At 38.3% G+C, this 69,713-nt stretch overlaps 7 protein-coding genes across 7 annotated transcripts; 2 read left to right on the top strand and 5 right to left on the bottom strand.

Moving 5' to 3' along the window:
• Nucleotides 1-1,143: 1,143 nt before the first annotated feature.
• c6ast4 (six-cysteine containing astacin protease 4) lies at nucleotides 1,144-2,508 on the bottom strand. The gene is made up of 6 exons (XM_056748752.1): nucleotides 2,427-2,508; nucleotides 2,104-2,247; nucleotides 1,822-1,939; nucleotides 1,545-1,723; nucleotides 1,372-1,453; nucleotides 1,144-1,276 (listed from the first exon to the last, which is right to left on the bottom strand). The coding sequence occupies exons 1-6, from the start codon at nucleotides 2,506-2,508 to the stop codon at nucleotides 1,144-1,146; spliced, it is 738 nt and encodes a 245-aa protein (XP_056604730.1).
• An 18,475-nt stretch (nucleotides 2,509-20,983) lies between these two features.
• LOC130417212 (hatching enzyme 1.2-like) lies at nucleotides 20,984-23,145 on the bottom strand. Its single transcript, XM_056742573.1, has 9 exons — nucleotides 23,035-23,145; nucleotides 22,916-22,946; nucleotides 22,736-22,798; nucleotides 22,504-22,656; nucleotides 22,306-22,423; nucleotides 22,002-22,180; nucleotides 21,697-21,778; nucleotides 21,453-21,574; nucleotides 20,984-21,175 (listed from the first exon to the last, which is right to left on the bottom strand). The coding sequence occupies exons 1-9, from the start codon at nucleotides 23,101-23,103 to the stop codon at nucleotides 21,171-21,173; spliced, it is 822 nt and encodes a 273-aa protein (XP_056598551.1). The 5' UTR covers nucleotides 23,104-23,145; the 3' UTR covers nucleotides 20,984-21,170.
• A 6,434-nt stretch (nucleotides 23,146-29,579) lies between these two features.
• LOC130417219 (hatching enzyme 1.2-like) lies at nucleotides 29,580-31,658 on the bottom strand. The gene is made up of 9 exons (XM_056742587.1): nucleotides 31,578-31,658; nucleotides 31,459-31,489; nucleotides 31,281-31,343; nucleotides 31,049-31,201; nucleotides 30,848-30,965; nucleotides 30,544-30,722; nucleotides 30,241-30,322; nucleotides 30,027-30,148; nucleotides 29,580-29,771 (listed from the first exon to the last, which is right to left on the bottom strand). The coding sequence occupies exons 1-9, from the start codon at nucleotides 31,644-31,646 to the stop codon at nucleotides 29,767-29,769; spliced, it is 822 nt and encodes a 273-aa protein (XP_056598565.1). The 5' UTR covers nucleotides 31,647-31,658; the 3' UTR covers nucleotides 29,580-29,766.
• A 10,239-nt stretch (nucleotides 31,659-41,897) lies between these two features.
• On the top strand, nucleotides 41,898-48,650 carry mtch2 (mitochondrial carrier homolog 2). The gene is made up of 13 exons (XM_056753944.1): nucleotides 41,898-42,055; nucleotides 42,910-42,994; nucleotides 43,230-43,336; nucleotides 43,504-43,527; nucleotides 43,649-43,705; nucleotides 43,963-44,020; nucleotides 44,111-44,162; nucleotides 44,256-44,315; nucleotides 44,508-44,601; nucleotides 44,768-44,815; nucleotides 44,912-44,979; nucleotides 47,431-47,506; nucleotides 47,731-48,650. The coding sequence occupies exons 1-13, from the start codon at nucleotides 41,969-41,971 to the stop codon at nucleotides 47,815-47,817; spliced, it is 903 nt and encodes a 300-aa protein (XP_056609922.1). The 5' UTR covers nucleotides 41,898-41,968; the 3' UTR covers nucleotides 47,818-48,650.
• Nucleotides 48,651-49,827: 1,177 nt separating this feature from the next.
• Nucleotides 49,828-56,108, top strand: psmc3 (proteasome 26S subunit, ATPase 3). Its single transcript, XM_056757247.1, has 11 exons — nucleotides 49,828-49,958; nucleotides 50,519-50,599; nucleotides 50,723-50,848; nucleotides 53,343-53,447; nucleotides 53,570-53,632; nucleotides 53,822-53,959; nucleotides 54,088-54,231; nucleotides 54,333-54,578; nucleotides 54,660-54,805; nucleotides 55,248-55,329; nucleotides 55,780-56,108. Exons 1-11 carry the CDS (start codon nucleotides 49,917-49,919, stop codon nucleotides 55,888-55,890), a joined length of 1,284 nt encoding a protein of 427 aa, XP_056613225.1. The 5' UTR covers nucleotides 49,828-49,916; the 3' UTR covers nucleotides 55,891-56,108.
• A 2,001-nt stretch (nucleotides 56,109-58,109) lies between these two features.
• aplnr2 (apelin receptor 2) lies at nucleotides 58,110-59,357 on the bottom strand. The gene has a single exon (XM_056748635.1). It carries the CDS (start codon nucleotides 59,355-59,357, stop codon nucleotides 58,110-58,112), a length of 1,248 nt encoding a protein of 415 aa, XP_056604613.1.
• Nucleotides 59,358-61,919: 2,562 nt separating this feature from the next.
• LOC130421985 (CD59 glycoprotein-like) lies at nucleotides 61,920-64,033 on the bottom strand. The gene is made up of 4 exons (XM_056749461.1): nucleotides 63,879-64,033; nucleotides 63,470-63,544; nucleotides 63,236-63,328; nucleotides 61,920-62,361 (listed from the first exon to the last, which is right to left on the bottom strand). Exons 2-4 carry the CDS (start codon nucleotides 63,516-63,518, stop codon nucleotides 62,162-62,164), a joined length of 342 nt encoding a protein of 113 aa, XP_056605439.1. The 5' UTR covers nucleotides 63,519-63,544; nucleotides 63,879-64,033; the 3' UTR covers nucleotides 61,920-62,161.
• Nucleotides 64,034-69,713: the final 5,680 nt, after the last annotated feature.

Here is a 69,713-nt window from a genome sequence, read left to right as displayed (position 1 = left end):
GTGAAATAAAAAATTACAATGCCTATTATTTCATGAAATATGACAGCATTCAGTGTAAATAGTTTATCAATGTGGGTCATTCTCTTTTAAAAAATTGTGTGCCCTCAAAATCTTTAGGTAAATCTGAAAATGCACTTCCGTCCTGTGTTGACTATCAATCTTAGATGACGAATGTTTGACGGCTTGGGCGGAGCAACCATTAACTCCTCCCCTATTACTGTCAGTCTGCAGCCAGTTCCATTACAAAACGCAACGGCTGATTTTATACATACAATGAAATCGAAGTGAATGACGAAAGCCATGTCCACTATTTTTCTCATTCCACTTGCAAATGTGTCAAAATATGGAAGTAAAAAATCGCAACCTTCCAGTTCACGGGGACTTTGTTGCTGTTATGCATAGAAAACATTCTTACTGTACCCGTTTATCATAAGACATTATAGAATCCACTTGATAAAAACTTCCTGTGCATAGCCTAATAACATATAATAGGCCAACTCATCTGTGGAAATACATGTATGGCACAGAAAACTGATATCCTCTTGGATCATATTTTTTTTTAAGATTCCAAAGTATTGATTAGCTCATTGATGTTAATTCGGGACCTAGTCAGTTTCTTTGTGACAATTTTAAGATTGTTTTAAGATGTTTTACCCAAAGATAGCAAATTTCTATTTGACTACTTATAAAAACCCTTAAGGTGCATTCAAACTTCAGAAACTCATACTGAGTCTGTATGAGTTTTGATTAATAAATTGACAAAAGGATTGATGTTCTCTTTCATTAAAGCTTTAATGATTTTAATTTTGCACGTTACAGCTTATAAAGAGATGCCTTCCATGGCACTGAACGTTTTTCTGCTCCTCCTATTGAAAAAATAAAACAAAAGTAAATTTAAAAAAACATCCTAATAAAATTTCAATTTGTGCAAACATTAAGATAATCAGTTAAAATAACTATCCTAAATCCTGAGCAATCATTATGCGTTTGAGGACTTAAAAGTAAAGCATCCTCTTAGTACTCGAATATTTAATATTTTCACTAGTCCTTTAAAGTTGAAAAATATATATAAACAAACAAACAACTTTGCAAATGTGTCTTGAGAAACGGATATGGGGAAGAAAGATGAATATCTGTTTCATGTCACTCACAACACTGATAGAGTCTGTTGAGTCTGGTGATGTCATTCTGGCTCATCTGAGTAGCTCCACCTAGCTGAACATTGCTATTTGGAATAGGAACCATAGTAGGATAGCCATTCATAGAGAAAGCATATCTGTAGATACACAGACACCGTTAGAATATGAATCAGGTACACCTTACACAAAGAGAAACCTTATAATTTTTTGATGCAAAAGTGATGTCACTCACCTCTCGTACTGCATCACAGAAGTATAGTCATAGGGAGTACCCTGGTTAAGAGTGTTGATTTTGTTGAAGTTGTACTTCATGTCTGATAAGCAAACAAAACATCCACCATTAATCCTAATAAAAATCTAGCAGGGTTGAATATCTAGCTTTGTGGTCTTGTATTGAACAAATACCGTCTTGGATGTTGTCCCAGATGATTTGGATGTAACTGTCACGGTCACTGCGGGTTTGCTCATGGTTGAAGCCAAGAGCATGGAGCAGCTCATGCTGGACAGTACTGTGGTAAAGGCAGCCACTACGGGCCAGAGAAACAGTCTGGACAGAACCCTGACGACCAACGAATGAGTAACATCTGTAAGGTGAAAGTAAACCATATTTTAATTTAATATTAATTCTATGTCTGTATGTGTTTTTTTCTGTTTCCACCGTAATCGTGATTCTGTTACATACCCACTACGGGACTCAATGCTGATGTAGTCTCTCTCAGTACTACGAGGGAAGAAACGGATGCAGGAGGAGGAAGAGAAAGAGTCTAAACCACGCTGGATGATCTGCAGCTCACTGGAGGCTGAGGGGGTAAAGACAACGTTTGCTACGGAAACATTGTTTTGTTTCAGACTGAAATGCTTCTGCACTAATTGGAAAACTCTAGCAATCAATTCTGCAAACTGATACTCTTTCATTCTTTTGAGACACTGAATGGAATCATAAATCATTAAATGAGTAACGTACAGTAATGGTTGGCGATGACGTATGGTACCCAAATGTTGCCGTCGCTGTACTTGGGCCAGAGGCAATTATATGATGTGCAGGGATCAGCATTTTTCTCATTCACAGCAATGTCACCCAGCAGCTTGGGCTCATCGGGTTCAGGAACTTACAGAAATAGAAGATATAGTTGACTCTTAGTATCTGAACATATGCATGAACCCCAGGTCATGCAGATAAGTGTATTATTTTATTGTTTTAAGATTACAGAAAATTATATATTCAGCACACATGAAGCATAATCAGAGGTATAAAAAGCTATTTTTTGTGTTTGTGTGTATACGTACCAATGCCTTTGTTGGCTCTATGCAACAGTTCAGACACAGGCAGCTCAGCAAGGTCCTCCTCAATAACTACAATAAAACACATCAGATCATTTCATCAATGGATTCCATAAAAATCTTTCTTGAGTTTGAATCTGGGCAGTATTAAATCTGGAAGTATTTGACTTACCAGGCTACATTTGAGGTTTGCCAGAACACCACAGATAACACAAAATAAAAAATAAATAAAAAACAGTCAGCAACAGTTTTTACATGTATTTGCATTTATAAATGTAAAACATCTGCATGTACAATCTCATACCTTCCCTTCAACAGAGAAAGCCAGCAGCATGGCCAACAGGCCAAAAGTCACTTTGGTCACAAACATGGCAGGCAAAGACCTGCAGACAGAAGCACAGCAAAACAGTTTAATTCAAAACGATTTACTTATGCATTAAACTAAAAGATTCTTGGATGACTAGATATACGCAATGTCAATTCAGTTTTCCTATATAATTTTGTGATCTTTATTGATTAGGTGGAGGCTTTGGGTTTTTTGCCTCTTTCTGCACTGTACATTTTGTCATGTGTAATATTTTCTAAACTGTGTAAGAAATCTAAAGCAATAGACAGCATTTAATAATCCAACAGGAAGTCGAATCTAATGTTAAAATATCAACCAAACACACAAAATATACATAATACTATTAATTCCATTAAACCTAACTTGTGTTGACATATGTTACTCAAACTCTAGATTCACCACATGACACTATAAAAAAACCTGCTAAGCAAATTTAAAATCTTACATGTAAATCTACATTATGATTTAATTTATAGGCCTTTCTTCACAAACATTTTGACAATTTCATCAAATATTACAACAGACCTCAAGGGGCAAAACACATAATTTCTCTTACCTTAGATTTCCAAAGCCAGTGCAATCCGGCATGCAGAGGACACTTTTATACTACGGCTTTCTTGTATGTGGCAACAGAACTTGCTGACATAAACAAAAAAGGATACACGGACAAAATATGGCCATCAAGTTTTTATCATGTTGAGATTTGTGGAACCTTGGTGTGAACAGGTGGGAAATTCCCTCATGTAAGTTCACATCACCACATGTCAGACACAATTTGTATAGACTGATGAGAGGGAATATTAAGAATTACAGAAACTGAATGAGAAAATTAAAATGTGTTTTAAGATGTTATAATTCTGATATGATCTCTGAGGAAAGCCTGAATAAATGTCTTGATCACTGATCGTAGGAGTGAATTAGGTTTTGATAAATCAACTCAAGATGATTTTGATCTTGACATTGTATGAAGGTTAATTTGTGTGCTACTTTTTATTTTACACGAACAATACATTGATGCAGGTTAATAGAAGTCAACAACTTAAGAATCTTCAGTACACTTCTTTGGGTTTGTTTGTTTTATTTGCTCTTTTTCTTGGTGTTGATTGCTGTAGCATTTAGAAACGCCAAGAGTCTTTTTTAATTACAATTTTAACAACTATTAAAAATTCATTACCCAAGATGAGATCCAAAGATAAAACATAATGATACATAAATCCATTGTTTTTTCATTGCAGGGTCTTATTGCAAAAATAGGAATTAATCAATTATGGTCACAGAACAAAAATAAGTGTGCATGTCAAACATTGAACATTTGAGAAATTGGCAGATGTCGTTTACAAAAATTCATTTGTTTTTCAAAATAAGCATAGATTATGAGTTTGAGTTCATTCTGTAATCTTCTTCTTGGTTAACATGTGTGAATTTCCCTGTCACCATATGGTGCCTTCACAGGATGAGAAATCAGTAACAGGACCTTTTTATCTTAAATTATCTAAAGTTACATTTCTGATCAAACATTGGATATTAGCAGTTAGAAATAGTAAAAACAGGTACCTATAGAAAAGTAAATTTTTTACCATGCTTTCAAACTATAGCATGTCACAATATAGTGAATATACTGGTATTGTCGAATGTAGACATTACTGGATTGAAACTTACATACTTACATATACTTCCTCAAGATATCTCTTTTGTTTAATATCAATCAATCATGGAAAGTGGTTCCATGTGTTTGTGTCAAGTACACTCTAGATTCTCAGAATTACTTGATTGAATAATTTTGGTTAACTTCTACCCACTCGCAACAAGTGTTTTTTTAAACATTAAACACTGATTTGAGGTCAAGCAAGAGCTGAGATCAGAAAATGATTATTTGATAAAGATTACAACTACCATACATTCAGATCGAAGCAAAAATTTAAATAGTTTTTAATGTGTCAGTTCTCATGGTTAGACGTACTTCTTTGAAATTAGGCTAAGAGAAAGTAATAACAAAAAGGCACACTATTGATTGAATGCCACGGAACAACACAGAACCTCAGGTGGTAAATGAATTAAATGTGTCAAAGAGACATTAAGTATCTGTTAAGTATCTTTTGTCTAATTTTAAAGTTTTATTTTTATTATAGTTTTGGAATGACACTTTAATACATGCAAGATCTCAAGTATTTAGAATTGAGAAAGGGATATTGCAAGTGTAAAGTATTCAATGCATTTATTATGACTTTATTTTGAAGGTTACTATAGGTTTCCAGGAAAACATCAGAGTTTGTCAGTGGTGTTGTCTAATAACCTGTAAAAGCCAAATATAACTTGAAATACCTCACGAATTGGAAACACCTTCCTTTTGAAGAAAAGAGATTTGTTGAGAAGGTTTAGGTTATACACCAGCTATCCATGTAAGTACATTTTTATGCTACAGTGCAGTGTTTGATACTCACTGAACCCAAGAGTTCATGCAAGTAGTCTAGATTGTCATGCGTTGAATGAGAATGGCACAATGTGAATATTAAATATTGCATGTTCATAATAGTTTAAAGTTGTGTTTTCATCGCATTTTGCTAAGGATTTTTTTATAAAACTTTTATGGACAAAGCATGTTTTAGTCCACCGGAAGTTCTTTGCATCTATAAGTAACTTCCAGCATGGCATAGTAAAATTATCATCAAATAAACACACAGCAACATAAATGTCTTTATATTCATTTAAAAATGACATACGCCTATTATTTTATTTTTATTTCAGAGAGCACATTTTCTCTGAGCCACTGGCAACACTCCAGTTTCACTTTGTTACCAATTATTAAGAACAGCAAAATCTTTAGCTATCTGGAGGAATTGGCAAAATACTTTCCTCAATACCTGACACAACCCTACATACTCCGATTTCTATTTCCTCCCACTCTTTCTATAGAGATGAAACGGCTCTTTTAATTAATTCAAATAAATAATATAAAACTACAGAAGTAATATTATTAATTACAAATGTGAGAATTATACATTAATGCACAGGTTTTAAAGTTAGACTTCGAATTTTGATTACAATTCTATTGTTGTACATACATATATTACAGACATTATTATTACAAAAAATAAGAGTAATCCCTTACTTTACTTTTTCAAGGGAGAAGTAATTAAATTACAGTAACTAATTACTTAGTAACTAGTTACACCCAATACTGGCTACACTCAAAAAAAATGTTTTTGCTGCCTGTTCAATTTACTTAACTTGCTTAAGTCAAATCAACACAACTTTTGGAAAATATGGTTACAACATGATTGTTTTATGTTTAGTCATATAACTGAATCCATTCATGTTGGGACAACATAAAGGAGTTGTGTTGTGTTAACATAAAATACACTCAAAAAAAATGTTTTTGCTGCCTGTTCAATTTACTTAACTTGCTTAAGTTAAATCAACACAACTTTTGGAAAATATGGTTACAACATGATTGTTTTATGTTTAGTCATATAACTGAATCCATTCATGTTGGGACAACATAAAGGAGTTCTGTTGTGTTAACATAAAATAGTTATAATAGGGAAGAGGACTTATATTTCCCAGCATGCTTTGCGTACACTGCATTTTGAGAGTTATTTTCTTAAATAAGTGTTTTATATTGTGCACTTTTCAGTAAAAAGAAACACTTGTTAGTGTTTAATGTTCATTTATCTTAAAAGTTTTAAAAGAGTTAGTTATATTTTTGAGTTTGGTGGTTACCCTTGTTCAGAAAAGTGTTGCCTTTGGTTAGGTCGTGGGCGGTAACAATAATTGTTTTGCATTTCTGTTGAGTTCTATTTTCTCAATATCATCTTATTGAAGTTAAATGAGATAATGTCTAATAAATGTTACAAATGTATAATATAAAAAATGTTGAGCAATTCATTTTATTTTAGTGTTTTTATTTGACCTACAGACTTAGTTGCTCTAAGTTCCAATCATTAAGTACAATCAACACAAATGGATAACATTAGCAAAGCTTATTTCTGTTAAATAAATTGAACTAAATCAGGTCATCTTAGATCAAGCTATAGTCATTAAATTCAAGACAATAATTTACATTTATTCAAAATAAGTGTGTGATGTACCATTTAATTAACAAAGTTATGAGCGATTTACTTAAAACATTATGTTACGATTAATTGTAAATTACCTTTTCCATTTAAGCAACTAAGTTTTGTGGGACCAGTTGACATAACTTTATTAATTAAATACAACATTTCATTTCTAAGAGTGTATATGTACTGTGTAATCTTCTATAGCTTTGTGTCACGAAATGGGGGAGCAAGGACGGGGGACCCAAGCGCAGACAACGGGTAAGTGGTTTAACTCAATGCTTTTTCAATAATAAAGAGAAGAAAAAAAACATTGTGGGGGTAATATAACAGAACAAGGGCAGCAACACGAAGGGTAAACAGGAACATGTACTAACTACACTTACCTAGACAAGACTAAATACAACACTAGACATAAACTACAACTAACTAAACTAAATAAAACAGCAACACAATCCAGGAGGGTGACAATGAACAAACAAGGCAAAATGAAACAGCAAAAGACAAAAAACACAGGGGCATTAAATAAGGGATCAAATCAAGAGGGAACAGCTGTGGGGCCTGAGACCAGAGAGACATGTCAAAGAGACCAGAGACAGGCCAGACAAGACCAGAGAGAGTCCATGACATGTCAAAACAAACAATGTCATGTCTCTCTCTACACAAAACATGAGGCTCAAAACAGGAACAGGCAAAGGGTCAAAAACAATGAGAGGATAAATGAAGCACTAGACAACAAATACTGAGGAGTGTGTAATGGAGTGAGAGTGGCTTATGTAGTGTCTTGGTGATTGGCAAGAGGCTGCAATCAGAGGGGATCTTGGGAAATAGAGTCTAGGGTGAAACAATCAGTGTGGTGTGTGGCGACCTCTGTTGTCAGGGAGCGGATATGTGACAGACCCCTCTCTAAGGAGCAGATTCCAGAAGCTCCTAACAATGCAATCCAGGTGGTGCAGAGGCGGAACAGGGGGCGGGACAGAGGCTGAGCTGAAGGTGGAGTCCAGGGCAGAGCCAGCAGGGCAGGAGGTGGATTCCATGGCGGAGCTGGTGGCAGAGCAGGAGGTGTAGTCCAGGGTGGAGCTGGAGGTAGAGCCAGCAGAACAGGAGGCAGATTTTCAGGCTTGATTTTATACAGGAACGAACATTTAGGTATGAACCATGAAATGATTGACATGTAGCATGTACAAGAATGTAGATATAAACAGAATACAATTAAGCACACATGCCTTTGAGGTTATAGGTGAGGCAGAATGAAAACATTTTTTCAAAGTTTATCCATGATTGAGTCTTGTTTGTAAAAAACATTGTCAGCTTTGTTGGCACTAAATAAGTGGATGTTGTGCTTGCAGTCTGGGTAAAGAGTGATGTTCGTTTTATTTTTTTGCAATATAATTTAAATGCGTTTAAAGTTCTGACTCAAAGTTTTAATGATTTGATTTACTCGTATTATATTTTTATATATGCCCGCAATACTTGTCGGTATTTTGATCCCATAGTCTCCCAGTAGACCTCACTGAACCACGCCCACCTGGCCACAATTACATATATATATATTTTTTTCATTCTTATCAGTTTCAAATGAGAAACATAAATCAAGTGTTTTTAAATAGACACCAGTTTGAAGTATCTTTTCATAGAAGTGTTTTATACTGTCATGCTGAAGAGTTTTAATTGTTTTTTGGGGGAAATGTCTTACTTAATGTTTTTGTCTATAGACCCCAAGTGAGCAAGTCTATGGTGACTGTGGCAAAAACTAAAACATGGATTTTGAAATTAGAAACTGTTCCAAAGAAGTGTTTTTGCATTTGTACTGTCAATGCGTATCATTACAGAATAGTGTGTGTTAAAAGTTTTTAGTTCCTTGTAGATTTATTGGTACAATATATTGGGACAAACATGCAATGTTTTGCAAAGTAAAACAAAAACACGCTGATGTTCATTGCTTATTTATTTGTGCATTTTATTTTTTTACTCATTTCACATGAAAAGAACACATGTTTAACATACTGCAGTAAAGCCTGTTAATACGCTGGATGTTATTGGGGCTCATTTGTTTAGCTCCAATTACAACGTTTGGGTTTGGAGTGGGAATGATGGTTGGCTGACGGTTCCGGGAGAAAGCGTCCCTGAAACACATAGAAAATGCACAGTTGCTTATTGTGTGTGCATTTGTATTTGTGTGCGTTTACGTGTGTGTGCACTCAACTTCCCTTTTTGTAAACCAACCTTTATGAATTCACAGATTTTCAAAATGATTGAATTTATTCACAAAATTAAAGTTTTCTTGTTGCAGGAAAAAGTAGACAGACTTTAAAAGATACAGTAGCAGCCAAAAACAAAGTCCATAGGGCATTGGTGCAAAAAAGAAGGTTTTGTTCAAAATAGACAGAACACTGAAGATTTAAGCTATTTTATTTATATTAAATTACTTGGAAGAAAGACAGATTAAGGAATATGAGTTTTTCTCAAATATGCAACAAACCAAAGCACAGGAAAGTAAAAAGCATGCACAAATCATATGTTGACTACAATTCAGTTATTATTTTGTGGTTCTTCTTATCTAGTAATATTTTGTAGGCTACGCACAACACACACTATTTCAATGTTACTTGACCCATGTTTTGTTCTCTTTTAAGCAGTATGTATGCAACAAAATTAAAAAATGGTTTAACAAAATGAAGTAAAAGCTTGAGTTTCTTGAAGCTGTATGTTTCTGTGGCTTAACTGGTAGAGTATTGCATTTAAATTGCAGAAGTCTGTAGGTTCTAGAAATACCTGACATGGTGAGGCAAAATCATGACACAGAGTTGCGTAAGTGACATTTTGGGTGAAACGGAGATACTAAATGAAAGCCCTCGATGAGCTGAAAGCCCAAACTGACACGTGAAATCAATTTGGAATTATTCATTAAAAGTCAAAAGATTTATCACTGAACATACTAAGCCAGTTGGTGCCAAAAGGGCAGAACTGTATTTTGGAGAAACTTCAACCATAATCCAAACTTCAACCTTAAACCATAATGGCTGAAACATTGGTGCCCAAAAGGCGCATGTGAGATTTTAATTAAAAAAATGATTGTTGTTATCTTCCTACTGAAATGTTTAAATACCGTTCAATAAGTATATGACATCCATGTGTGTAACATCTTTATTATAAAGTATTGAAATCAATACACACAGTCAGATCAAACTAAAATATTTGTTTTTATTCTGGCTCTCCTGGAAAGTTGATGAAATGTCACTTATGCCCCTCTGGTTCTCACCCCATTAATATGTATACATAGAATGCTGTAACATTTGAGTAATCCAGGCAGGAAGCGGATCCACATGCAGTATAGATTTATTAATAATCTTAACCTAAATATAACAAAGAAACAAGAAACTAGCGTTATCCAGCTAAACCAACTAAAAGACATGGGAACACAGACTGAATTGTGACAAAACGTAGAATAAGTTGCTTGTTTATTATTATACATTTTTTAATAAAGAACGAAGCTGTCAATTTTCAACAACAAGGCAAACAAAGTCGGACATAACTTTTGGTCAATATTGCATTTGTGTTTGTTGTGAAAAAAATCGAAGTTTGTCAAGAATTGCAAACTCTGAAGCGGAACATAAGCGAGGAAGCTGTTAAGTCTCTGGTTGACAGTTAACCAGATTCTTACTCATACTATAAGCAATACAAGAGATACAAGAGGATGTGAAAAGATTTCAAAAAGAGAAAACGGATGCAACAGATTGTTTTTATTTTTATTCAAAAAAATATTTCATCTGACCATTGAGTAGCATGGCTACAATCATTTCTGATTCAACATTAAATAATCTATATCGTATAATGCTGTTGTAGTGTTTTGGTTCTACTTCAAAATCCTACTTTATAATATTACATGTTTATCTCATCAAAAATACATAAAAACACAATTGGTACAACTTGAATTATCAACCCATGTTTGGATGAAATGCTGCAACTGCCAACTGATGGGTTATAATTTAACCTACAGTATTCTATCTTTTTGCATTTCATGGGTAACAACAACAATCAGCTTCTTAAAGTATCACCTCTCAATGCTTTCTGAGTTGTATTAAAGAGGTTTTCATCTATTCAGAGGTCCTTGCTGTTTTTTATTTTTTCTCTTTTCCTCATTAATTTCAAACTCTTTGTTTCGTTATGATAAAAAAATTCATTTAAGGAACATCTTTCATTTTTCCACATAATTTTCGATAACAGCAGCTGTTAAATAAATTCATTTAATTGTTATATGTGTTTCACATAATTTTACTGTGTTTTAAAATGATTTTGTCAGCAATTTCAGAACCTTGATGTCATTTTTAAAAAATCTAGACACAAAACAGTCATTATTTGTAGCACAGGCTGTCCAATGCTTAAAACTTTGCATGTTGCATTCATATGAAAGTGACTTATTTGTCAGATGTGGTGACCCATCCCCGAAATGTGACCTCTTCATTCAACCCATCCAGTGAGTAGTGAACACACGCAGAGCAAGTTTGACAAATATTTTCATCCTTCGCAAAACACGAGGTTGACGTGCGTTTGCGGCAATCGCGATAAGTAAGGAATTTTTCAAAATGAAATAAAAGAGACAAAAGCAAGGTTGGTCCATCCAGGAATGCAGCGGGAACGATCCTGCATTCTATAAGAAATATTTTGACCCAAATTGGAGATATACCAGTATATGAGTCTGAATCATTCTTTGTGGTCTTGCTAGTAAGTCAAGCTTTATTGGAATGAATTTGCCGCATCACACTTTCACTTACGCTTTTCTCATGGTTTACTTCTAGCAGACGCGATTTCTTTAAGACTGCCAGGGAAGCTCAGCTTCCTATATATAATTGTCAAAAAATGAATGGTCAAATATATGTACTATTATGTTAACATTTTATTGACTAAAAATGCGTTAAACACGTTCATCTCGAACGAAAACAATTTCGTTCAGAATCAGCTACTTAGGTCGGCTGACTCGATTTCCTTCTCATTCATTCCCGTAGCGTACAGTGCATTACTCTGTTGAAGCCCAGCGTCCATTGACTTCAATGGGGCTGCTTTAAACAGTTTTTTTCAGTGCTTAGAAACAAGACGGTCATTGGATAATGCTGCGATTATGTCCCGCCCACGGACGCTCAGCGTCTCTGGGATGAATGGAGGAGTGGGCTGGCCCGGACTCCGAGCGTCTTCGTGATGATTGGAGGGTCTGTCATCTCTTTTTAATCCACTTTTATGTCCTAAAACGCTCGTTTTTTGGGGCCAACAGCTTATAAAAACGTATTTCTTGTTTTTTTTTTGTTGCTTGTTTGCTATACACATTGTCACATATCACCTTTTAGACATTTTTTTTTTATATAAATCATAAATGACAAGGAGGCGGCAGCTTCTCGCAATGCAAAGAGACGGTTGGTGTGGGCGTGGTCTTCAGATTATGACGCGTATCACTCTGTGTCTCCATTTCCAACTCAGTCCCATCGCGGATTTTGCATGTGTAGTCGAAAGACAAACTGCTGCAACCTTCATCGTATATTTCACACAATTTCACACCACATTCATTGTTTCTGTCATGGTTCCACTACCATGTCATGTTTTATTCTTGTCTCAAGTGGAGCCATGGCATTGCCTGATGGTTTTATGTGGGGAGAGATGTTTTTGACCCTTGTGGCTTTCCATATTCTCCCCAGTCGTGTCATCGTTGCCCTACCCTCCTGTTTCATAGTTAGTGTTAATTACCTTCCCCTATAAAGAGCCCTCATGTTTCTTTGTCTTGTTGCTCGTGCATTGAATGTGTTTATGCTGAATGTGATTACGTGTTCTTGTACGTTGAATGCTGTACATGTTCTTGTTCTCGTCGCTATGCCAAGTTGTCCTTGTTCCTGTTTCCTGTATTCCCTTGTCAAAGTAAGTGTAGTTTAGTGTTTGTATCCAGTGTTTGTTTTCTTAGTTTAGTTGGTTAGTGTCCTTGTCTTTATTTATATATATATTATCCTGTCTTGTTTTCCCCCTCGTGGGTTTTGTTTTACCTGTTTTGTTAGTCTTGTTATTTGTTAAATAAATCTGTTAACCCCTTCACCTCCTTGTTTGTTCCTGCCTCTGCCTGCACTTGGGTTCCCACGCCTTGTCTCAATCCGAGGTTCATGACAGAATGCACGAGCCAAACCGAACCCAGCAGGCAGTCGAGGTGAACTGCTTGCGGTCCCGCCAGGCACGCCACCTCTGCGGTATCCGCCAAGGTAACGACGACCTGGGGACCTACGTTGATAGGTTCCTCGATGCCGCAGAGGAGGTGGTCTTTGGGGAGGAGGAGTTGGCGGTGTTGTTCAGCCGCGGCCTCAGGGATCCTCTGTCACCAGCGGAGATGAGGATGCTGAGACCGCTGGACTTCGATGTCGTGTGGCGGTATGCCACGAACAGGTCGGAGTCCAGGGTCCCAGTTCAGTCCTGTTTTCCATCTCCGCTGGTCGTTATCCCGGAGGGTCGTACCCTGCAGGTCGGGGTTATGGGCATCACCGCTCCCTCCGCCTCATCCGCAGCAGCTTCACCGCCACCATCTGGTCTCCGTGGCAAGCGGGGGAGGAGAACTTCTTCGGGGTCTTCCTCTGAGGCCTCCAACCCCGAACCAGCTTTGCCCTTCACGTCCTTCCTTCAGCCGACCACCAGACGGGTGGCTCGGCTGAAGAAGAAGAGACAACGGAGGGCAGACAGGAGTCCTGTGGTCCCGAGTCCTGTGGTCCCGAGTCCTGTGGTCCCGAGTCCTGTGGTCCCGAGTCCTGTGGTCCCGAGTCCTGTGGTCCCGAGTCCTGTGGTCCCGAGTCCTGTGGTCCCGAGTCCTGTGGTCCCGAGTCCTGTGGTCCCGAGTCCGGTGGTCCCGAGTCCGGTGGTCCCGAGTCCGGTGGTCCCGAGTCCGGTGGTCCCGAGTCCGGTGGTCCCGAGTCCGGTGGTGTCAAACCCCAAATATTTTTTGGGGGGGCGCTGTGGGAAGGTGACGGTCCGTCCGGCACCGAGCCCGGCCCAGCCGCCGCCGGAGGTCGCTGCCCAGCCGCCGCCGGAGGTCGCTGCCCAGCCGCCGCCGGAGGTCGCTGCCCAGCCGCCGCCGGAGGTCGCTGCCCAGCCGCCGCCGGAGGTCGCTGCCCAGCCGCCGCCGGAGGTCGCTGCCCAGCCGCCGCCGGAGGTCGCTGCCCAGCCGCCAGAGGTCGCTGCCCAGCCACCGGCACCAAGCCCGGTCCAGCCACCGGCACCAAGCCCGGTCCAGCCACCGGCACCAAGCCCGGTCCAGCCACCGGCACCAAGCCCGGTCCAGCCACCGGCACCAAGCCCGGTCCAGCCACCGGCACCAAGCCCGGTCCAGCCACCGGCACCAAGCCCGGTCCAGAGGAGGCCGTCAAGTCCGGCTGCCCAGCCGCCGTCAAGTCCGGCTGCCCAGCCGCCGTCAAGTCCGGCTGCCCAGCCGCCGTCAAGTCCGGCTGCCCAGCCGCCGTCAAGTCCGGCTGCCCAGCCGCCGTCAAGTCCGGCTGCCCAGCCGCCGTCAAGTCCGGCTGCCCAGCCGCCGTCAAGTCCGGCTGCCCAGCCGCCGTCAAGTCCGGCTGCCCAGCCGCCGTCAAGTCCGGCTGCCCAGCCGCCGTCAAGTCCGGCTGCCCAGCCGCCGTCAGCACCAAGCCCTGTCCAGCCGACGATCCAGTCGGCCTTCCAGCCCTGGTCCAGCCCGGCATTCCAGCCGAGGACTAGCCCTGCAGTCCTGCAGGGGACTAGGACAGTTCCCCCCAGGACTACCCCTGTCAAGCCTCCTGGGGCTCCGCGCCCTGGCGCGTCCCCCAGGGCTGGGACTTCCCCGCCCGGCCCTGCCCCTTCTGGACTTCCTGTGTTTTCTTGTTTGCCCCCGCCCCCCCTCCCATGTCTGTTGTTTTTGTTATCTCATCCCAACCCATTCGTTATCTTGTCTTGTATGCCCTTGATCATGTTCACCTTGTCTGTTTGGTTTTTGTCTGTTTCCCAGTCGGTCTTGTCCTGTTAGTGACCCCTTGATGAACACCTGGAGGTGTTCATTAAAGGGGGGGCTTATGTCATGGTTCCACTACCATGTCATGTTTTATTCTTGTCTCAAGTGGAGCCATGGCATTGCCTGATGGTTTTATGTGGGGAGAGATGTTTTTGACCCTTGTGGCTTTCCATATTCTCCCCAGTCGTGTCATCGTTGCCCTACCCTCCTGTTTCATAGTTAGTGTTAATTACCTTCCCCTATAAAGAGCCCTCATGTTTCTTTGTCTTGTTGCTCGTGCATTGAATGTGTTTATGCTGAATGTGATTACGTGTTCTTGTACGTTGAATGCTGTACATGTTCTTGTTCTCGTCGCTATGCCAAGTTGTCCTTGTTCCTGTTTCCTGTATTCCCTTGTCAAAGTAAGTGTAGTTTAGTGTTTGTATCCAGTGTTTGTTTTCTTAGTTTAGTTGGTTAGTGTCCTTGTCTTTATTTATATATATATTATCCTGTCTTGTTTTCCCCCTCGTGGGTTTTGTTTTACCTGTTTTGTTAGTCTTGTTATTTGTTAAATAAATCTGTTAACCCCTTCACCTCCTTGTTTGTTCCTGCCTCTGCCTGCACTTGGGTTCCCACGCCTTGTCTCAATCCGAGGTTCATGACAGTTTCAGTTTAACATAATTCCCACATTTCCTCCCGTTGAGTTAAATATATATATATATTAGATCGTTTGTTCATTAATTCATATAGTCTGAACTAGACAGCTAGCAAGCTGCACACGATGGCAGACAGTGCTAATATTGTTGACCTGATTTTGGCAAAGCCATTAGAAAATCTTCCTTACGAGGAGAAACTTAGAATTAAACAGCAGGGGAGATCAACACCTAAGATTGATTTAGTGCAAAAGATAGGGAAAAGTAACAGGTCTTTTCAGCTCTCCTGGTATGACAAAGTTAGCTGGCTGACTGGAAGTGCTGTGAAAAAGAAAATGTACTGCTGGCCATGTCTCTTGATGAAACCATCTCATGGATGTGTTGTTTGGTCAAAATTGGGGTTTGGAGATCTGTCAAACTTTGACATGGCATATAAAAGGCATGAAAATAGCAATGAACATGTGAGTGCATGTGCAAGATTAAGTTGCATGGGCAGGATCAGGGTTGAGCATGCAATCAATGAAGGTGCTCGCATTCAAGTGGTTAAACATAATGAAACTGTTAAACAAAACATGGCCTTCCTAAACCGCCTAATTGATGTGACATCCTTGCTTGGCCGGCAGGAGCTGTCATTTAGGGGACATGATGAGAGTAGTGAATCATCCAACAAGGGAATTACAGAGAGTTCACAGAAACATTGGCTAAATATGACTCTGTCCTGTCCACACAATTCAAGTCCTCAACTGTGTTTTCTGGTATGTCACACACTATTCAAAATGACTAGATCTATGCTCTTGCAGCCACCATTTCTGATAAGATCAGAGATGAAATTCAGGATGCTCCTTTTTTGGATGGCAGGTGGATGAAACCACTGATATATCCTGCCGTGCCCAACTCTCTGTCATTGTTCGCTATGTGGATATTGCAGGTAAAATTCAGGAGCGCTTCATTGCATATTAATGTTTCTGGGGGGCGAGATGCTCAGTCCGATTTTGATGTTTTAAATGAGAACATGCAGGGCTACAATTTTAAGGATAAGCTTGTGGCACAGACCTATGATGGGGCTGCTGTCATGGCTTCAGCTCTCAATGGTCTGCAGGCCAAAGTGAAAGCAATAGCCCCCAGTGCAATGTTTGTGCATCGCTATGCACACAGACTGAATCTGGTGCTGTCACAGGGGGCCAAATGCTTGCCTGAGTGCAGAATTTTTTTTGCATCACTCTCTGGGTTTGCCACATTTTTCTCAAAATCCACAAAGAGGACGTCTTTTCTGGAGTCTGCAGGCTGCTCAAGGTTGCCCAGAAACGCTCCTACTTGATGGAATTTCACATCACGGATAGTGAGCACTGTGGCAAACAATTATGATGGCCTACTGCAGACATTTGATAACATCATTGCAGATACGACAATGGATGATGATACACTGGATTGTGCCAAAGGCTTCGTGAGGAAACTGGAGGATTTTGAGTTTGTGTTCGTGTTGTACACATATGAACAAATCTTCTCTGAGACTGATGTGGTCTTTGATATTGTCCAGCAGAGAGCAATGGATGTTCTTTACTGCAAGAAAAGAATTGAGTCTCTTCTTGCATTTGTCAAAGAGAAGAGGTCAGAGGGGGCTTTCCAAGCTGTTTATGCCAAAGCAGCAGATCTAACATCAGACCCAAGAGATGAGCCCATGAGAAAGTGCCGTCTGACCCAATTGCAGGATCCCCAAGAGCGCTACAGAAATCTGTACATGGCCATCCTTGATAACATCTTGGAGCAGATTCCTCGACGTTTTTCAAATTTGGAAAGTATGCTTTTCTTAGAATTAGTCAATCCAGGGAAATTTGATGACATGAGACAAGCATTTCCAGAGGAGGCCTTCCAAAGTGTCCTGAAAAGTTATGGCCATCACTTTGATTCAGGGAGACTGAGGTCTGAACGTCAAGTCCTGTATTCAGATCAGGACTTGCAGAGTAACAGGGGAAAGCTGTGTGATTACTTGGTGTTCCTTAAAAACATGGAGTTGGACACTACAATGCCTCAGCTTTACAAACTGTTCTCATTAGTGGCAACAATTGGAGCTACATCTGCAGGTGTAGAAAGGAGCTTCTCCTGTTTAAAGCGGCTCAAGTCCTACACCCGTAACACAATGGGCCAAGGCCATTTAAGCAGCCTAGCTCTGCTGGCCATTGAGAGGACACGTGTCAAGTCACTGGAAAAGATGCCTAGTTGGTACGACAGGGTTACAGGGCATTTTCTTGAAAAGGAACGTAGGGCAGAATTTACATATAAATAAATGGACAATTTTTATGATTTAGGCCGAAAATGAGCTTCCCCTCTTTAAAAGATCAGCAGCCGCTACTGCTCTACACCTACGACTGCAGTCTGGCCAACAACGACAATCTCATTGTCAAGTTTGCGGACGACACTACAGTGGTCGGACTCATCTCTAAAGGTGAGGAGGCAGCCTACAGAGAAGAGGTTGTGAAGTTGGCAGCCTGGTGTTCAGAGAATAATCTCACTCTGAACACAAAGAAGACCAGAGAGATCATCATCGACTTCAGGAAGCACAGGACTGACCCAGCCCCCCTATACATCAACGGTGAGTGTGTGGAGAGGGTTCACTCTTTCAAGTTTCTCGGCGTCCTTATCTCCGCCGACATCTCCTGGACAAAGTACATCATAGCAGTCTGCAAGAGGGATCAGCAGTGCCTACACTTCCTGAGAGTTCTTAGGAAGTAGAATCTGAACTCCAACCTGCTGCTGACCTTCTACCGCTCATCCATCGAGAGCCTGCTGACATACTGTATCACAATATGGTACGGCAGCTGTACCGTTGCAGACAGGGAGAGGCTTCAGAGGGTTGTAAAGGCAGCACAGAAGATCATTGGCTGCCCTCCCCCCTCCCTGAAGGACATTTACACCTTCCGTTGCCTAAACAGAGCTCTAACCATCACCAAGGACAGCTCCCACCCTGGTTTTGACCTATTCTAACTGCTCCCCTCAGGGAGGCGCTGCAGGTGTCTCAAGGCCAGAACAACAGACTCAAAAACAGCTTCTTCCCAAGAGCAATAACTATTCTGAACTCTCACATGCACTGTTCGTAATTCTAACACGCCAACCCTCGGACTCTATTATGTAATATACCAATGATTAGCTACCGTGCAGAGACCTTTCAATGTGCAATATCCCAACCTATTATGGACAATAACATATTATATTTATTAGACATATTTATTGCAATCGTACACATTCCTCAGGTCTGCTCACCTTTACCTTCCCTTGTTTTAACTTATTAATGTATGTCCTGTTTTTTATATTGTATACATCTGGAAATGTATACACTCTCCAGGCTGCACATTTTATGTCCCTTTCTTTGTAATGTAACTTGTAGTATTTATTTCACTGCCAGTGTAGTCAGCTAATGAATCTCATTGTACATGTACAGTGACAATTAAGGCATTCTATTCCATTCTTGAGGAGTTTCAGGAAAATGAGAAAGCATGAAAATCACGAGAAAGACATAACGTCATGTTTTAATTCATATTTTAGATAATGCCTGTCATCTTTGATAGTCTATAGGACTATGTGTCCTGTCTCATGACTCCAGAATTGTTTGAGAGTGTAACAAATCTCAATAAAATGGAAGGAAGGAGGCGGGAACCGGCAAACATTTAAACATTTAATAAATTAATATAACAGCCGGCGGCCCCTCACGGACGACCGCCGGCGAACAAAACATGAACATAAATATAAATACAAACATAACATAAGTTCGGGCCCGGTCCTCTCTCCTCGACGGTCCGGTCGCTCGTTCGTTTTATGCTCCCATCTCCTACGTGATTCGAGCCCGGTGTGCGCACAGCTGGCGCTAATTCACAATTACTCACCGGACTCGAACCACGGTCTCGCCCCGCCTACTCTACTACAGAGAGCTTTGTGTTCTTGTTTATCTATTGATAACCAATCTTGTGAGCTTGATTTATCCAACAACGATAACTCTGTTAGCTTAAATACTACTGCATTTTGGATGCAAGGCAGGTCGGCGTGTGGAACTCCATGAGAGTGCTGAAGCTGACTTCTGCTGGCAAAACTAATTTGCACTAATTTGAGAAGACACATGGCTGAGGATGTAGTCAACATCGTGCTGGAAAAAATGCAAGTCGACAGAATTACAAACGTGTTCAAAAAAACAATGCTGGTAAAGAAATTGAACTCACTGTGTTGTCTCTTGCAGAGATCCTTTGAATAAACATGTCCCGCAATCCATACAGTGGATGTCTTGATGCAAGAGGCCAAGTACTGATGCAACTCAAAATGTTGCATGGGTAACAACTGCTGTTCTAAAGAAAAACAAGTGACATGAATCATACAAAGCAAAACTACCAATAAATATCTTTTAAATGTGTTTTAGTTGTAACAAGTGTTGTAAACTATTTACGCACAAGACTGCAACGTTAATAAAAATGGGTCTAATTATGAAACCATTGCAATAAGATTTAGCATTTAAAAGGCAGTTGTCCTGAATAATGTCTATTACTGATAGATGTTTACCAGCCAGAATTTCTCAACAGTAGTCAACTTATATTACCTTTACCAAGAAAAGCATGAGAAAAGATGCTAAGATAACACGATTTGCTCGTCTAATGTTTAATGAGTTTAGATACGCACGGCATTATCATTGTTATGAGCTAGCAACATCACGCATTTACACCAATTCTGTCTTTTTCTACATACAAAGCCAATAATCTTAAATCATTTAATAGAGTAACGTTGACTGTAAACTATATCACCGTTGACTAAACCCAGCTAACAGGACACATGTATTAACAGACATGTTAATTTAAAGGACAATATGGTGGAATCTGACAACAAACGACTTAATAAACCTGGTACAGCATACTCATAACAGATATAAGAAGTGTATCTGACAATCAGTAACAATATTATTATGGTCAATTACCTGTGTACCTTGTTCGGGATTTGCAGATATATCCAACTTCAATGGTATTTGTGTGCGATTTGGACAACTTTGTCTTTATGTATGAATTTTGTGCAATATAATTTAAATGCATTTAAAGTTCTGACTCAAAGTTTTAAATTTTTGATTTACTCTCCCAGTAGACCAAACTGAACCAGGCCCACCTTGCCACAATTACTTTTTTCTTTTCTTTTTTCTTATCAGTTTCAAATGAGAAACATAAATCAAGTGTTTTTAAATAGACACCAGTTTGAAGTATCTTTTCATAGAAGTGTTTTATACTGTCATGCTGAAGAGTTTTAATTGTTTTTTGGGGGAAATGTCTTACTTAATGTTTTTGTCTTAAGACCCCAAGTGAGCAAGACAATGGTGACTGTGGCAAAAACTAAAACATGGATTTTGAAATTAGAAACTGTTCCAAAGAAGTGTTTTTGCATTTGTACTGTCAATGCGTATCATTACAGAATGGTGTGTGTTAAAAGTTTTTAGTTCCTTGTAGATTTATTGGTACAATATATTGGGAAAAACATGCAATGTTTTGCAAAGTAAAACAAAAACACGCTGATGTTCATTGCTTATTTATTTGTGCATTTTTTTTTTTTTACTCTCAAAACACATTTTCATTAAAATATAGGCAGTGACATCATTTTGACATTGTAGTATGCAAAGGAAAGCTAAGAAGATTGCTTGAAGAACGAGGATCTTTTGCTCTTCAGACATGCTCTTCATGCATCTCAGCATCCCTTTGTTTAACCTATCAAAAATAAAGAGCAAGACATGACTGAAAAGACAAGACCATGAGACAGAAATAATAATGAAAAACTATAACCCCTGCTGAAAAGACCAGCATATAGCAATGTTGGTGTGCTAATGTGTCCACCAAGCTGCTTGGCTGCAACACAATCTTGATCAAAATGCTTCAAGTTTTGTATTGTGGTGATTTCAGCAGGTAAATACAACTGCACAAATGCAGTTTTTTCACATGAAAAGAAAATACTTTTTTCACATAAAAGAACACATGTTTAACATACTGCAGTAAAGCCTGTTAATACGCTGGATGTCATTGGGGCTCATTTGTTTAGCTTCACCAATCACAATGTTTGGGTTTGGAGTGGGAATGATGGTTGGCTGACGGTTCCGGGAGAAAGCGTCCCTGAAACACATAGAAAATGCACAGTTGCTTATTGTGTGTGCGTTTGTGCGTGTGTGCGTTTGCGTGTGTGTGCGTGCATGTGTGTATGCGTGCATGTGTAAGTGGACTACACCAAAACTTACCTCGGATAGTGCATCACAGAGTTGTAGTCGTAGGGAGTACCCAGATTATTGGTATTTTTTATATGAAAATTGTGCTCCATTCCTGTTACAGCATATAAAAATGTGTATTGAATATGTAATTAAAAATAAAACTGGAATATAATAGTACATTGTTAATGTGACAACAGTGGATATAGAAAAAAGTATCTGTTATTACTGTATGATTCACGTTTTGATTCAGTCACTCCACTAAAATCTAGCCTAGTTTACAACATTGCATAGCAAATCTCAAGCAAATTATCAAAGGAACTGTAAGGAAGGTGTACCAGGCTGGACGTTTTGAAGAAGAATTTGAACATGTCTGTCACGGTCACTACGATTCTGCTCGTGATGGAATCCGAGAGCATGAAGCAGCTCGTGCTGAACAATACTGTGATAAACACATCCACGGCGGTCCAGAGACACAACCTGCCCTCCGCCTTGGCGTCCAATATATGAATAGCAGCTGTTGACCACACATAGAAATTAGTTCTTACTTTAATGAGACTCTGATGCACAAATTCACGTTATGCACAGAAAAGAGAAAACGAACATTAACATAAATAAGACATTTGTGCATAAGACATTTACCCCGAGACTGACTTTATGTCAACAAAGTCCCTCTGTCCATTGTGAGGAGTGAATCGAATGCAGGTTGATTTATGAAAAGACCTTAGGCCACTTTTAATCACTGATTTTTCTTGAGGAGCTGAGAATGAAGTAGAATGTTGAGTGAAATATTAACTGTTAAAAAGTTATGTTATTATTCAAATAAGAGTTGTCAATTACAGAACTGGTTGGAGATGGCATAGGGCACATAGACTCTTCTATTTCTGCTTCTGCTCCATTTACACCCTCGAGCTGTGCATGGATCTGCATTCTGTAACCCTGTTGCTACAGCGATGTCTCCAAACATGATCACAGGATCGTCCAATCCCTGTACTGTGTTATATAATGCTGTTATTCACTCTGTTATTCAATATGCCGATTCATGGGAATATCAGTTTATGTACAGAATTACCAGCATGTTTGTTGGCCTCAATTATTGCTGACACTGGAACGTCATCTTGCTCAGGGCTGGCATCTAACATGTGTTAAGTCAGTAAATCAAAGAGAAAAAACACAAAAAACCACACTTAAATATAAAAACTATCACCAATAGTTGCTGTGACTACAAATAAACTTCATTCATGCATCTTACCAGTCTCTTCAGAGGTCGTTTTGAAAAAATTCTGTTTAAGGATTTGAAACATGTAGATTATAAACCTCTGATTGAAATAAAAAGCATTTCATTTTTTTAATCTTTTGATGTGCTCTTACCGCAACAGAATGACTCTGAGCTGGAACAAAGCTCAGCACAAGAGAGATGTAGACTACTAGCAGGTACATAATGAAAGCTTCCTGAAAAGCTGTGCTGAGTTAAACAGAGCTGAGGTTTATATAGTCTTCTGAAAGCACTCAACTTCCCTTTTAGTAAACCAACCTTTATGAATTCACAGATTTTCAAAATTAATGAATTTATTCACAAAATTAAAGTTTTCAGGAAAAAGTAGACAGACTTTAAAAGATACAGTAGCAGCCAAAAACAAACTCTATAGGCCATTGGTGCAAAAAAGATGGTATAGTTCAAAATAGACAGAACACTGAAGATTTAAGCTATTAAATCTTATTTAGTCAAAAGTAAAAGGCATGCAAAAACCATACGTTGACTACAATTCAGTTATTATTTTGTGGTTCTTCTTATGTAGTAAATAAAAAAAATAGTTTGTAGCAACAAGTTTTCTTTACTTGAAGTGAATAGATTGTTTTGTACCTACTCAATAGGCTAGTCCTCAACATGTTGCAAAAAAAAAACTCAAGAGTTGTCAAAATATTTTAATATATTTTTTATGTTAGTATGTTAACTTAATATTTTAAGTTGTCAAAACTTTTTTGGTTAGCATTTTTAAAGGATTAATGTTTACTGGCTTAAATTATGCTGTTGTGGTTGTCATAGTAAATTAGGCTGGCTGTTGTATTTAAAGCATTTTTAATGATGTTTGCTTAATTAGGATTGTGTGTAAAGTGTTGATGGAGCTACGTTGCTGCAGGCTACGCACAACACACACTATTTCAATGTTACTTGACCCATGTTTTGTTCTCTTTTAAGCAGTATGTATGCAACAAAATTAAAAAATGGTTTAACAAAATGAAGTAAAAGCTTGAGTTTCTTGAAGCTGTATGTTTCTGTGGCTTAACTGGTAGAGTATTGCATTTAAATTGCAGAAGTCTGTAGGTTCTAGAAATACCTGACATGGTGAGGCAAAATCATGACACAGAGTGGCGTAAGTGACATTTTGGGTGAAACGGAGATACTAAATGAAAGCCCTCGATGAGCTGAAAGCCCAAAATGACAAGTGAAATTAATTTGGAATTATTCATTAAAAGTCAAAAGATTTATCACTAAACATACTAAGCCAGTTGGTGCCAACAGGGCAGAACTGTATTTTGGAGAAACTTCATTTTCATAAACCATAATGGCTGAAACATTGGTGCCCAAAAGGCGCATGTGAGATTTTAATAAAAAAATGATTGTTGTTTTCTTCCTAACTGAAATGTTTAAATACTGTTAAATAAGTATATGACATCCATGTGTGTAACATCTTTATTATAAAGTATTAAAATCAATACACAAAGTCAGATCAAACTAAAATATTTGTTTTTATTCTGGCTCTCCTGGAAAGTTGATGAAATGTCACTTATGCCCCTCTGGTTCTCACCCCATTAATATGTATACATAGAATGCTGTAACATTTGAGTAATCCAGGCAGGAAGCGGATCCACATGCAGTATAGATTTATTAATAATCTTAACCTAAATATTGCAAAGAAACAAGAAACTAGCGTTATCCAGCTAAACCAACTAAAAGACAGGGGACCACAGACTGAATCGTGACAAAACGTAGAATAAGTTGCTTGTTTATTATTATACATTTTTTAATAAAGAACGAAGCTGTCAATTTTCAACAACAAGGCAAACGAAGTCAGACATCACCTTTGGTCAATATTGCATTTGTGTTTGTTGAAATAAATCGAAGTTTGTCAAGAATTGCAAACTCTGAAGCGGAACATAAGCGAGGAAGCTGTTAAGTCTCTGGTTGACAGTTAACCAGATTCTGACTCATACTATGAGCAATACAAGAGATACAAGAGGATGTGAAAAGATTTCAAAAAGAGAAAACGGATGCAACAGATTGTTTTTATTTTTATTCAAAAAAATATTTAATCTGACCATTGAGTAGCATGGCTATAATCATTTCTGATTCAACATTAAATAATCTATATCGTATAATGCTGTTGTAGTGTTTTGGTTCTACTTTAAATCCTTCTTTATAATATTACACGTTTATCTCATCAAAAATACATAAAAACACAATGGTACAACTTGAATTATCAACCAATGTTTGGATGAAATACTGCAACTGCCAACTGATGGGTTATAATTTAACCTACAATATTCTATCTTTTTGCATTTCATGGGTAACAACAACCCAGAATACTGGAAGTTAATTTGCAAAATGTGGAATTTAACAATCAGCTTCTTAAAGTATCACCTCTCAATGCTTTCTGAGTAGTATTAAAGAGGTTTTCATCTATTCACAGGTCCTTGCTGTTTTTTTCTATATTCTCTTTTCCTCATTAATTTCAATATCTTTCATTTTTCAAAATAATTTTCGTTAACAGCAGCTGTAAAATAAATTCATTTAATTGTTATATGTTTCACATAATTTTACTGTGTTTTAAAATCATTTTGTCAGCAATTTCAGAACCTTGATGTCATTTTTAAAAAATCTAGACACAAAACAGTCATTACTTGTAACACAGGCTGTCCAATGCTTAAAACTTTGCATGTTGCATTCATATGAAAGTGACTTATTTGTCAGATGTGGTGACCCATTCCCGAAATGTGACCTCTTCATTCAACCCATCCAGTGAGTAGTGAACACACGCAGAGCAGGTCATGAACACACATAGGGCCTACACCCAAAGCAGTGATCAGCTATCAATACAGCGCCCGGGGAGCAAGTAGGGGTAAGGTGCCTTACTCAAAGGCACCTCAGCGGACTCGTTACCCACCGGCCCCGAGAATCGACCACACCAAAACGCGAGCAAGCGTGTTCCAAGCTCTTTTTTACTCGCTGGAAAAGTTCGTTATTTACACGTGAGTGACGCGATTTCACAAATATTTTCATTGTTCGCGAAAGACGAGATTGACGTGCGTTCGCGCCATCGCGATAAGAATGAAATTCAGCAATTTACGATATTTTACAAGAATTACACATTAATATGACACTGTTGTAGAATAGAACACAAAAAACAACTCTCAGTGGTTGAGACGCGTGGTGATGTCATTTCCCAGCCAGTAACGATCTACATCCCACCCCTACTGTGACCCATGGTTTATTCTGTAAGTTTGAGAACCAGTGAGCAATAGACTTTCAAAATAAATAATACGATAAAATAATTGTCGGCGTTAAATAATTTATGCGTTAACGCGTTAATAACACGTTTACTAACCAGCAAAAAATGAATTTTCATTTTAGGCTGAAGGGACTGGTGCCGTGGCATCAACTTACTTCAAATATCAAAACTTTTATGTGGTTTTGACAAAGATTAATCAATTGTTTTTCAGCATTATCTTATTTTTAATTGTTGATTTAGGCAAGTTTAACACCAAACTTTTCTAATACAGAAAGTAGAGAATAATTCTTGGTTTAAGTCTCTAATGAATGCTTAGATTCAAGATTCAAAGGATCTTTATTGGCATGATAAATGAAAATTTACATTGCCAAAGAACAAGATTAAATGCACAAATACAGATTAGGATAAAAAATAAAATAGAATAAAATAAAATAAAATTAACACAGTGCTTAGGCTCTCTCCTCCTACTAGGTCAGTGTGACTGTGAAGCATGGGCGTAAATCCCGGGGGTGACGGAGGGGACATGTCCCCCTCGATCAATTAAATTTGCTATTGTCATAAATATATTTTGAGTTACCTAAACTAATTGTATAATTAGAAGAAAATAAAAACGCAAAAAATGCGTTTAAAATAAAAAAACTGTTGAGTTCCCCCTCCCCTGCCTCTCACTGTGGTTTGGCCCACTGCCTGCTATCCCCATTCATCCACCACCTGCGCTTTGCGCAACACATTCAAGTCCGGTATGTGGTTCAGTTCATCAGTGGTTGTTGAACTCTAGGAAAAAGGCTATTTTATTCACCTTAAATGAAGTGATTCTCTTTACTGTAGTTGATGCTGATTCATTATTAAATTAGTTGTTGCAAAAAATGCTGATTACCGATGTATTTCTATGAATCTGCTATGCTAGCGATTAAAACGTTAGCTATTACACGTTAGCTTGTTACATAGGACGCCACACACTGCAACTAACAGGCCGAAGCCGTCTTCCATGCATTCTTTTATTTTTGGCGACCTGGCATGCTGTGAACATTAACGGCCACAATTAGCCACCGATCCTGCCATTCAGGTCCCGTGTCACACACAGCCGCGAACATACCGGTTACAGTTTTGTGACGTTGGCACTATATCAAGCGTCCACAAAAGTTGTACAGCTTTCATTCAGTTGGAGAAGGATGTTTTCTCAGCATCTATTGTGTTCAGTATGTGCGCGGCGGATAAGCTAAACATTCAGTTTACTGAAACTCGAGCGATTCAACAAGTACAACACAGAATTTAATCATCAGTCCCTGTTACTGAGTGTTTGTTTGGGTACACGAACATGAACAAAGTTTGTTGGCGGAGGCAGTGCACTACAGGGGAAAATAACAACCACTCATTTAAAGTCGATGTACTTTGTCAGACGATGACTAGTGTTTAAGTGTTTAAAAAGTGGCTCATTGTCAACATGTAGTATCATGGTTAGTGTGTTTTTATATTTGTTTCCTGTCTTCACAGCAAAGACAAAAATATATATAAAAGGAAAAAAGGTCTATTGTTCACTTGTATTACAGTATGTGACCGTTCAGTTCAGTTATAATATGACTGCAAGTCTGCATGATACACCTATAAACCTAATGCATATTGTCGCTTAGTGTCGTATAAGTACAATTTTGACTGTATTATTTGTGTCCCCTTCAAAAATTGCTATTGAGGAATATTATATGTATTGTCCCCCCCCCTACTGTTAAATGAGATTTACGCCCATGGTGTGAAGAGGGACTTCTTATCATCTTGTTTAAAAACAACTTCGGTTAACACACAGACACACTACCCTTGAGGAGTTTCAGGAAAGTGAGAAAGCAGGAAAATCACGAGACAGACAAAACGTCATGTTTTTATTCATATTATATTTAATGCCTGTCACCTTTGCTAGTCTATAGGACTATGTGTCCTGTCTCATGACTCCAGAATTGTTTGAGAGCTTTGTGTTCTTGTTTATCTATTGATAACCAATCTTGTGAGCTTGATTTATCCAAGAAATGACGTAGTAAGTTAACTCTGTTAGCTTAAATACTACTGCATTTTGGATGCAAGGCAGGTCGGCGTGTGGAACTCCATGAGAGTGCTGAAGCTGACTTCTGCTGGCAAAACTAATTTGCACTAATTTGAGAAGACACATGGCTGAGGATGTAGTCAACATCGTGCTGGAATAAATGCAAGTCGACAGAATTACAAACGTGTTCAAAAAAACAATGCTGGTAAAGAAATTGAACTCACTGTGTTGTCTCTTGCAGAGATCCTCTGAATAAACATGTCCCGCAATCCATACAGTGGATGTCTTGATGCAAGAGGCCAAGTACTGATGCAACTCAAAATGTTGCATGGGGAACAACTGCTGTTCTAAAGAAAAACAAGTGACATGAATCATACAAAGCAAAACTACCAATAAATATCTTTTAAATGTGTTTTAGTTGTAACAAGTGTTGTAAACTATTTACGCACAAGACTGCAACGTTAATAAAAATGGGTTTAATTATGAAACCATTGCAATAAGATTTAGCATTTAAAAGGCAGTTGTCCTGAATAATGTCTATTACTGATAGATGTTTACCAGCCAGAATTTCTCAACAGTAGTCAACTAATATTACCTTTACCCATAAAAGCGTGAGAAAAGATGCTAAGATAACACGATTTGCTCGTCTAACGTTTAATGAGTTTAGATACGCACGGCATTATCATTGTTATGAGCTAGCAACATCACGCATTTGCACCAATTCTGTCTTTTTCTACATACAAAGCCAATAATCTTAAATCATTTAATAGAGTAACGTTGACTGTAAACTATAGCACCGTTGACTAAACCCAGCGAACAGGACACATGTATATTAATTAAACAGACACATGTATGTTAATTTAAAGGACTATATGGTGGAATCTTTTGTGCAATATAATTTAAATGCATTTAAAGTTCTGACTCAAAGTTTTAATTTTTTGATTTACTCTCCCAGTAGACCAAACTGAACCAGGCCCACCTTGGCACAATTACTTTTTTCTTTTCTTTTTTCTTATCAGTTTCAAATGAGAAACATAAATCAAGTGTTTTTAAATAGACACCAGTTTGAAGTAGGTTTTCAGAGAAGTGTTTTATACTGTCATGCTGAAGAGTTTTAATTGTTTTTTGGGGGAAATGTCTTAATGTTTTTGTCTTAAGACCCCAAGTGAGCAAGTCTATGGTGACTGTGGCAAAAACTAAAACATGGATTTTGAAATTAGAAACTGTTCCAAAGAAGTGTTTTTGCATTTGTACTGTCAATGCGTATCATTACAGAATGGTGTGTGTTAAAAGTTTTTAGTTCCTTGTAGATTTATTGGTACAATATATTGGGACAAACATGCAATGTTTTGCGAAGTAAAACAAAAACATGCTGATGTTTATTGCTTATTTATTTGTGCATTTAATTTTTTTTACTCTCAAAACACATTTTCATGAAAATATAGGCAGTGACATCATTTTGACATTGTAATATGCAAAGGAAAGCTAAGAAGAATGCTTGAAGAACGAGGATCTTTTGCTCTTCAGACATGCTCTTCATACATCTCAGCATCCCTTTGTTTAACCTATCAAAAATAAAGAGCAAGACATGACTGAAAAGACAAGACCATGAGACAGAAATAATAATGAAAAACTATAACCCCTGCTGAAAAGACCAGCATATAGCAATGTTGGTGTGCTAATGTGTCCACCAAGCTGCTTGGCTGCAACACAATCTTGATCAAAATGCTTCAAGTTTTGTATTGTGGTGATTTCAGCAGGTAAATACAACTGCACAAATGCAGTTTTTTTCACATGAAAAGAACACATGTTTAACATACTGCAGTAAAGCCTGTTAATACGCTGGATGTCATTGGGGCTCATTTGTTTAGCTTCACCAATCACAACGTTTGGGTTTGGAGTGGGAATGATGGTTGGCTGACGGTTCCGGGAGAAAGCGTCCCTGAAACACATAGAAAATTCACATTTGCTTATTGGGTGTGTGTTTGTGTGTGTGCATGTGTGCGCGTGTAAGTGGACTACACCAAAACTTACCTCGGATAGTGCATCACAGAGCTGTAGTCGTAGGGAGTACCCAGATTATTGGTATTTTTTATATGAAAATTGTTCTCCATTCCTGTTACAGCATATAAAAATGTGTATTGAATATGTAATTAAAAATAAAACTGGAATATAATAGTACATTGTTAATGTGACAACAGTGGATATAGAAAAAAGTATCTGTTATTTTGTATTATTCACATTTTGATTCAGTCACTCCACTAATATCTAGCCTATTTACAACATTGCATAGCAAATCTCAAGCAAATTATCAAAGGAACTGTATGGAAGGTGTACCAGGCTGGACGTTTTGAAGAAGAATTTGAACATGTCCGTCACGGTCACTACGATTCTGCTCGTGATGGAATCCGAGAGCATGAAGCAGCTCGTGCTGAACAATACTGTGATAAACACATCCACGGCGGTCCAGAGACACAACCTGCCCTCCGCCTTGGCGTCCAACATATGAATAGCAGCTGTTGACCACACATAGAAATTAGTTCTTACTTTAATGAGACTCTGATGCACAAATTCACGTTATGCACAGAATAGAGAAAACGAACATTAACATAAATAAGACATTTGTGCATAAGACATTTACCCCGAGACTGACTTTATGTCAACAAAGTCCCTCTGTCCATTGTGAGGAGTGAATCGAATGCAGGTTGATTTATGAAAAGAGCTAAGGCCACTTTCAATCACTGATTTTTCTTGAGGAGCTGAGAATGAAGTAGAATGTTGAATGAAATATTAACTGTTAAAAAGTAACCTCAAAATTATTCAAATAAGAGTTGTCAATTACAGTACTGGTTGGAGATGGCATAGGGCACATAGACTTCTCCATTTGTGCTTCTGCTCCATTTACACCCTCGAGCTGTGCATGGATCTGCATTCTGTAACCCTGTTGCTACAGCGATGTCTCCAAACATGATCACAGGATCGTCCAATCCCTGTACTGTGTTATATAATGCTGTTATTCACTCTGTTATTCAATATGCCGATTCATGGGAATATCAGTTTATGTACAGAATTACCAGCATGTTTGTTGGCCTCAATTATTGCTGACACTGGAACGTCATCTTGCTCAGGGCTGGCATCTAACATGTGTTAAGTCAGTAAATCATAGATAAAGCAAAAAAAAACACACTTAAATATAAAAACTATCACCAATAGTTGCTGTGACTACAAATAAACTTCATTCGTGCATCTTACCAGTCTCTTCAGAGGTCGTTTTGAAAAAATTCTGTTTAAGGATTTGAAACATGTAGATTATAAACCTCTGATTGAAATAAAAAGCATTTCATTTATTTTATTTTTTGATGTGCTCTTACCGCAACAGAATGACTCTGTGCTGGAACAAAGCTCAGCACAAGAGAGATGTAGACTACTAGCAGGTACATAATGAAAGCTTCCTGAAAAGCTGTGCTGAGTAAAACAGAGCTGAGGTTTATATAGTCTTCTGAAAGCACTCAACTTCCCTTTTTGTAAACCAACCTTTACGAATTCACAGATTTTCAAAATGAATGAATTCCATTCCATTCCATTCCATTTTCTACCGCTTATCCGAACTACCTCGGGTCACGGGGAGCCTGTGCCTGTATCAGGAGTCATCGGGCATCAAGGCAGGATACACCCTGGATGGAGTGCCAACCCATCGCAGGGCACACACACTCACTCATTCACTCACGCACTCACACCCTACGGACAATTTTTCCAGAGATGCCAATCAACCTACCATGCATGTCTTTGGACCAGGGGAGGAAATGAATGAATTTATTCACAAAATTTAAGTTTTCTTGTTGCAGGAAAAAGTAGACAGACTTTAAAAGATACAGTAGCAGCCAAAAACAAAGTCCATAGGGCATTGGTGCAAAAAAGATGGTATAGTTCAAAATAGACAGAACACTGAAGATTTAAGCTATTTTATTTATGTTAAATTACACTGCAGAAAGACAGATCAAGGAATATGAGTTTTACTCAAATATGCAACAAACCAAAGCACAGGACAGTAAAAAGCATGCAAAAATCATATGTTGACTACAATTCTGTTTATTATTTTGTGGTTTAAGTTTGTTTACTTTAACTAAATAGATTGTTTGGTACCTACTCAATAGGCTAGTCCTCAACATGTTGCGTTCATGGGTTACTTGAGGACAAAAAGATCTCACACCACAGATTGGGTTAAAGGATTTAAAGCAAACAATCCACTCCTCGAATACAGGTAATCCAAAAGAATAACAAAACCAAAGCAAAAAGGATATATTCCAGACTGCAGCATCAACACCGACATACATCTAACAACGTTAGAACATTAATACTCGACAAGGAACTGAAATAAGGGGAGAACTTAAATAGAACAGATAACAAGGACAACACAGGTGATGGGGATGAACTAGATAATGGGGTACAGGTGCAAAAGTACAAGAGAACAAAACACAGGTGAGAGAGCGTGATATGTAAAAATGATAGTCCGTGGGGAAAAACGTAGAACAGGCAAGGAACACACGGAAGTGTTACACTAAAAAATATTTACTCAAGAGTTGGCAAAATATTTTAACATAGCATGTTGTCCGGTCCCTGTACGACCGGAGCAGGAGCTTGGTTCGCATTGCCGGCAGTAAGTCAGACTTGTTCCCGGTGCATGTTGGACTCCGGCAGGGCTGCCCTTTGTCGGCGGTTCTGTTCATAATTTTTATGGACAGAATTTCTAGGCGCAGCCAGGGGCCGGAGGGCGTTGGGTTTGGGGACCACACGATATCATCTCTGCTCTTTGGGGATGATGTCATCGTGCTGGCCGCATCAGACCAGGACCTTCAGCATGCACTGCGACAGTTTGCAGCAATGTGTGAAGCGGCTGGGATGAGAATCAGCACCTCCAAATCTGAGGCAATGGTTCTCAGTCGGAAAAGGGTAGCTTGCTTACTTCAGGTAGGTGGAGAGTTCCTGCCTCAAGTGGAGGAGTTCAAGTATCTGGGGGTCTTGTTCACGAGTGAGGGAAGGATGGAACGGCAGATTGACAGACGGATCGGTGTAGCTTCTGCAGTAATGCGGTCGCTGTACCGGTCTGTCGTGGTGAAGAAGGAGCTGAGCCGCAAGGCGAAGCTCTCGATTTACCGGTCAATCTATGCTCCTACTCACACCTATGGTCATGAGCTGTGGGTCATGACTGAAAGGACAAGATCCCGGATACAGGCGGACAAAATGAGCTTTCTCCCAGGGTGGCCGGGCGATCCCTTAGAGATAGGGTGAGAAGCTCGGTCACTCGGGAGGAGCTCAGAGTAGATCCGCTGCTCCTCCACATCGAGAGGGGACAGCCGAGGTGGCTCGGGCATCTTTTCCGGGTGCCCCCTGGACGCCTTCCCGGGAAGGTGTTCCAGGCATGTCCCACCGGGAGAAGACCCCGTGGAAGACCTAGGACACGCTGGAGGGACTATGTCTCCCGGCTGGCCTGGGAACGCCTCTGTGTCTGGGCATCCCTGCTTAGAATGGCTGCCCCGCGACCCGGCCCCGGATAAGCGGAAGAAAATGGATGGATGGATAGATGGATGGATAGCATGTTGTCATAACTTTTTTGGTTAGTATTTTTAAAGGATTAATGTTTACTGGCTTAAATTATGCTGTTGTGGTTGTCATAGTAAATTAGGCTGGCTGTTGTATTTAAAGCATTTTTAATGATGTTTGCTTATTTAGGATTGTGTGTTAAGTGTTGATGGAACTACGTTTCTGCAGGCTACGCACAACACACACTATTTCAATGTTACTTGACCCATGTTTTCGTCTCTTTTAAGCAGTATGTATGCAACAAAATTATGTTATACAAAATGGTTTGACAAAATGAAGTAAAAGCTTGAGTTTCTTGAAGCTGTATGTTTCTATGTTAACTGGTAGAGCATTGCATTTAAATTGCAGAAGTCTGTAGGTTCTAGAAATACCTGACATGGTGAGGCAAAATCATGACACAGAGTGGCGTAAGTGACATTTTGGGTGAAATGGAGATACTAAATGAAAGCCCTCGATGAGCTGAAAGCCCAAACTGACAAGTGAAATCAATATGGAATTATTCATTAGAAGTCAAAAGATTTATCACTGAACATACTAAGCCAGTTGGTGCCAAAAGGGCAGAACTGTATTTTGGAGAAACTTCAACCATAATCCAAACTTCAACCTTAAACCATAATGGCTGAAACATTGGTGCCAAAAAGGCGCATGTGAGATTTTAATAAAGAAAAATGATTGTTGTTTTCTTCCTAACTGAAATGTTTAAATACTGTTCAATAAGTATATGACATCCATGTGTGTAACATCTTTATTATAAAGTATTGAAATCAATACACACAGTCAGATCAAACTAAAATATTTTTTTTATTCTGGCTCTCCTGGAAAGTTGATGAAATGTCACTTATGCCCCTCTGGTTCTCACCCCATTAATATGTATACATAGAATGCTGTAACATTTGAGTAATCCAGGCAGGAAGCGGATCCACATGCAGTATAGATTTATTAATAATCTTAACCTAAATATAACAAAGAAACAAGAAACTAGCGTTATCCAGCTAAACCAACTAAAAGACATGGGAACACAGACTGAATCGTGACAAAACGTAGAATAAGTTGCTTGTTTATTATTATACATTTTTTAATAAAGAACGAAGCTGTCAATTTTCAACAACAAGACCAACGAAGTCGGACATAACTTTTGGTCAATATTGCATTTGTGTTTGTTGTGAAATAAATCGAAGTTTGTAAAGAATTGCAAACTCTGAAGCGGAACATAAGCTAACCACTTAAACCAACATCGGTTTAACATAGAGGAAGCTGTTAGGTCTCTGGTTTACAGTTAACCAGATTCTGACTCATACTATGAGCAATAAAAGAGATACAAGAGGATGTGGAAAAGATTTCAAAAAGAAACGGATGCAACAGATTGTTTTTATTTTTATTTAAAAAAATATTTAATCTGACCATTGAGTAGCATGGCTACAATCATTTCTGATTCAACATTAAATAATCTATATCGTATAATGCTGTTGTAGTGTTTTGGTTCTACTTTAAGTCCTTCTTTATAATATTACATGTTTATCTTATAAAAAAATACATAAAAACACAATTGGTACAACTTGAATTATCAACCCATGTTTGGATGAAATACTGCAACTGCCAACTGATGGGTTATAATTTAACCTACAGTTTTCTATATCTTTTTGCATTTAATGGGTAACAACAACCCAGAATACTGGAAGTTAATTTGCAAAATGTGGAATTTATCAAACAGCTTCTTAAAGTATCACTAAGCCACCGTGCCCCCCATGGTCAAATATATGTACTATTATGTTAACATTTTATTGACTAAAAATGCGTTAAACACGTTCATCTCGAACGAAAACAATTTCGTTCAGAATCAGCTACTTAGGTCGGCTGACTCGATTTCCTTCTCATTCATTCCCGTAGCGTACAGTGCATTACTCTGTTGAAGCCCAGCGTCCATTGACTTCAATGGGGCTGCTTTAAACAGTTTTTTTCAGTGCTTAGAAACAAGACGGTCATTGGATAATGCTGCGATTATGTCCCGTCCACGGACGCTCAGCGTCTCTGGGATGAATGGAGGAGTGGGCTGGCCTGAACTCCGAGCGTCTGCGTGATGATTGGAGGATCTGTCATCTCTTTTTAATCCAATTTTATGTCCTAAAACGCTCGTTTTTTGGGGTCGACAGCTTAAAAAAATGTATTCATTGTTTTTTTTTTAATTTGTTTGCTATACACATTGTCACATATCAGCTTTTAGACATTTTTTTTTTATATAAATCATAAATGACAAGGAGGCGGCAGCTTCTCGCAATGCAAAGAGACGGTTGGTGTGGGCGTGGTCTTCAGATTATGACGCGTATCACTCTGTGTCTCCATTTCCAACTCAGTCCCATCGCGGATTTTGCATGTGTAGTCGAAAGACAAACTGCTGCAACCTTGTGTGAAATTTCACACAATTTCACACCACATTCATTGTTTCAGTTTAACATAATTCCCACTTTTTCCTCCCGTTGAGTTAAATATATATATATATTAGATCGTTTGATCATAAATTCATATAGTCTGAACTAGACAGCTAGCAAGCTGCACACGATGGCAGACAGTGCTAATATTGTCGACCTGATTTTGGCAAAGCCATTAGAAAGTCTTCCTTACGAGGAGAAACTTAGAATTAAACAACAGGGCAGATCAACACCTTAGATTGAATTAGTGCAAAAGATCGGGAAAGTAACAGGTCTTTTCAGCTCTCCTGGTATGACAAAGTTAGCTGGCTGACTGGAAGTGCTGTGAAAAAGAAAATGTACTGCTGGCCATGTCTCTTGATGAAACCATCTCATGGATGTGTTGTTTGGTCAAAATTGGGGTTTGGAGATCTGTCAAACTTTGACAGGGCATATAAAAGGCATGAAAATAGCAATGAACATGTGAGTGCATGTGCAAGATTAAGTTGCATGGGCAGGATCAGGGTTGAGCATGCAATCAATGAAGGTGCTCGCATTCAAGTGGCTAAACATAATGAAACTGTTAAACAAAACAGGGCCTTCATAAACCGCCTAATTGATGTGACATCCTTGCTTGGCATTTTCTTGAAAAGGAACGTAGGGCAGAATTTACATATAAATAAATGGACAAATTTTATGATTTAGGCCGAAAATGAGCTTCCCCTCTTTAAAAGATCAGCAGCCGCCACTGACTTCTAGGTTTCTCATGGGTTTCAATGTTTAAGAAATCGCTTACGCACTGAGTAACAAAGTAAGCCCTGAAACAGATAAAGAAATAGAACCGAGCAGATGTTGTGAACAACTCAGTTAGTTCAAAGGAAATCTGCAAATGTATTAAAAAGACGTTAGGGTTGCAAATTCTTAGCTGTATGTGCTTACTCATGGATAAGTAAAATGGGAGGTGTCCCTTTGTCCCCGGAGGGGGTAATAGTGGAAGTAGCTAAGAGGTGTCACAACCTCACATATAAAACAAAATATTTATATATATATTTTTGATATTATTGTGGACATGTGATATGAGAATACTGTTTATCAATAGCTCTGTCCATGTTCCTGATATTTTATAATTCACTATGAATAAAACGTGGATAAAGTATCTGCTGTTGTGATCAAAGGTAAAACAAATCTACCAGATTTGATAGTGAGTTTTGAGTTAAGACTGTTAAGGCATAGAGCCTGTGGCTATCACAGATCATTTTAAGTAAAATAATTGTGGAAGTTTTTACCATAATGAAAAAAGTAGTCACCATAATTAATGTTGATATTTTTGATAAGATTGTGCTTGGCTGTAACAAAATTGTTCTTTTATCTCAAGCAGGCCCCCACCATGAAATCATTATTCCCAAATTTCCTGATGTATGGGCAAAAGACAAATTTGATTGAGGAGTTGCAAAAGTACGCAACTTAACATTCCAGGACCCATGCCAACTTTACCAAAAAGAGAAAAAAAGAGAACTTTATTTGTTGTAAGAGTTACATAAACGGGGGATTGCAGTTCTATGCTCATCCCTCACCAACTGAACATTTAAGATGTAAATATTTAAGTATACTGTTCAAATAGTTTTTGTTATTCTTCAATTGTCTTGATTATATTATAGGAGTTTCCATTGACTATGATTGTTCCTGAAATGCCTGTCTGCCAAACCCAAAGAAAATGTTTTGTAGTGCCATATGAGAGAGAGATTTTGATCTCTCTGATTTTGTCTGATGGGATGGAGCGAAAACCAGTGTGCATGAGGTGATGACCCAATTAAGATTCTCTAGTGGTCAGAGGAGGACAACCTAAGGCAGGGCTTCACCGCCACTGGCACACACGCCACTGGCACGGGGTGTTGTTAAAAATTTGACTCAGATCACATGATACACAATTCACTGGTAGGATGTTGAAAATTTTTAACTCAACATTTTCATATTGCTTTCTGTCTAGTAAATCAGTACATACAAAAATCGCACATGTTGGGAACTGCCACTGCTTTAATTGCGTGTTGCAGTGGGGGAAATTGTGGAATGTGGTTTTACCAAAGTTCTTTTTAAAATTAGAGCCTTAACAAAACAACTCATATCAGCCTCTTCTGAGATAATGATGGGACGCTACACGTGGTTGCCATAGGATGATCCTTTTCAACACAAGTGAGCATCTGGCCAATTGGAAATTGGTCTGCAAAATTATTAGAGTCTGTGTCAAACATTATGAAAAAGTTGTAGAACAAAGTGACAAGCCTGATGTGGCTGATATAAGGAATAGTGTTATGTTAAATTGTTTATGCCCTAGGTCCAAAATGTGATGGACCTTATCAAGTTTTATTAAAATGTAATACATCTGTTTACCTGGAGAGAGGAGCACTTGGCACAATATAGATTATGGTAACAGGTGAAACAGATTGAAAAATCCCACAACCAAATAAACACCTCATAAGTAAGACACATGAATATATTTCACATCCAAATCTTACTTATTTGTACTTATTTTGCCCTGACCATACCACTATTTATGCTGTAGGGCCCGATTGGTATTCTGTGGGGAACTTGTAAACATGGTAAATATGCAGAACTTGAGTCGTTGCTACAGTATGCTTAGTAGTAAGTAGTAACACTAAATATTGTCTAAAACTGATAGTTTTATATTTATGCATTCATTTTTATTTTATTTTTATTTTTTGCAGTATATGAATATTTGAATATTCATTGCTTAAATCTAATATTTCTCACATTCTGTCTGACCGAGAGCCACTGTCTGCTCTAGCTATGGCTTGGATGTTTGCATTTGCAGTAGGATGCATTTTTACGGATGTTATAGAGTCTGTAGAAGAATAAGTGGAAGAGGTATAGGAGATTTTGTTGAGGCTTCCAAGGTAGTAACTTTTCAGATTGGAAAATATCTGCTTTATCCATTTGGGGGACTGTTGGGGCTAACTATACTTTGTCTATGTGTTTGGATGGTTCTTTGCTGTTGTTTGTCCTATCTTTTTAAGTCTGCTTGCAGAACACTAAATTCCACTAAGGAGGAGAAGTAGCTGTTGATGCTCACAACCAACTAACTTGCTCCGCCACCTGACCAGAGATGACATAATGTCCGTTTGTGAGTGGAGGACTAGGAGAGCCCCTTCCATGGGGACCATCATTTTTAGGTTCTGGCATGTGGTGGGGTAAAGATGTGACCCGTCAGGGGAGCCCTCGTCACCACTCCTGTTCTCCTTAGTGACCTTATTACAGTATGTGGAGTTTTGTACTCCACATTGGTCTAAAACGGGGGACTGAAGGGACTGGTGCTGTGGCTTCAACTAACTTCAAATATAAATGGTTTTATGTGGTTTTGACAAAGATTAATCAATTATTATTCAGCATTATCATATTTTTAATTGATGATTTAAGCACGTTTACACCAAACTTTTCTAATACAGAAAGTAGAGAATAATTCTGGGTTTAAGTCTCTAATGAATGCTTAGGCTCTCTCCTCCTGCTAGGTCAGTGTGACTGTGAAGAGGGACTTCTTATCACCATGTCTAAAAACATCTTCGGTTAGCACACACACACTACCCTTTAGGAGTTTCAGGAAAGTGAGAAAGAGTGGAAAATCACGAGACAGACATAACGTCATGTTTTAATTTTAAAACTATTTTTATTCACAAAGTTTTATTCTATTAATTATATTCCTGACTCTGAGTCTTCTTTCATCATAACTGGTCTACGGGTCTTTTGCTATAAATCCCCTACAAGGCACTCAGGATCTAAAGCATAATTTTGAAGGGGAAAACTGCATATTAGCCTGAGTTTAAGGACTATACCAGGAGCTGGTGAGCTGAGAGTTTAACTGAATGATAAAATAAGAGAGCTGTGGTTGGTAGACTTAAAATGAGATTAATGGATCAGCATTAACAGTACACAGTGAATTATTCATTAACATTGTTATTGTTTTATTATTTAAATTGTAGCTCTAAAAAAACCTTGGGATGAATTTATATCTGCTGCTGCTGACAGAATAAAAAAAGAAAAAATGAAAAACAGTAGTCCGACAATGCTGTACAAATTGAGCATGGCAAATCAGAGATGCAGGAAGATTATTAGATTGATTTACAACAGTCAGATGTCAATTAACACAATAAAGACTAAACAAGTTGTTTTCATGAGTCTTTTTTGTCTCCGCTCACTCTCTCAGTGTATGTGAGAGATATACAGAGCCACTGCTGACCAAATGGATGCCCTAAGCGAATTTTTTTTGTGGTTCCCCCAATAAAGATAAAACAATACAAAAACACACAACTACATTGGGTGTCAGAATAGAACTTAACTGAAAGCATCTGTACTTGTTAAGCTGGTCTTGCTTCAGTCCTGTGTCAGTTATTGTGTAGCCTCTGGGGGTTTCCGGAGGAGTGCTGGACATCTTTTGTAACAAATTTCAGAACTGAACCTGTAATAAATTAACAATGCAGAACATATTTGTAAATTATAATGTAAAAAAATTACTTTTAGGAATATTATAATGTTTTGTGTAGTAAAAATCCAAGCATTTTTTTTAAAGAACTGAATTCACCTTAATCTATTACAAACACTTACAGTATATTAATTAAAACAGGCTGTGTTTAATTAAACAAAAGTTGATTTCTTATGTTCTATGACTATGATGTTATTAATACAGTTGCTGAGTTGGTTTAATATAATAAGGGAGATTTTATTGCTTCAAAGAATAATTTAGAGAGAAACCCCCATATGCAAAAGTCCTACTATTAATTTTTACTTATTTGCTTTCTAGCACCAGACTGCTTTTCTCATCCATGTTGTATTGAGGTGGGCAAATGGGCTAACCCATGCGGGACCCACTTGCGGTTTGGTGTGGGTTTGCCCTGCCCACACTGTCCCACAGTGAACCAACAGTGAGCCCTGCATGGCCATGTTTGCTGGGTTAATGATTATTTAATAAGATTAATTGTTTATGTCGAATTTTAATCCTATATGTAGGGTGTGCATTGCGAGCTGAACAATCCTGTGGCATTCAAACACTGGAGTGGAGGGAGTTACCATGGAAACGTGGAATCAGTGACCTTCTTTCTCAGGGGAAGACCATGGTCTGGCACCCGAGACCAGATGTCTGGAACCTTCACGTCTGGCTCCTGGATGGGACGAGGAGATCCTGAATGACCAGATGTCTGGAACCTTCACGTCTGGCTCCTGGATGGGACGAGGAGATCCTGAATGACCAGATGTCTGGAACCTTCACGTCTGGCTCCTGGATGGTACGAGGAGATCATGGATGATCACTCAGACAGGAGCCCCAGCCACTGGGTGACTGAACACCTACAAGTGGCGTCTCTTCTCGTCCCTGATCGCCACAGAAAGGCAGCACGACCTGATCATCAGATTCCTGGTTACAGAGTGCGCCCTCTTGCGGCAGTTTTTACAAAACATTTCATATCAAAGTTCATATCTTGCAAATACTTATTATTTTATACAAGATATTTACTTTAACTTCAAGGTGTATATTTATGTGACTCAACTTTTTGTACATAATTAAAACAATTTACTTAAACAACTTAAACAAGAAGAATTATGACTCATGAGAGGTAAGTTAATGAATGATAAAGTTGCGCCCTCTCCCGGACACTAAAGAAAACACCCTGTCACGTGATCACTGTGGACAAGTAACCTTCATCACGTGACTCCCCAGCTCTTTGAGGGAGACGTTTCGGATCGTCTTAGTAATGGCGGAGACATGTGGCCAAATATTTCTCGGGTCTGGGCTAACAGTCCTTTCCCACCCTCTTATGTACATCAAGGTTTTAGTTCAGGTAAGATTTACACAACGTACATTAAAATGGCAGCCGTTCCGAGATCACTCCTGCATATGCGCTGCTAAAGAGTCCTTCACTTGCAGTTTCGATAGTATGCTAACGTTAGCCCTTTACTTAAATAAAGAGTATAACGACTGTTTAATTCATGTGACAACGATTCCTTTAGAAATAGGAGCAACGTTTTTTAACAAGACTTGTATTTGACGAGATAAAGGTTTCGGTGTACAGTTCGTAACCTGCTTTTGTAGGTTAGTTAGCTAGCTGTAGCAGGGTTATTGGCTGCTCTTGTATTAAGTGCTCTGTAAGGGTTGTTTTTCTATTGTAAATCATGAATTATAAAACTGGCAGCTCATGTTATCCTAATGCTTCCTGATATTTCCCCCTGTCAAAACACAGCGAGCAGTCACGTTACCCTTGTGTGTCTGTGAGTGTTGTGGTAAAGCAGGTCTGTCCTTCGGGCCACTGGTTAAGGTTAACGTAGGTTATTGGGATTTTGTTAACAGCAGTCTGTGTTGCATTGTGCACTGTACTGTGATCTGATAACAATATGGTCTAGTTGACAAACACAGATGCCAACCCGATGTTTTGTGTAAAAGTGAGAGTGATTTGATTTGATTCAGGAACGTAAGAACACTCTTTCATTCCAGTAAACTAAATGATTTGACTCACGGGTTTACATTGTTTGCTTCTAACATAACACAGCTGCGTTTTTTCACAGGGTTTTATTTGTTAAATGATATTTTAACAGCATTGCATAAATAGGGCAAACTCTTGTTCCTTCGCTATCTTTCAGTTTATCACATTCACGCCCTTCTTTATCAGTGTAACTGCTTGTTTATTTGCATTTGTAGGTTGGACATGAACCCCTCCCTCCTAGTCCAGGGAGGAATTTATTTGGCCGACAGGTGTATCAGCTTCCAGGGCTTTTTGCATATGGTAAGATTTTCAAGATTGTCTGACTGACTTCTCCATTACATTTTACTTTGTTGGACAAAACTTATCTAAAGTGACTTTCAGTAGGGTTTATGTTCAGTGGGGATCAAACCTTTGCACAGTGTTTTACCAGTTGAGCTTCTGGAATACATTAATCTTCTTTATTTGATTCTGGGTGTAATTTTTAGAATTCTGGAAAGGGTAGGAAGTTCATCACATATGTATTTGTCTCTTATAGCCAAACACATCATAAAGATTGATGGGAAATCAGGCCTGTTTAAAGGTCTCACCCCAAGGCTTTTAGCTGGGACCATTGGAACTATCGTCCACAGTAAAGTTTTGCAGGTATGATTTACTCACAGGCTATAATGACAGTGCAGGATCTTGTCTCTGGCTGTTGCTGTTGCTACGTGACTTTTGTGCTCATGTGGCTGCGCACCAAAACATGACAGTTGACCAAGGGTTATTTATACTCTGTTTTATCTGGCTTTAACCTTTATCTGTTCCCACAGAAATGTCAGGAGGAAAAAATTCAGGTGCGTGAGAACATGGGTACTATGCATAAGTTACACATTTTGCTTATTTTATTGACATGGTTGTGAATAGAGACTGTAAAAATTGTTTTTAAGAGGAGATCACATCTCTGCACTCTTGCAGGTTCTGGGAGGCAGTCAGAAAGAAGAGGAGGGTTCTCTGCCATATGTAGTAAATGAGGTGAGACTTGCTTTTATACCACCTTATATTTTACCAAAAGCTTGATTACAACTAATGCATATTCTGTAAGAGGTTTAGGGTTCTGAATGTCTTCTTTGTAACAGTATCATAACAGTGCAATGTATCCGATTTATGTAAAAGAGTTCAAAACGCATTGTTTTATTAAAAATACTTTTTAAAAAATGTGGCATTAAGCAGATCGTATTGCAGTTCTTTTTAGGATGTTTTTAATCTTCCATCTCGTGTTATCTTCTCAGACCACTAAAGAAATGATTGCACGCTCATGTGCCACAATTGTCACACACCCTTTTCATGGTAAATGCAATAAATATGCATTTCTTGATTATGACTTGAGTCACTTTAACACTGTAAACTCAAATTTTTCTCTCAAACATTTTATTCCAGTAATCACACTCAGATGCATGGTCCAGTTCATTGGTAGAGAGGCCAAATACAGGTTTGTCCGTGTTCCCTGTTTTTCTTTTGTGGTATTATGGTGTATTGTGCTTTTTTTTATTTACATCTATTTTTGTTGTCTTATTTCTTGCAGTGGCGTCTTTGACTCCATTATTACAATCTACAGAGAAGAAGGATTCCTGGGTTTTTTTGCGTAAGTGCTAAATACAAAACATAGAAAGCTGGTGACATGAAGCTGATCACCTGCACTCCAGATCACCTGACAGCACAAATCTAAGCAGAAATGTCCTTTAATTTATTTATTATATTTAGTTTCGGAATGTATCTTGTGTGAGAACATGTCTAAACTGTTAATAAGTGATGCTAAATTCTTGATAATCAATAGTGGCCTCATTCCTCGTCTGCTGGGTGACGTTCTTTCCCTGTGGATTTGCAACATGCTTGCTCACCTCATCAACACATATGCTATAGATGACTCTGTAAGTAGGCACACAGAAATGTATTTAATACATAAACAATGTAATTTATTATATTGCTCTGTGATTTTTACTCTTCCATTATGTGTATTGGTGTATATACATTTACGTTTTTACATTGCATTGTGTCTACAAGAGTTGATAATCCTGTTTTGTTCCTGTCTTTCAGACAAGTCATTCAGGAGAAATAAAGAACTGCTCGCAGGCTGTGACTGGGGTAATTCTCAAAATATTCTGGGTGTTACTCACAAGCAGATATTATCTTCTGATCAGCTGTAATGCTATGTTGATGTTATTCCTTTGTTTTATGCAGTTTTTTGCCAGTATGTTGACATATCCCTTTGTGTTGGTGTCCAACCTGATGACTGTAAATAACTGTGGGTAAGGGATTTTGTTTGTCTATACTAGAAACATTTTTAAATACCATTTAAAGGAGATTTTCTCAAGCCAATAGAATTGCAGGGTTACTGTCGAATTTGCAACTAAAATATCAATTTGAGAGTGAAATTTTTGAGTAGGTCGCCACTGGTGTGTGTGCAAATTTACTTGTTTTTAAAGTGTTTCCGACGGAAGCGCCACACTTTAAAAAAAGGCAGGCAGCAAGAGAGAGAGCTGTGGAGGTCTCAGGTAGTCTTGCTTTCATCAACGAAAATTATGACTAAATATCACCGTCAACGAACCTTATATCATATGACGAAAACGAGACGAGACACAGCGTAAATGCTGTTCATGTGACGATGACTATAATTAAATATATAATGCAATATTGTTGACGAATAAAAATGAGTCTACATGTGACTTACAAAATAAAAACATGCTAGAGACGAGACGAAATGTTATAACGTTGTTTTGTTTCGTTTACGTGTCCGACTGACTGTTAATTTTACGTGCCCGACTGACTGTTAATTTCACGTGCCCGACTGGCCAAGTGTAACAATAGTCATTGCGCACCACACCGAGTCCATGTAACTAGATGCAGAGCCGAATCCTGTTATTTAAAAGTCATCTGGCTGTTCTGAGTGAATTATGTGCACAGTTTAACATACAACACGAGTGATGGCGGAGGATTTATCTGCGTTGCTCTGAGAGTTTATTTTAGGAGCATTTACTGTGTGAGTCCTCCCAAAGACCCGCCAAAATAAAAGTCTCATTGAATTGAACACTCCGACAAAAGATACTTTATTTACCTATAGTTTTTGCTATTGAAAATTGTAGTGCCCTTGTAGTAAATTGGTAAACAATATATATTGTTGTAAAGTCCAAAAACACGATAGTATGTAAGAATTTGAATTTAGTTTACTATAGTAAATATTATAGTATACTACAGTAATTTATGTGGACAAATATACCACTGTTGTGTAGTAAAAAGGAAAAACACACAAATTAGAAAAAATGTAACAAATTTAGGTAGTCTAAAAGTTATATGGCCCTAATTTATCCATTTGTATGTAACATGATTGTCTTTTGTCAGTCACCTGCCTTTTCATGATGAACTGCACTTGCATAATTCTTTAATGAGGAAAATGGACGGTTTATATATTTGTGCTCCTACTGTCTTGCCTGTGCTACCAAACTTTAATCCTCTCTTGCTCCAGTGCTATATGCAAAAAAGTCTGTTTTCATTTACTGCATTCTGTATGCTACTACAGGACACTGAGGGCAGTCACTATTTTCCTGTTGGTTCTTTGCAATGCTGGCAAATGTAACTTTCCATCTGACTTCCATTTGTTTTATTGATAAAGGATATTGGAAACAAAGTCCTTCTGGATAATTACAAATACTTTGAAGAGACTAAAATACAATTTTCATTGACTAAAACTAGAGTTAATGTCATCTGTTTTCGTCGACTGAAACTTGACTAGACTAAAAAGAGTATGAATGTGACTAAAAATGACATCTTGACACAAAGACTAGACTAAAATTAAAACGGGCCGCCAAAAACAAACCTAGTTTCAGGGAAGGTGCACTTCCCGAACTCGAGATGCTCTAGCCAGTTCACCCAATCCGACGTCCCCTTGTAGCAGGGGCTGTGCGAGTGACTGGTTACTCAAGCAATTTCTCACACACTCTGCACCAGTGGTCTGCTCTCCGTTTCCGTTTAGACCTCACTCTGCTTGCGTACCAATGCTCAATGAGGCCACACCGGACTAAGCGCTTGCAAATCTCCGCAGAAAAATCAGTCTTGGCAATAATCAATAACAATTCTTAAGCAGAACCAAATAAATGCATAGACAGGCTGCATTTTAAGACTATTTGAACACATTTACACAAATTAACACTACAAATGTGAAAACATTTGAACATATTCCGTGGAATTTTAGGGTGGAATTACCAAAAATGTCATGTATGTTCCGTATGACCCTGCTTATGAGAGAAACAACTTGAAAGAAAAGCTTTATGAGCAAAACTTATGATAGGGAAAATTTACACACAACAGGATAACAAAGTGTTTCTTATTAAAAAATGTAAGTTCATGTTATATGGTGCCTGCTTTTTTCCTCTATGGGAGCCAATGGCACCTTAACTTTTTTTTTGTCTGGAGCCCATTTCTTCAAAATTTCAGTATATGTATTTGAACTATAAAGTTTTGTTATTTATTTACTATAATAAGCTTTTATTCACTCCTTAATCTTTCATTGCTTGGGCAAACAAGTAGACCCCTCTGCAACGTACATTTTAGCTTGACCACTTTTGACCCTATTAGGCAGTTACAACTAAATATTTATATTTTGTGTCACAAATATCACATATTTGCCACTTAAGAGGTGGTGTTGTGAAATACCGTAAGAGTAAAATCACTTGTGTGTTAACTGTTCTCTTGGTCTGACCTAGGCTGGCTGGAGGTCAACTACCCTATGCTACCGTTTATCCCACCTGGCTCAACTGCTGGAGTCACCTAAGCCGAGAGGTGAGCAAATATCTTAATATGAGCACATTTAATTGATCAGTAAATCTGCATCCAAATTACCTAATCAGTTGATAATGAATCTACTTGGACAAGCAACATAATAGGTTGACTGCAATGTTTAGCTCAGTTTTTATATGGTCAGCCCACGATGTCTACAAATTCTACAATGTGAAGAAAGGCAGCCATGATAAAATGTAAGTCTGGTTCTTGCTTGTGTGTTCCAGGGCAACATGAGCAGAGGCAACAGTCTGTTCTTCAGAAAGATGCCTGCAGGGAAGATGTATTCCATCGATCAGAAGAGATTTCTCTGAATCGGAAAAACAGCATAGTGATTAATAATGATAATTTAATTGAGCTGGCCCTTGATGTTGGACTCCTAATCCTTTGTATGCACTTGTTTACGATAACAGACTTTGGTTTATGATAATCAACTTCCAGGATTATTACTGTTCATTTTGTCAGTACATGGATTTCACTACATTGTGGTTCCTTTGATTTAAAAGCATAAAGAGCTTTATTTTAATACCCAGCGATTTGTATACATGCCCTATTAAAAATGAATACCCCAGTTGAATTGTATAAGTGAGGCACTTGAGGGCGCTTTTCCTGCTCCATGTGTGCCTGAGTCCAGTACAGGCCTCCTACACACACTTCTGTTCGTTGTTTCCATTGATCCCAGTCATGATGCTCGACAGTAAAACAGTCATTATACACCTGCTGTTGTTTTAACTGTCTGATGTAATGACCAATTCACTGACAGAGAGATAAATAAGAACTGTTAAACTCTGTTTACAATAGACTGACAGTGAAGTGAATTCAACAGGTCCATTCTCAGCCATATGGAATCTTTGTCTATTTATGATGCTTATGTTTAGATGGAGGTTATGCGACACTGAGCATCTGACTTCTATATCTGTGCATTCTTTATGTGGTTGTATGTTTTGCATAGCTTTGCTAAGTTTGACCCCACCCAAGCACATGAGATAAAAGCCTCTGGTTTTATATCTGTTCTAACCGGCTGATGTGAGGAGTTTGTCTTCTACTCATCGTCTCTACCTGAGCTCCTGGTCCTATTAAAGAGCAGGTGACGTTGAATTCATGATAAAATTCTGACTGACTCAAATAAATCTGAGAATGCCTTTTATGTGGCTTACCTGTTTATTATTAGCAAAGTGACAATATGCTTATTTACAAAGCATTTTAGGGAATGGGCATTTCCAGCATGGTAGTAAAATATAAAGAACAGAAGATATTTGTGACTTCCTTATAATGTATAAAATATTAAGAAAGCTCTCAGAACTAATCATCTGAACATAGTGACTTAAAATCCCAATAGAATGTCGGTGGGGTTTAATGTCAATATCAAGGAAATGATATAGATGTGAATGTGTAATGAATGTTTTGACCAAATAAATGGTAAAACAGCTACAGGTTAAAAAAATTCTTGACTTCACATTTCATAATATATTTTTTTTTAAATATGTATATTACGTTTATTCAAGATCTATTCCAAAAACAATTCTCCTTTTAGAATAAATACAAAATGGTACATGTCCGGGTTGAGAAACATCATACTAAAAGAGGGCATTATCAAGCCTATACAATCACGTGAAATATTGAAATACTGTTTTCAACACTTGTAATAAGTCTTCAGATGAAAGCATCTGATAAATGTAAATTTATGCATAGCCTAATGTATGAATAAAATGTGTAGCTAGAATAACTATATGATACTGAGGTTTCTTTTATTCTGGAAAAAATACATTTACATTAAACCAAAATCACACATTTCAGATATATATCAGAAATCATGTATATCATGGAAAATATCAAAAGAAGCAAACGTCAATTTTCATTTCATATAATACTTAATTCATTCTTGGGTCAATGACGTGTTTTGTGTCCAAATTCATTATTTTCCTAAAAAGAATTTGAATAAATACATGTCATATATCAAATGGATCTACAATATGTCCTTTATAAGAAACCCTTTTCATTTTATTGAAATTCAATAGATTTTTTGAGTTTTGGTGTTTGAAAGACCAAAAATGTCAGGTGGTGCGACCGTCCGAACATACAAACAGAGAACAAAACTGAGAAATAAATGTTAATTTTCTCAATAAAATTCTTAATAAAATATTTTGGCATGATTTTATGTTAAATTTCTTATATATGAGGGGAAAAATACTCAGTGCTAAATATATTAAATGTATATTATTTTAAATTAATATATGGTCGCACCACCTGACATTTTCTTATTGTCATTGACCCTCTTACACTAGTATTTTGCATTGTTAATGTTTTCGTTAAGCTCAAAGCATTTTCACTCCGCGCCAGTAGGGTGCAGTGTCTTCTCTCACGCCATCTACTGAAACTTATAACACGCTCCTGCGAAGAATAAGCATTCAAGATGTCGTCGCTGAATGACAGATCAGTTTGGGATGAGGTTGAGGTTTGTTTAAGGTTATATCTAGTTTTTCAATTGTCTGTAACGAATGTGTCGTGAAGTGTTCTGTTTGCGGGCATGATGATTTAAACATTTCTGTGAGCGTCTCTGTGTGCGGTTCAGAGGCTTTCAGATCACAGTAGGTATCGTAGCATGACACAGTACATTTTTACCTTGGTTCATTCATTCCTTACAAACGTGCGTCTTTCAGTCTGTGGCCGCATTAGATTTTTTGACGTAAATAACATAAACGAGCTATGATAAATGATTTCGTCAAAAACAATATGCTCGCCGTACATCTTTAGTACAGGTGTAGTAGTGATGGCTTGCTAGGATAACATTAGCCTGACAACAGCAGCTAGCTAACAGATTCACTGTTTGAAGTAGTTGATCAGCAGTTTTCTCGGAGTATTCATTTATTCGGGTTTATTAGGTATTTTTGGTTACAAGATGATGGATTAAAAGACTGTTTAAAACATTTGTGCGACGTGCACACGAAGATTGGTTTTGTTTGTTTGTATACTGCTGCTATTGAAAAACACCCATTTTTGTATTGTATTTTAAAGGATGGCATCGGCGAGGAAGTCCTTAAGATGTCGACGGAGGAGATCGTTCAAAGGACTCGTCTTTTGGACAGTGAGATTAAGGTGATGTAATGTATGAAGTGTAACCGTGTGCAGTTGATCATTTTTAGTGGTTCCACGCAAATACTCTTGTGTTGATCACGCAACGTTGACTCAATCATGACTTTATAATGTATGTGGTTCCAGATCATGAAGAGTGAGGTCCTGCGTGTCACTCATGAGCTGCAAGCTATGAAAGACAAGATAAAGGAGAACACTGAGAAAATCAAAGTCAACAAGACTTTACCATACCTTGTCTCTAATGTCATAGAGGTAAGGAAAATAAAGCTCTCATATAGGTACAACATAGAAACTTAAAAGAAGGAATAGATTATTTGATAAGGTGGTAACTTTAGCCTGCTACCAGCAGTGTTGCCAGGTCCAAGAAATAGTTACAGACTGAGGACCCCTCAAAACCTGCCTAAAAAGAATGAAAACTAGCCCAATTTTTTTCTTCCTGTGTCAAATCAAACTTACCAATTTCTAATATTGCTATATCTACTTATATTAACGTTTCAGATAAGTAAATATAGCAATGTTGATAGTTGTTAGCCAAGTTTCATAGGTATTGTGTGTGTGTATATACTCAACTTTATTTATATAGCGCTTTTACAATTTTCATTGTTACAAAGCAGTCATATACTGTCATGTGAAAAAATTAGGTTTTTAAACATATTTGGATATATGGATATTTAATATCAATTTAAAGCAATACTAAGATATTACAAGATAATTGATAATAACTAAGATAATAACTATTAAAACTGAAGAAAAGACATTTAAAACTTTTCTTTAAAATCGGCTTTAAAAAAAAAACAATTTGTGGTGAGAAAAAATAAGGACATCCCGACAATTATTCCCACTTAAAATGGCTAAAATCACACACAGGTGTATCACAATAGATGAACAAGATTAGGACTTTGTTACTCAGCTTTTTGAAGGAAGCTTGCCCTATTTAAACCACACACATTTAGTTTGGTGTGCTCTTGGCTGTTGAAGTGAGAGTGAACAGTATGGTGAGATCGAGAGAGCTGTCTGAGCCTTCAGAAAGAAGATTGTAGAAGCTTATGAGTCTGGAAAGGGATTTAAATGTATATCAAAAGATTTTGAAATCAGCCATACCACTGTCCGGAAAATAGTCTACAAGTGGAGGACGTCCAAAACAACTGTCAACATGCCCAGGTCTGGCTGTCCAAGCAAGTTCACCCCGAGAGCAGACCGCAAGATGCTAAAAGATGTCATCAAAAACCCTAAAATGTCATCACAGAAACTACAGCAGGCTCTTGCTACTGTTGATGTGAAAGTGCATGCCTCTACAATCCGAAAGAGACTACACAAGTTTAGCTTTAATTGGAGGTGTGCAAGGAGGAAGCCCCTGCTCTCTAAGAAAAACATGAATGCCAGACTGAAGTTTGCCAGTGAGAATGTAGACAAAGACCAGGATTTTGGAATAATGTTCTTTGGACAGATGAGTCTAAAATTGAATTATTTGGACACCGCAACACGGGGCATGTTTGGTATAAACCAAATACAGCATTCCAGGAAAGGAACCTCATACCAACTGTGAAACATGGAGGTGTAAGTGTAATGGTTTGGGGGTGCTTTGCTGCAGCAGGACCAGCTCACCATCATAGAATCCACGGTGAGTTCTACTGTGTATCAGGGGGTGCTTGAGGAACATATGAAACCATCCATAAAAAAACTTAATGTGAAGCGGAACTGGACCCTGCAACATGACAATGACCCAAAACATACCACTAAATCCACAAAGAACTGTCTGAAAACGAAGAAACGGAGAGTACTGGAATGGCCGAGTCAAAGGCCAGAGATGCTGTGGGATGACCTGAAACAGGCTGTACATGCAAGAAACCCATCAAACAGCTTGCAGCTGAAAGAATTCTGCGTTGAGGAGTGGGGCAAACTTTTTCCCAGACCGATGTCTGAGACTGGTAGATGGCTACAAGAAGCGTCTCAATGAAGTTCTTTTAGCTAAAGGGGGTATCGCAAGCTATTAGTGGGCAGGGTGTCCTCACTTTTTCCGAATACACATTTTTGTTGAAATGTTTTAATGAGTAAAACATGGATTATTTTTTTGTTGTTTACGTGCAATTAAATCACTTTATTTTCCAGACAAAAAGAAAAACAAGATTAGCCAGTGATATGTAAAGATATCTTAATAAAGAACAGAAAATGTAATGGGGTGTCCTAATTTTTTCACATGTCTGTATATATATTATCTGTTGAATACAAAAACTGATGTTTTGAAGGGCTTTGGGAAGCAAACAGTTCTGGGACATCTTAGACTAAACCATTTTAATTGTTTCCACTATGGTAGTCAATGATTCCCCAGAGTTTTCAGTACGTACATGTGTATGTGTTAGTACAAGAACCTCAATATTTTAGTTGTTCCAGACAGCGTATAGCTCTGCTCCAACGTTTGGCAGCCAGAAGAATCAACTGTTCTACAATCATGCATGATTTATTTTATTGTGCAATGTGACATGCACCTTGGTTCAAAACAATAGTACAAACATAATACAGATGCATTGTCTCCTACCACCGCTGTATTTTTCCTAATCAGGTGACACCTTTCATAGACGATATATAATTGTAAAAATGTCATTAGACCACTTTACTTATAGATTGATTTCAGGATGTAAAGAGATTTCCGACCAGTGTGGCAAAATGTTTCTGGACAGGATCACCTATACTGCTTTTAAAGCTTTAATCATCAACCAGTATTCATTTTTGTCTGTTTGAACGGAAGCTGTTGGATGTAGATCCTAATGACCAAGAAGAGGATGGGGCCAATGTTGATCTGGACTCACAGAGGAAGGGCAAGTGTGCAGTCATCAAAACCTCCACACGGCAGGTTAGTCATGGAGATTACTGAAATTACTGCAACTCTATCTTGAAAAATTCTGAATTTTGATAAAGTTGATTCTTACAATGTCATTTTTATGATGCTTAATCTATTCAGTGTTTTAATTGCAGACTTATTTCCTGCCTGTGATTGGATTGGTGGATGCTGAGAAACTGAAACCTGGTGATCTTGTGGTAAGTGAGAATTTGTGCTAGACTGTAACTGTAAAAAAGGTACTATAAATCAGTGACTTCCCTTCATTTATTCAGCATTCGCATAGAAATAATTCTTAGAAGGCTTACATTTATTAAATTAAGGCTCTCGTCCTTAAAATGCTTTTTTTTGTCTAGATATGTTTTTAATGTTTCTAAATCTGTTCACAGGGTGTGAATAAAGACTCCTACCTGATTTTGGAGACTCTACCTACAGAGTATGACTCTAGAGTTAAAGCCATGGAGGTGGATGAGAGGCCTACAGAGCAGTACAGTGACATCGGTGGCCTTGATAAACAGATCCAGGAGGTACCACCTCATAGCATGCCTCGTATTTGAAAAATCTAAATGTTGTTGACAGTAAGGCCATAGACATGGTCTCTAGATCAAACCTCTTTTCGACTGATTTTTTGAGATGACTGGTTTGCTCTGTGCAGCTGGTGGAGGCGATTGTTCTGCCTATGAACCATAAAGAGAAGTTTGAGAATCTGGGCATCCAACCACCAAAGGGAGTTCTGATGTATGGGCCACCAGGCACAGGAAAGACCCTGCTGGCAAGAGCCTGTGCAGCCCAAACCAAGGTACAGAGCAAAATCCCTCAGTACGATGCATAATATTAGCATTCCCCTGATTTTTTTTATTTTTTTGGAGGCATCACATTTTACATTTGTCCTTTTTTAAGGCAACGTTTTTGAAGTTGGCTGGCCCTCAGTTGGTGCAGATGTTTATTGGCGATGGTGCCAAACTGGTACGTGATGCATTTGCTCTTGCCAAAGAGAAAGCTCCCTCCATCATCTTCATTGATGAGCTGGATGCTATCGGCACGAAGCGCTTTGATAGTGAAAAAGCTGGAGACAGAGAGGTGCAGAGAACCATGTTGGAGCTTCTCAACCAACTTGACGGCTTTCAGCCTAACATGCAAGTGAAGGTCTGTACTCCGAGATTCAGATGTTGTTAGCAAACATAAGCTGGTATTTCTTGAGTTTTAACTTTTAAATCTAATTCTCAGGTGATTGCTGCCACTAACAGGGTTGATATCTTGGACCCGGCTCTGCTGCGTTCAGGTCGCCTGGATCGTAAGATTGAGTTTCCCATGCCCAATGAGGAGGCTCGTGCTCGCATTATGCAGATCCACTCGCGCAAGATGAACGTCTGGTACAGAATCTTTTTTATTTTGTGTCTAAGCACATCTGCTACAGAATGTAAAGTGAAAAGTTAAAACTATAAAATATTCACTTTCATTGATAAGTAATTGCTCTGAAAAATATTATACTAAAGTATTTAAGGCGGGATGTCCGATTTTTCATATCCGTTGTGATGTTTAAATCGCCAAAACAGACACACCCCTACCCCCATCTTATGCTTTCCTCACCACTCTGCTCGACTTATGTCCATCCTGTGCACTGTGCACCTTACTGCTGATTGGCTAAAAGGTTGTTTTGGTAGTTGGCCCGTCTTTGTCTAAACAAGCGTAATTTGAAAATCGGACAACTAGTATTAACATAGAAACCGACTGTTAGGTGTTGCAATTTGATTATGATAAAAACATTTAAATCCATTCATACATTTACTATTATTTCTTCTGTATATGATGCAGTCCTGATGTGAACTATGAAGAATTGGCACGCTGTACTGATGACTTCAATGGAGCTCAGTGTAAAGCTGTTTGTGTTGAGGCTGTAAGTATGATTTACTTATGCAACCCTTCTATATTTACTTTGTTTGTCATAGACATTTAAAAGGGGGCACAGGTGTGATTTTAAAAGATTGTTTACTACAGAAAGAGTTAAACTGTTTCATTCATGCGCTTATTGCTTTTCATATAATACACTCAGAATTTAATCTTACAAAAACGATTTGCTTTAAAAAATAAAAACAATGGGGATTTCGTTCACCATCTGGTAACACAAGCCTCACTCATTGAAAAGCTGCAGTAGTTATAGTAAAATGATAAAATTGATTTGAGGTGCAAAAAGGTCCATTGCTTTTATACATTTTTTACTAATCACATTGAAAGCAATGATTTTCAATTTATTTGGGTTCACTAATGCAGTAGGTTGGTGTTATAGTAGGACAATTGAAATGAGAATGATTGTAGTTCTTGACCATTCTTTTTTTCTGCTTTGTAGGGTATGATAGCTCTGCGGCGTGGGGCCACTGAACTCAACCATGAGGATTACATGGAGGGCATTCTGGAGGTGCAGGCAAAGAAGAAGGCCAACTTGCAGTACTATGCCTAATACTGTCCTTAGACTTTCTGTTTGAGTGTGAGCTTGTGTATGAGTGTGTATGTGGTTAAGCATCTGTAATAGGCACACTTGTAAACCTGTGCTGTTTGTATCCAGTACTGTTCTGAATGAAAGAGATGGATCAGCCACACTGGAATGCCTCACCCTGTTTATTTTTCAGTTCCCCCTTTGTTTGTCTCATAATCCATTAAAAATACAAATCTTTTTCATTTGTGTTTTTGTGCTTTATTAAGCTTTAAGGGTTTATTTAATAGAGAACAATACGATTTAAAATGTTTACACGCATATTGCTTTCAATTTTCATATTCCACTTGAGTGGATATCTGAAACAGTGTATCCGACTTGGCGAAACCTTCTGCCTCACTTCTACTGACCCAGGAGAGCGAGTTTTTGCATTCCCAGCGCAGAACCGCCTCTCTGTTTACTCCACAGTGTGTGTGAACCCGTCAAGGAGAAGCAGCTGAAGACCGTTCTGACACGTGAATGAGATTCAGTGAGACGAGTGTTTCCAAGAACGTATCACTTATTGCCTTGTTGGGGCATTTATGATTACGAAACACCATGACTATTGAATGTGTAAACATGAACCCAGATGGATTTTAACTGTTCAAAGAAAATTATTGCTGATGTGTAGTTTTAAGGGGTTGAGTTCACTCACTATTACATTGTTTTTGTTATCTGCCGACAGACAATTTGGGTGAATTGTTTTTAAACAATACTTTATTCGATAGCTCAGAGACTAGAGATATGAAGCAGACATGAAGTTCTTTGCTTGTCAGATACTACCACGACGTTGCTGATACGCAAATTAGCATGTGACGTTATCTTGCGACATTAAGCGACTTTTCGGGCTGGTTTTAACTACTTTCCATTGAAAACAGTTGGCAACACTTATCTAAAGAGGTGACCTTTTTAAGATAATGGCTTATTATCCCCTTTACTGATTGTGTAACTATGCTATCAAAATTAATGCAGAGAAAAGCTTATTGATAGCTGTCTAATGAGGCTTCAGCACATCCAAAACTCTGCAGCTAGGATCCGGATGAGAGTGCGGAAATATGAGCACTGTCACCCCCATTCTTCACTCACTTCACTGGCTTCCCGTCTCCACTAGGATTGAGTTCAAGGTTTCCCTCCTCACATACCAATGCATCCATGGATATGTTCCCTCCTACCTCAAATAACTTATCAACCCACAAAATACAATACACCCCCTCCGGTCCACTAACTGAAAAATTTCCTCCACATACCCAGCACCAGACTCATGACTATGGGAGATAGGGCGGTTAGTGCTGCTGCCCCATGTCTGTGGAATGTCCTCCCTGACACCACAATCCATTGACCTGTTTTAAAAAAGGTCTGAAGACATTTCTTTTTAGCAAAGCTTTTGCCCCTCTTAAGCTGTTTTTAAATCTGTAGCACTTTGAGATCTTTTTGCTGAAAAGTGCATTATAAATAAAATGTATTATTATTATTAATGAAGTGACCTGTAAGTTTATATAAGTAAATAAAATTGAAACAATTGAAAGCTTTATTTTACATACTATGCAAAAAAGTGTTGCATGCTATGATAAATGGCAGCCTTTCAAATTGTTTATAAGATGCAGCAACATGCTAACAATTTGCACTTACGCAGAAAGGAAAATACAACAGTCCATCCTTGGATTTTCAAATTCTTTTAGGAAAATGTTTTAAATTATTAAATACTGTGTTGTCAAAGTTGGCAAGCACTTTTTGATATTTTTATTGGTTAGATATTTGCAAAACCCAGTAACAAACATAATGGGTGACTAATAATAATGCTTTATGGCAGAATGTTTCAGACAGCAGCGAATAGTTAGATCATCTTCCAGCATAATATCATGGAAAATGCTCCCACAGCTGTGGCGTCTTTGGGAAGATAGAAATATCAGTACTCTAATTCTTCCTGTTCCACAAAAAAGATCCAGCTCTGGGTATCTTTTCACAAACTAGATCATCTGCTTAAGAATTTTGCATGAAAATCAAGATTTCATTCCGTGTATGATAAAACAATTCTTACTTCAAAGCAGATACTTGTTAAATGCAGTATATTTACAATACTATGACACAATAGTCAAGGGATATCTGGATTCTGTATCTCTGTTCCCACAGAACGTTCATCACTTGTTTTGAGGGGATGAAGTTCATAGATGGAAAAATACAAACATCAGCAATCTCCACAGTAAAGTTCACTGTTCGTCTTTGGTGATTGTCATTTCATGTGTTCCTGACGGTTCTGTGGAACTCTTGTTGCATTGTTCTCTCACATCCGGTTCCTGTGCTCCTTTGCATCTGGTCAATGCACACACTAGCAGTCCCCTGCAGTGTCTACGGAACGCTGGGTCACAGCAAGCGTACAGCAGAGGGTTCAGACAGCTGTTTACGTATCCCAGACAGATGGCATATGGGTGGACTGCCACCAACCACTGATCAAAGCTACAAGAAAAGGGAAGGATGTCCAGTTCCACCAAAGCTGACAGTGTCTTGTTTGTATGGAAGGGTAGCCAGCAGAAGAAGAAGGTCAATACAAGGGTGACGATGATACGGAGAAGCCTACGTTGACGTGCGTGATCGGGCCGTGGACCGTGACTAAAGTGTTGCAAAAGGAGTCGGCCCAGCAAGCCGTAGCATAGCAGAAGCACTACCAGAGGCAGCAGGAAACCAAGCACAGTTGACTTTAACCCCAAAGCTGCTGACCACATCAGCTCTGCCTGCTCTGAAGCCTCCGGGTCCAGCTCGTTAGAGATCAAACTGGAGTAATCCATATCACACAAGCACGAGGAGACACGTCCATCCTGCAAGTCACCTTCGAGTCCCGCTTCCAAATCCACCTCCCTGACGGTCCGCAGAAGCAGTGCAGGAAGTGCCAGGATTCCTGCTGCCACCCAAACGCAACCCACAATCAACTTGGCACGAGTGGTCGATCCACCCGGTCGTGAGCTGTTCCCACAGCGCCGCGTGATGACACAGTATCGCTCCACGCTGAGCCCAGTCAGAGAAAACACACTGGCATACATGTTCAGAGCCACTATGTAACTGCTCACCTGGCACAGAACATGGCCGAACGGCCAGTGGTAGCCCAGCGCCGTGTATGCTGCCCATAATGGTAGGGTCATAACAAAAGCCAGGTCAGCTAATGCTAGACTGGCTATTAAAGACTCTGTCACTGAACGGGATGTGGGCGAGGCCCTGGAGTTTTGGTCATCAGGGGTCTGGGTAAGTTTGGAACAGCTCCCAATCCTTCCGCGTCCACTTGTTCGGCAGTCCAGGTATACCAACAGCACACAGCCATTACCTAGTGAGCCCACGATAAACACCAAGAGGTACACACTTGGAATGAGCACCCAGGTTGGAGACCATTCACTATAGTCACATGAGGGGAAAGGGGAGGGTGAAGGGAGGGGAAGATTCGGCTCAAACATCGAGGAGGGATCCATACTCACACCTACCAGTGCAGAGACCAAGTGTATGACATGAGCAAAGATTGTGATTGACAGAAGTGAGAGTTTTTATTCTGAGTTTTGTGTAGTTGTTGTTCTCCTTTGTGAAAGTTTTCTGAAAAACATGTAAGTAAGGGTTTGATATGGGAAGTTTTGATAGTTTACACTGATAGCTTATTTACCTATATTAACTGCTGATGAGAGCAAATTTTTCCTCATGTTGTATGCACTGTTTTATAAGCAATACTTTTTTGTCTTATCTTAGGGAGTGAGTACGAAGCATAAGACCTCACTACTCCATCCTTGTTGAAGATATCACTAACAGGCAAAAAGAACAAAACAATATTCCAGCCAGGGCTTTAAAAAGATGACAAAGGGATTTCTCACCCATCTAACGACAGGGCAGCTTTTAAATAATTTATCATGTATTTAAACATTGGTGTGGTCAGTATAACCCTACACATTAAATCATCACTAGAATTTGCACAAAAGAGGAGGATAAACTGGTCACATGAATTGTGGGAGGCCTGGCAAACAATAAAGAGATGTCCATGGAGAATATTACCACACCGCAAATGTATAACTAAAACTGAAGTCAATGCATGCAGTTAGCTTTAAATTAACATCTAGAAAGTTAAGGATGCAATTAACTTTCTCACACAAAAGCTCTGTGATTGCAAATGAGGCGAAGTATACCTGGGTTCTGATGGGAGCTTCTGTTTTACATGAAGTGTCCACTCCCTTCCTCTGTGTAGTTGTTATCTTTCTCTTGCCGAAGTTCTTTAAATCAGCTCTCCAGAAGAGGAAAGTAGTTATTCTGCATCCACAGTCTCCTACAAGTGAAAGCTTCCTTATGTGTCCCACCTCAAAGGGTTTCATTTTTAAAGACCCCCTTCCCACCCGCTTTCCCGTCTTCATGAAGGACCACCCCTGTAGCAGTTTTGTGAGATCTCCAAACTGTTCTCCTGCTCTTAAACAGACTGAGTAAACTCAGAACATTGATACTTACACCGGCCTGAACACTTTAGGTTTGAAAAGAGCATTGTATACATAACAATGTGTTTAACAGTAGTAAACAACCTCCTTGTCAATACTGACAGTACACTCAAACACTATATACATGGGGCTGTATGAGTAAACATTGTACACATTCCTGAAGACAATACTCTGGAGATCAGGAAATCAGCAGTTCACCATAATGGAGATGGCCTTACTTAATAAAGTGACAATTAAACCTCTATATTATCCAAGCCACTGTATTACAGCATCTTTGAATAGTCTCTATACTCACATTAATAACACATTTAATCTATATATATGTGAATTATACACACCATTTAATATCTTCATCTGTATTTCAGTAAAATGGAATTTAAATTTGGTCAATTCCTCATAACAGTGGTGGGGTTATGGGGCATTAATAACAATAAGTAAAAAAAATAGCAATATCCTCAATTTAATCCTGTATAATAATATACAGCCATCTTGTTTTCACTGAACCTCCATTAATCAGATGATCTCATAGTAAAGTTATTTAAAAAGGGGATTCATTCAGAAAAGATTGTAAATAATAGGTCACCAGTTAACTTGGTAATGTAGCATAGTATTTTTTCTGTGTCTCTAGCCCCTAGATTTTTAAGAACATGTGTGTGAACTCTTCACCTGCCCATTTAATCAATGCATAGAATGGTTCTGTTGAGCTTAGTTGAATGTCTAAGGTCCCAGATGAACCGTTTGAGTAGTCGGGTGTTACACTGTTTAAACACTTCCAACACACAAGCACAGTCTTCTGTGGGCTTTGTGCACGTGTGTGTGTTGAGAGTTTCAATAAGAATAAAGTAGGGAATATCTTTGTCTTTGGGAATATTTTTGACACCGTTAAGTAAATAAGAGCAAGCAGCAATAATCACAAAAGCCATTACTGTTAAAGAAATTGTTATGTATATTAAGCTTTATATTAACCATTCAAACTTAAGATGTTCAGATATCAACACTTCTACTAAATCCCTTAATAACTGCAATCACTACAAAATGCAGTTCAACAAGAACCTAAGAAGGATTTTAATAAAACCTTAAAGGTGTGTTGTCTTTATGACAAATTTCTTAAAACTCGAAAACACAATCCACCTTTGTCATAGAGCACCAAGTCTCACATAAGGGTAAAAATATAAAGAAATCCATTTTGAAAGTTCAGCATTCATCTTTATTTTGGCTGTGCAATTTCTGAATGATCAGCTTACAAGAAAGCATATAAATAGCCAAACACAATCCTTAAATAATTGTTAATTTCAATCAATTCCACTTCTAATTTCTCTCATCACCAAGATCTTCCAAAACACAAAAGCATTTGATACAATCGCCCAAATCAGTCCATGAGTCTATAGTCTATAGGTATTATTGGTTACTGAAATTAAATTTAAGTCTTGTATTCATCAGTATATTAGACTAGGCTCATCAAGTAATAAAAAACGCACCTTGATAATACTTTGTTGTTAAATCTATCTGGGTCTTTCATAATACAAGGTGTTATACAAAACAAGATAAATGACTTTCCACTAATAATTGTTCAGGTTGTTTATTTCGTTAGAACCTTATTCCAACAAAAAAATGGTTAATAAAACCAACAGTTTAATACTTAAACGTTGATATGCATGTCTTCGTGATGAGAGTTTCTTAAGTGCTTTGTAAATTCAAAATGTAAGTAGATTTGTTTATGTATTTTTTGGAAATACAAAATGCATGTCTAGTTAAAGTGCAAATAAACTAATATATTTTGAAAAATCATTAATGCAGACTCTAAATTAGAGAAAACACCAGGAGAACAGTGCCACTGAAAGCAGTAATCCCACCAGCGAGTTGCTGGCCACAGACAATGATGCTGCGTTGCAGAGGCTTGTGGTACAGCATCTGAATTTCATGTTTGCAATACCAGGAAACATTTGCCGAACTTTCTCTAAATCGCAATCAGCATACTTGAGGCATTTCCCTTTATGGAAAGAACCTGAAAGAAGCGGAGGAGAAAACAATGAGAAAACAATGAAATGTATATGACAATACTGCCTTTTCACAATGATGTAATTTAACTTTCGCCTTTTTTGTAAAGCAGTTTATCATAACATCCGTCTTTCAACAAACAAGGAGAAGAAGAACTTTCCTTTTGCAGTCGCGCTGGAATTTAACTACAGTGAAAAAAAACCTGACAGAACACACATTTTTACACCTATTCGCTAACACAAAAAGCAAACAAAACACTTACCTTCATAATTAAACAGGTACTGTTCAACAAAGAATTTATATCAATTTTCTAGCTTTGATCTTGTAGTAAGCGAAAATTTGTCTGTAATATGTTGTACATCATCTACCCGCTAAGTAACGCTACACTGCTTTGCAGCAGAACGGAAGATGCGTGACATCATGTGAAAAGGGCCTATTGGGTAATTCTTTTGAGAAAATATAGTAAGAGATACTCCACCCAAAAATCTGCCTCTAGTTGTTCCAAGCCTTAAAATATTTATTTTATATTTGAAAGAATGTTATCAACAGACAAAGTGCAAAAGTGCACAATGACTGTTTGGTTTTCTAAATCCTTAAAAATATCCATTTTGTGTTCAACAGAAAATAAAAAGACAAATCTATCAAAGTGAATGATGTACCAAAAAATGTCAGTTGCTAACATTCTTCCAAATGTCATTCTTAGTGTTCAACAGATCAAAGAAATGTATACAGGTTTGAACAACTTGGGGATGAGTAAATGATGTCAGAATTTTAATTTTCGGGGGGGGGGGGGGTAATCCCTTTAAATCTTCGTATGAATTTGTATTCTGTATTTACATATTAGTATATGCATACATCAGGAAAACATGTGAAGAACATACCTTCGGTATAAACCGCCAGGCAGGCATCTTCAGTGGAGCAATCCTGAGTTTCAATCACCTGACTGTATGCTGTATAGCACTTTAGTGCAGAACCTAGAGAGCGAGCGCGAGAGAGAGAAGTATATATATATATAAATATATTACAGAAGAGTTACTGTTCGTTTAAAACATCCGCAAAATGTTTTCAGGGTTTTCCTGACCATTCATAAAAGTAAACATTCAGGCTGTACATACCAAGTCCCAGGAGAGTCAGAGCAAACACCAAAACAACCAGAGTTTTCATCTCGTGTTTCTTTCTGTACGTTAATCCTGACAGGGCAACAGAGGCAAATTTACAATTTGTTGTCATAAAAATAACCACAACGTGTTCAACACAACATGGCAGTTTCTTATAATAAAATGACATTGTGTGGTGTTCTTTGGAAACACTCTCGAATAAAATAACTAACTAAATATACTGCGTCATGTTTCGTTTGTTTGGGGCCTAGCACACAGCACACGCCTTGCTAAAAACAGTTGATTCAATCTATGCACTCTACAGAAACTATGCGAATAACTAAAAAAAAACTATCGCTTTTATAACTTAGAGAAACCGGTGGCTTAGTAAACACTTAGATGAAATGTAGTGTTAAATGCAGCTTACCCTTTACATGAACTTCCGTTTCAGGAGTCAGCAAACTAGCCGGATATTCGACCCGAAGCCGGAAGAGGGAAAGTCCCAGTTTAAATGTATGACGTATTGTATTTTTTTTACTTAATGCAATTCAGTCAAAGTACTTCCAGTGAATCGCGCATTAAAGAGCGCCAAAGGGCATGTTTTATATTCATTTTATGATGACAAATACGACGTTGTTTTAAAATCTTGTCATTTTGTTTTTACGTTTTCACATAAAATTGCTCCGCGCACAATGAACAAGGCGTCTGTAAACAAGTCACTCTTCTTACAATATTTATGGGAAAGAGATATCTAGTCTGTTGTTCATCTTTTAGACAAGAATATTACTTTTTGTATCACAAGATGATTTAAGAAAATATGATTTGCAATGTGATTATACGAAATTTCATAAGGTGTTAAATAATATTTAAGGCCTTTGTTGGCTAATTGTGAGAATTTGGGTTTTGCCTGTGTCCGAAGGTTGTATTAAATTGGTAAACAAATAATTGATATCACTATTACTGTATGTTGATACATTTTGATCGGGAAAAAGACCGAGAATTTAATAAATCACCATCGATCGCAATGCACTATAGTTGAAATAGTTGGTCGATTGAACACGAAAGTTAGATAATATAATATATATTTGTACCTAGAAGCGAAACTTTGCAGAAAAATTCTATTGGTGTTTTTTTAACTGTATTATTAACAAAGCGCGTCATTGCGCACGATAACAATGCTGCGCACTATGGAACGCGAACGGGGACAATACTCTTAACATGAAACGCGTGAAATTTGGACGCGTCAACACGATCAATTTGTACGCGTAAATACGAATGTTGAGTTCGTGTGTCTGCGTCAGACCGTACACCAGCCAATAGCGTTGCTTTGTTTAAGATTAAATTTGCATTTTGCATTTAAATTTGGTTCCGGTTGATCTAAATAATGCAGCCTAAATCCTCTGAGGATTAATATTATGGAGGTGTAGTGTATGCAAGATTAAAAAGATGAGTCTTTAGTCTAGATTTAAACTGACAGAGTGTGTCTGCCTCCCGGACCGTGCAGGGAAGAATATTCCAAAGTTTAGGCGCTAGATAAGAAAAGGATCTGTGATAAGAGGAAGCCAATCCAATGCAGTCCGTAAAGGTTCTTTGACAGTTTAAAAGTTTAAACGGGGATTCTGGGAGGAAAGATGAGATGACAACCCATGACATATGGAACTGACATCACAACCAACGTATCACTCAGAACTTCTACGTTTGCTTACGAACATGCCAACGTACAATTACGATCTCATACACGAACAAATGTTACGTGTGACGTTTGTATAGGTATTTGATTACCTACCAGCGCATCATCTCTCACGCAAAAATTGTCGTCTGATGTTTATATACGTATATAGCAACGTGCCATCGCATCACAAATGCAAATTTAATCTTAAACAAAGCAACGCTATTGGCTGGTGTACGGTCTGACGCAGACACACGAACTCAACATTCGTATTTACGCGTACAAATTGATCGTGTTGACGCGTCCAAATTTCACGCGTTTCATGGAGTATTGTCCCCGTTCGCGTTCCATAAAGTTCTGAGTGATACGTTGGTTGTGATGTCAGTTCCATATGTCATGGGTTGTCATCTCATCTTTCCTCCCAGAATCCCCGTTTAAACTTTTAAACTGTCAAAGAACCTTTACGGACTGCATTGGATTGGCTTCCTCTTATCACACAGGGTGATTTTAATATTACAAAGCATTATACAGCATCATGTTGCCTTACGTTTACTTTGAAATTTGCCCTGCACCTTACATAAAGACAGGCCTATGAAGAGATATACAGTATGGTGGTCAAAAGTCATACAACCCTAATAATACAGTACAGTGTGACCTGGAAAAATGATGACAGTGTGTGTGGTTTTGTGATAGTTGTTTAAGGGTTTAAAGTTGTCCTGTTCCATTAAACTGTTCCCTGGTCTTTGATTTTTCAGCACTTTCTGCATGTTTGTCCAGCTGTGACTATAGAATGTTAGATTAATCTTTACAGACTGACAACAAGCACTCATACACAACTATTATATGTCAGTGTTTAAAGATCAACTCAACATCAGATTTACTGCTGGACAGAGGTCGGACATGCAGAAGATACTGAACATCAAAGAACATGTGCAGGACCTGGAGGATTTCTCTGAAGATCATTGTACAAGTTAAATGGCTCATAAACAAAAAACTATAATTGATCCAGGTACATCAAACAGTATTATAAGAATAAGCAATATGTAAACTTTTGAACAGTGTGTTTTTTCGTGTATTCGGTTTTTATTCTGTTTTGTGGAATATATGTGAAATAATTTGTTCAGGGAAGAACTAAAATAAAAACAAATCTTTAAAATTACACTTATTTGAATAAATTAAATAAAAAAAAAAAATAGGATTTTGCAAGGTGTATGTTAACTTTCAACCACTGTGTATATTCCATATGATATCATAAAAGAAATGATGACAATGAAAACCACACAATCTTTTATGCATTCTTATTTTTTAATATCAGAATCAGAAAGAGCTTTAGTGGAGGAATTTGTTTTGGTGATAGGAGCATCCAGTACTCAGAATCAGCAACAACAGTACACAGAGACCATAACACAATAGAATACAGTACACAGATGATTTATGTAAGGTCTTATGGGTATAAAAATAAGAAATACAGTATAATAAACATAAGATTTAGACTTATAGAGTAAAGCTATGTGTGTATGTAAATAGACAAGTAAAAACTAAGAATCAACTATTGTAATACAAGGTATGTGCTATGTACGGCAGAATTAAATAATAATTTACAGAAAAAGTTGTATAAAAATAGATAGTGTATAATCTGGAGGATATAATTAATATTGCACTTAAGTATTATTGCACGGAGTTATTAATTGCACAGTGGGTATAAAACATTGAACTGTTCAAGAGGTAGATGGCCTGAGGGAAGAAGCAGTTTTTGTGTCTTGTTTTTTGGTGCTCAGTGCTCTGTAGCGCCGACCAGATGGCAAAACTGTGATGAGATGATGGCTTGGATGTGAGAGTTCCAGGGTGATTTTCTGAGCCCTTTTCCTCACTCTGGATGTATACAGTTCTTGGAGGGTGGGCAGGGGAGCACCAGTGATCTTCTCAGCAGTCAGAACCGTCCTCTGTTGTCTTCTGATGTCTTACTTTGTGGCTGAGCCAAATACAGTGATGGATGTGCAGAGGACTGCTATGACTGCTGAGTAAAACTTTTTTAACATAGTTTGTGGTAGTTTGAAATTCTTCAGCTGATGTAAGAAGTATATCCCCTGCTGCGCCTTTTTAGCAATGGAGCCAATGTGATTGTCCTACTTCAGGTCCTGGGAGTGCCCAGGAACCTAAATGACACCACTGCTGCAAGTGCTGTTCATGATTGAAGAAGCTGGAAGTTTTTAAGTTAATGCCTGGAAAGGTTGTCCTTTTAGGGCTGTTCATCTCTGCTTGAGTCTCTTTAATGTCCTTTGGTATTCTAACCATGCCTTTAATTGCTCCCTTATATGTGCATTTTGGACATAATGGTTACATTGAAGCATGAAAAACATAGCTTAAACCCTTTTCAACAAATACATTTTATTTGATAAATATCTTCTTTAAAATTCTGTATTAAAATGTATACAAGACAAAAGTGATGTTATAGGCTGTAATATGTGTGTGCAGTGACGTTTAAGTTGTATAGACTCGAAAATTACGTCGGCATTAACGGAATAGCATTGAAATGGTTTAAGTCTTATTTATCCGACCGTTTTCAATTTGTAGCAATAAACAATGAGGTGTCCCGCAAATCACAAGTCCAGTACGGTGTACCACAGGGCTCAGTTTTGGGACCCCTGCTCTTCGCATTATACATGCTACCTCTAGGAGATATAATAAAGCGACAAGGAATTAGCTTTCACTGTTATGCTGATGATACTCAACTTTATATTTCCTCGATGCCTCATGAAACCCAGCAGTTTCATCGAATAAAGGATTGCATAGTTGACTTAAAAATGTGGATGAGTAACAATTTTTTACTACTAAACTCGGACAAAACAGAAGTGTTACTTACTGGACCGAAAACTGCTATGCGTAACAACCAAGAATACTGCTTAACGATTGACGGATGCTCCATAAAATCCTCGTCATCAGCTAAGAATCTTGGCGTTGTATTCGACAGTACTCTGTCATTTGAAAGCCATGTCGCCAACACCTGTAAAAATGCATTTTTCCATTTTAAGAATATATCTAAATTACGTCATATGCTGTCACTGTCAGATGCAGAGAAATTAATTCATGCATTCATGACATCAAGACAAGATTACTGTAATGCACTTCTAGGTGGTTGCCCTGCTGGCCTATTACAAAAACTGCAACTGGTTCAAAACGCGGCAGCTCGAGTTCTTACACGTACAAAAAAGTATGAGCATATAACCCCGGTTCTGTCAACCTTGCACTGGTTACCTATAAAGCATCGCATTAACTTTAAGATCTTGCTTATTACCTATAAAGCCCTACATGGTCTAGCGCCGCAGTATTTGAATGAACTTCTATTGTATTACAGACCTCCACGTACATTACGCTCTAAGGGGTCCTGTCAGTTGGTAATACCTAGAATTTCAAAATCAAGTGCAGGTGGTAGATCCTTTTCTAATCTAGCGCCTAAACTTTGGAATATTCTTCCCTGCACGGTCCGGGAGGCAGACACACTCTGTCAGTTTAAATCTAGACTAAAGACTCATCTTTTTAATCTTGCATACACTACACCTCCATAATATTAATCCTCAGAGGATTTAGGCTGCATTATTTAGATCAACCGGAACCAGGAACACATCCAACAACAAATGATGTACTTGTTGCATCAAAGAGTGCAGAACAGTACTCTACTCTCAGCCAGTCTTGTCTCTTTGTTCCAAGGTTACCGCAGGATGCAGTTCATGCCCAGACCTGATGGCAGAGCAGAGAATGGGAAGCGGTGACCTGACAAGAGCTAAGAGGATAGAGCTGGATAAAGGACGCGACAACTTTGTTTTTCCTACAACATTTCAAATGCTATTAGATTGTTAATGATAATCTTAAATCCTTAATTTTTATATTTTTATTAAGCCTTGTTGTGCAAGCACTGTTGAGCTTGTGCAGAGGCAGCAGCTTTTGCCAGAGGGGAACTGGAATCCCCTGGTTGGGCCTGGGTTCCCCTGAGGTTTTTTTTCTCGATGGGAGTTTTGGGTTCCTCACCACCGTTTGCATATTGTTTTGCACTATCTGCCTGGCCGGGGGGGCTGCTTTAGAATCCATACTTGTATTAAATGTGTCTCATGTACAGCTGCTTTGTAACAATGAAAATTGTAAAAAGCGCTATATAAATAAAGTTGAGTTGAGTTGAGTATATAAAAACGTAAACATATGTAAGTTATACACCATACAACACAGGATAGAATATAAATATATGTATGGCACAAAAGAAGCAATTTAATAACAGCGATATATAATTAGTGATTTGAATTTATTTATTGAACTCAAATTGTCAGCAGTTCAACCAAAACAGAAAGAATAGTATGTCACGTTTCTAAATAAGAGTCAAAATATTACACGCTCAAAAATGACCTGTTGACACGACAAAAACGTTCGTTTAAACAAAACACGGCCAAAAAGATCGCGTTATGGCGATACAAACGATCGTGTCTTCAAATAACACGGCCAAAAACTTCGTGTTAAGACGAAAGAAACGTTCGCGTTTACACGGAACAAAAAGTTGCGTACAAATTGATCGTGTTGACGCGTCCAAATTTCACGCGTTTTATG

Source organism: Triplophysa dalaica, chromosome 1 (genome assembly GCF_015846415.1).
Source record: "Triplophysa dalaica isolate WHDGS20190420 chromosome 1, ASM1584641v1, whole genome shotgun sequence".
NCBI classification, from domain to species: domain Eukaryota; kingdom Metazoa; phylum Chordata; class Actinopteri; order Cypriniformes; family Nemacheilidae; genus Triplophysa; species Triplophysa dalaica.
This window is presented reverse-complemented; position numbering and strand designations above follow the sequence as displayed.

Coding starts and splice junctions, on each gene's coding strand:
- c6ast4 (XM_056748752.1), bottom strand. CDS start 2,508: ATGTGTTTTATTGTAGTTATTGAGGAGGACCTTGCTGAGCTGCCTGTG. Junction 2,248..2,426: donor TAGAGCCAACAAAGGCATTG/GTACGTATACAC, acceptor TATTTCTGTAAG/TTCCTGAACCCGATGAGCCC. Junction 1,724..1,821: donor AGCATTGAGTCCCGTAGTGG/GTATGTAACAGA, acceptor TTCACCTTACAG/ATGTTACTCATTCGTTGGTC.
- LOC130421985 (XM_056749461.1), bottom strand. CDS start 63,518: ATGAAAACTCTGGTTGTTTTGGTGTTTGCTCTGACTCTCCTGGGACTT. Junction 63,329..63,469: donor TCTGACTCTCCTGGGACTTG/GTATGTACAGCC, acceptor CTCGCTCTCTAG/GTTCTGCACTAAAGTGCTAT. Junction 62,362..63,235: donor CCTGGCGGTTTATACCGAAG/GTATGTTCTTCA, acceptor CGCTTCTTTCAG/GTTCTTTCCATAAAGGGAAA.
- psmc3 (XM_056757247.1), top strand. CDS start 49,917: ATGTCGTCGCTGAATGACAGATCAGTTTGGGATGAGGTTGAG. Junction 49,959..50,518: donor CAGTTTGGGATGAGGTTGAG/GTTTGTTTAAGG, acceptor TGTATTTTAAAG/GATGGCATCGGCGAGGAAGT. Junction 53,960..54,087: donor TTGATAAACAGATCCAGGAG/GTACCACCTCAT, acceptor TGCTCTGTGCAG/CTGGTGGAGGCGATTGTTCT.
- LOC130417212 (XM_056742573.1), bottom strand. CDS start 23,103: ATGTACCTGCTAGTAGTCTACATCTCTCTTGTGCTGAGCTTTGTTCCA. Junction 22,424..22,503: donor TGCCATCTCCAACCAGTTCT/GTAATTGACAAC, acceptor CTTCATTCTCAG/CTCCTCAAGAAAAATCAGTG. Junction 22,181..22,305: donor GACATAAAGTCAGTCTCGGG/GTAAATGTCTTA, acceptor TGTGGTCAACAG/CTGCTATTCATATATTGGAC.
- LOC130417219 (XM_056742587.1), bottom strand. CDS start 31,646: ATGTACCTGCTAGTAGTCTACATCTCTCTTGTGCTGAGCTTTGTTCCA. Junction 31,344..31,458: donor AACGACCTCTGAAGAGACTG/GTAAGATGCACG, acceptor AACACATGTTAG/ATGCCAGCCCTGAGCAAGAT. Junction 30,323..30,543: donor TCTTCAAAACGTCCAGCCTG/GTACACCTTCCA, acceptor ATGCTGTAACAG/GAATGGAGAACAATTTTCAT.
- aplnr2 (XM_056748635.1), bottom strand. CDS start 59,357: ATGGATCCCTCCTCGATGTTTGAGCCGAATCTTCCCCTCCCTTCACCC.
- mtch2 (XM_056753944.1), top strand. CDS start 41,969: ATGGCGGAGACATGTGGCCAAATATTTCTCGGGTCTGGGCTAACAGTC. Junction 43,706..43,962: donor TGCCATATGTAGTAAATGAG/GTGAGACTTGCT, acceptor TTATCTTCTCAG/ACCACTAAAGAAATGATTGC. Junction 44,021..44,110: donor TGTCACACACCCTTTTCATG/GTAAATGCAATA, acceptor ATTTTATTCCAG/TAATCACACTCAGATGCATG.